Here is a 55,782-nt window from a genome sequence, read left to right as displayed (position 1 = left end):
TACTACCTACAATGAAATATGATAATCTTTGGCCTAATCTTACTCTGATTCACAAACTGACTTCGCTATTGCATTTCTATTGTACAACTACCCTATATAACATTATCGCTACACATGTGCTATGTAAACTGCAAATCTAACAATTATTCTCATATTATAAACCCCCTCTATTTCTATCAAATATACTAATATCTTTACCAAATCTACTCCAATCCACAAATCCACTTTGCCATTGCCTTTCTACGCCAAATATACTCTATATCACATTATTGCTGCATATTTGCCACTTAAACTGCAAATCTTACTGCCCTTCCAATTTCACCCCTCACACCTACCTTACCCTTCCACTGCCTCATCCTCTCCCTCTTCTTACACCTCCTCTACCATTTACACCCTCTACCCCCTCCACCCTCTGCCCTCTGGGGGTGGCCAACGGCGGGCTTCACCTGGATGGGTTTGGGTTATGGCTTGGAATTGGCTTCTCCTTTACCCTCTTCCTTTTATCACTCTAATCTTGCTATAACTCCTTCCTTATTCTGTGACCTCTACCTGCCTCCCTATTCTTTGACCTCCACCTCCTCTAACCCCAACACCTGCTGTGGGCTCCTTTCATGGCGGCTTCGCCTTTTGGCTTGGGCACTTCTACCTTCCCTATACCCTGATCTCTATCTTGGTCCATAACCTCCACCTCCCTCCCTATTCCACCACCTCCTGCTTCTAAACTATTCTTATATCATGACACCCCCCCTATTCCATACAATATGATAATTTCTTTACCACTTTTACTCCTATCTATAAACTTACACACCATTCCATTTGTACACAAAAACTACCATAAACTCTTATCTCTACTTACTATATAAACTACAAATCTTCCAACTATTCTTATATCATGACCCCCCTATTTCATGAAATATGATAATTACTTTGCCAACTGTACTCTAATCTATACACAAACTTGCCTATTCTATTTCTACACAAAAACTACCTTATATAACATCATCGCTGTATACTTACTACATAAACTACACTATTCTTATATCATGGCGGCTTCCCCATTCAGCTTGGGCCCTCTCTACCTCCTAATTCCATCACCTCCTGCTCCTTCCTTGGCCTGTGACCTGTACCTCCCACCCTATTCCATCACCTCCCGCTTCTTACTTGGCCTGTAAACTCTACCTCCCTCCCTTGTATCAAAAATTGTAAGAGGCCATTCGATTCCTCTTGTAAATCTCGCTCAATAATAATACCATACGTGACCTTTCTCCTGTAGCTGCAAGACCTCGGCCACGTCTCATACCATGGCTTCCTGCCTAACAATTGTGGAATATCTCTCTAATTTGACATTGTATCCAAAATCCGAAGAGGCCATTTTCTTCACCTCGTAAATCAGCCCTATACACAATGTCGACCAACCCATTCCAGTCACAATTTATAATACATTAATTGAGTTTGGAATTTTTGACTTTTGACACATTTACTAGGAAGCTGGCCTCTATCGGGGCCTGTTTTGCATTTTCGACTTTTTTCCCACTTTTTTGCCGGGTAGCTCACTTGGGGTCGTGCCCCATTTTCGCTTTTTTTGGCCCTATGTACCTATGTACCCCTACCCAAACTTCAACATTGAATAACTTTTGTACCTAATGAGCTACAGACTTCATTTAATTTTTATTGAATTCGCTCGATTGAGCTCTACATTTTTCATCATATAAACTAATTGATCTAAGAAGTGGATCAGATGTTACAGTGCACCTTTGAATTTTCGACCTTTGAGACCTTTTTACTAGGTAGGTGGCCACCATCGCAGCCAGTTTTGAATTTTCGACTTTTTTTCAAGTTTTGCCGGGTAGGTCGATTATAGCGTTGGTACCTCGTGCGCTCCAGCCATGGTGCGGGCCGCATGGGGCGGTGTTGGTGTGGGTGGTGTTGGTGTGGGCGGTGTGGGCGGTGTGAGCGGTGTTGGCGGTGTCGTATTTTCGCATTTTCAGCCCTATGTACCCTTATCCTACTAAAATCCAACCTCTAGAACTTCAACATTAAATAACTTCTGTACCTGAAGAGCGATCGACTTATGAGTAATTTTATGAGTTTCGCACGCCTTAAGAGCACATATATACCCATATAACCTATTGTGTAAAGTCGATATATAGTGTGATGTAATTGATTAAAGGCATAGATAGCCCTGCTGCATGGAAATCCACGCCGCAGGGAATCACGCCGCAGGGGGAGACCCGCTTTTCGCGAAAATACAGCCAACCACAATCGCGTAAATCCACGCCGCCGCGGCGGCGTGGATTGGCATAAGTGGTAGGGTGCCTTAAGCTCTGGCTAAGCAGGAGCTTTACGTCGTTAGGCAGTAAGAGGGGTGCTTGAAATAGGGCTGTCTAGGCAAATCGATGCTTACGGAATTAAGACGGTGATTATACTGCTGTTAGAACCATTCGATACAGGCTCTCTAGGTAGGTCGAGGATACTGTCGAGAGAACCAACTTCTGAGCGCGAGACGCTGCTCAGTGGTCATTGTGTACAGCCGAATTGGAGGCATCGATTCATCCGATAAGTCTATAATTTGGTGAATGAGGTCAATATCGAGCGAATCGCGCTTTGTATAGGATTAATTCAGGCCAAAAGAAAAGCACTCGCGATAATCGACTAATCGCGAATCGACTTAGCGCGACTCGACTGTATACAGTACGTACCTCTTTGAAATACCCTGTGGGTTACACGTGATCTCATCAGTCCCTTTTGAGGACAGTTGGAGGTACCGATTTAATGCACTGAACTCGATTTGCCAGCAATCAATCACAAAAGGACAACCAGTTCTTCGACGCCGACGTTTCACGACTGTAATAATATGGACTAATCGCTCTTGTTATTGCTTGTATATTATTGCTACTATGTCCTAAGTGATCCTTAATTCTTCAAAAGGTGTTCATTCACTCCAAAACGGTGGCGCGATAGGGGCGACGAGGCTTCGAAGCATCAAAAGGAGATCAAATAGGAACGTTGCTGACCACCCCATAGCACTGCGATAGGCGCTCGATATTTGCGAAACGAACTCAACGTCGGCTTGGCCATATTGCGAAATGTCTGCGGAGCACCCGAATGCGTCGTGGCATCCCGCCTTCAGGCCGGACTCGACGGCGACCGAGTCCAGATCAGACTCGTATGGCGCCATCAACGCGGTGGCCACGGAGGAGAATCGCGAGATAGAAGACGACACACATGGAGTACCCGGACCTGCCACTCCCAATACCGCGACCCCGAGTCAGGATGAGGTTTCTCCTCCACACGAGCAGTCCGGCGGGAATGAAGAACACCTAGAATTGGGCAGCCTTCGCGAGGCCCTGACCACCTCGTTAGGAAGTCCAGGTGGCGTTGAAATGGATAATTATCCAAGCCATGCGCCAGAAACAATAAAAGAGGAGGCACAGGACCAAACGCAGATAACCCACGACAGGGCGGAAATACCATCGTCAGGACCGAGCAACGCCAACAAGCACATGAGCAACATCTCGTTTACGCGGACTGTTGTAGAGGACGTAGACTGGGGGGAGGACGATGAGGTAGACCCTGAATGGAACATTCAGAGAAAAGACGTCGATCCGTTCCAGTCGATGCCACCCACCGATCGGACGAACTCCTTCACGGCGGTGCCTCCGGCTCATGTGGCAAATGAAACGACCCCCAACGGCTATCATAGCCAAGCGGGAGATATCATGCTAGTGGGGGAGGACAATACATATAACAAGCCATCGAATGGCCAGCAGACGAAAAAATCGCACCGGGCAAAACAGAGCATTGATTGGGGAACCAGTGGAGAGTATGGTGACGACGAATTCAATCTCGGAATGGTCCAAGGCGGAGATACTAGCGAAGACATCATGGAGGCGAGCCAATACGAGGAAGGGGTCCACCTGGTTCAGAGTACACACCTCGGTCCTCCGGTTAAAGGCCACAAAAAGATGTTCAGCACCTCGAAGCTATTCGATGACATTGAGGCCGAAGATGATGGGGGGTTCTTTTCGGCCATCGGGTCCGACACAACAGAACAGCCGCCCAGGCTGGACCGAAAGTCGACGTCTGAAGTCTTGAATTCAATACCCCACGACCTTCATGCGGACACCAATGGCAACATTATTGATGATGGGCATGAAGCCAGACGCGCCAAATCGATAAGCGCGACGACTGGCGGGGGTATAGCTACCTCAAAAAGCACTTTAATATCTGATGTTCTCACCAGTATCGCTGACACGAATGAGGAGGGACTCGGGGAAGGTAATGGGGTCGAGGAGTTGAAACCGAGCGAAGAAAATCTTGCCGCCAAGTGGCAAGCAGCCCTTGACGCCGACGAGTTTCTCGAGGATGACGATGATCTCCTTCCAGATGAAGTACCAGAGCTGACGCCTGAGCTCGACCCCGAGGCCGTATTCGGTAGCGATGATGAAGGGTTCCTGGAGGACGACGAACCGGAGCTGGCCAATGGGCCCGATTCGCAAAGCCAAATGCCGTCGTTCCCAAAACCAATCACAGGTCCAAGCGGGAATGTCATTGGATTTGATCAGCTCATAGGCAGTGCGCAGACAACTGGGCAGGGCACACAGAATCGCTACCTACCGGCAGCTGCTGCACAAACGGTTCCGCAACAACCTAAAAACATGTATGCGCCTGCTGCTCCTCTTTTCACAGACCTCTCTAGCCAATTCAACCCTGCCGGCACATACGGCGCTGTCCAGGCCTCTGGTCAGGTCCCTCAGCCGGGTACGTCAGGGTTAGGAGCCCAACATCTGGCGGCGAATCGGCCAGATCTAGGCCCAAAGGCTCAAAGTTTTGCGGATAAAACAAAGGGCGGGTATTCATCACCTTATGACCTCCCTATGGACGTTACAAAGCCGAGGAAACGTGTTAGTATGCAGCAAATGAGCGCAGCTTATGGGCAAGCTTCGGTCCCTGCCCCCCCTCTGCGGAGTAACAGCATGCACATTCAAAACCAACCACAAACATCGCCCGCATTTCCGTCGCCTCCAATAGGCGGTATGGGTGCGCCAACCCCAAACGCTCCTCCCCAAGGTTTCGCACCTCCACCCAAGCAAGGCCCTCCAACCCTCAAATCAAAGGGCAGCAGCTTCTTTGAGGAACTACCGGTTGTTGCGAAGCAACGGGCACCACGTGGTCAGTCACAGCCTGCTTCTCCCTCTTTTGGTGGCCTACAGGCCCCTGGTGGCGTCTCCTCTCCACCAATATCGATGGGACCGCCACAGATACCGCCACCGAGGCAACAATACGCAGAACCGCCTACATCGGGACATGGTCTCGTTACCTCGCCGCCGGTAAACCCGTACTCGCCAATAGTAGCTCAGGAACCAAAGGCTGCCCCGGCCATCTCGCGATACTCGCCCGCCCCTGTTCAGAAGCAATCTGCTGGGTACGCTCCAGCTCCAGTGCAAACCCAATCTGCGTACTCGCCAGCTCCGGTGCAACAACCAGCTACCGGATACTCGCTAGTCCCAGCGCAACCGTCTCATGGATACTCACCAGCTCCGGTTCAACAACCAGCAACTGCATACTCACCAGTTCCAGCACAACAGCCATCTGCGGGGTACTCACCAGCTCCAGCCCAACAACAGGCCACTGGATACTCGCCAGCTCCCGTGCAACAGCAACCTGTTGCCCCCCCACAAGAAAAATATGCTGCTACGCCTCCTCTTGTACGCCACGTCATTCCTCCCTACGCTGCTATACCCCTTGCTCCAAACCCACCGTTCGCGCATCAGCCGCGAACGTCCAGCCCTCTTGCTCAGTTCGAGAGATCATCGGACCATCAAACATCTACCTCCCCACCCGCAAAATTGGGCTATGGGCGAAGTGGGAGAAGAGAAAGCTCATCATATAACGGTGCGCGTGATTCACACTTGACTTTGGCCAGAGAGGCCACTGAGCATGCTGCTATCGATCGAAGGAGAAGCCAGGACCAAGCTGGCTTCTCTCTACAGGAATCTCAAGTGCCATCTCAACTGAGACCTAGCCCTACTGCTGTCCAAAGTCCATATGAGCCGGGGTTAATATCCCCGTCAAAACGATCTCTATCACACGCTCCAGATAACCGCGAGCCACTCACCGAAGTGGAAGAACCTGCATTTGGACCTCCCAAGAGGTCACAAACCCAATCTCCCGGCTCCGCAGCAACTGGTCCGGGAAGAAGGGTCACGTCTGAAGAAATCCATCCTCGCCCATCGTCATCGTCTGTATATAGCCCTACATCTCCTCCACGGCAAACCCGAGGATATGCGCCTATGACTGCAGAAGCTGCGGCACCAACACAGAAGGTCCATGGCCGGACTGTCTCGCAGGGTTTAGATTATATTGCCCCAACCGATGGTCGTGAGCACGATCCCTTGCAACGCTGGAAGGGTGCCCCTGTCTTCGCATGGGGTTCTGGTGGCACTGTTATAACCTCCTTCCCGAAGGAAGTGCCAAGGTATGGTATGGGAAGCAACATTCCGATGATCCAACCGAGCCCAGGAGAGGTCAAAGTACGGAGTATCAAAGACATATACGCTCTCGATGAGCGTACTTCCACTTTCCCTGGCCCGCTAAAGGGGAAAGCCAAGAAGAAGGATGTCTTGACGTGGCTATCAACAGGCATTGAGTCATTGGAGCGACAAAACGACCATCTCCGGTCTTCCTCGAGCCTGTCGCACGACGATATGAGAAAAGAGGAGCGAGTCGTCCTGTGGAAGATCTTCAAGGCTTTTATCGAGCATAACGGGGTTTTGGAAGGCAATGCAGAGGTTGAGAAGGCCGTAAGGTCGATTCTTTCCCCAGAACTTGACAATGAAGGCGCAACTGATGCACCCTTTGCCATGGGAGCAGATTTGGGTGGCATACATAGATCTGCTGGCCCGGCAACTTTGGCAGACCCAGTTGACCCTGTTGCTGTGGACACTCTTAGGAAACAGCTCCTCAAGGGCGAGCGAGAGAAAGCTGTGTGGTCAGCAGTCGACAATAGGCTATGGGCTCATGCGTTGTTATTGTCGAATACAATTTCGCCAGATCTTTACAAGCGGGTTGCTCAGGAATTTGTTCAGAAAGAAGTCAAGAATATCGGAGAGAACACGGAGCCCTTGGCCGCGCTTTACGAGATATTTGCTGGTAACCACGAAGAATGTGTTGACGAGCTCGTCCCTCCTTCTGCCCGGGCTGGGTTTCAGATGGTGAGTACATCTGCCGCAACCGGCCCGTCAAAGAGCGCCGTGGAAGGCTTGAATCATTGGCGAGAAACTCTTGGCTTGATTCTAAGCAACAGGAGCGCGGATGATAGCAAAGCCATTCAATCTATTGGCAAACTTCTCGCTGGCTATGATAGATCGGAAGCTGCTCACATATGCTTCATCTTTGCCCGTTCACGTTCCGTTTTTGGGGGGATTGATGATGCACAGTCAGATATTGTCTTGGTTGGTGCCGATCATCAACGGAACCCTTACGGATTCGACAAAGATACCGAGGCCATCCTTCTGAGTGAAATCTACGAATTCGGCCAATCATTATCCAGCACATCCAGTGTTCCGATCTCGATACCGCACCTTGCAGTTTACAAGATGCAGCATGCGAAGCTTCTCACAGCCTTCGGCCAGAAGAGTAAGGCATTGGAGTATTGCGAATTCATTGTATCATCGATTACCTCCCAGACCAGGAGATCTACATATCATCATCCCCTCTTAGTGTCGGAACTTAATGACCTCAGCAAGCGCCTGAAGCAATCGCCGAAAGACGAAACATCATCATGGATAGCGAAGCCAAGCATTGATAAGGTTTCCAGCAGCGTGTGGACGAAGTTCAACAAGTTCGTTGCTGGCGATGAAAAAGACGATGTTCCAGCTGGAGGCGATGACAGCAGTGGGGATGTTGGTCCGTTTGCCCGAATCGCAGGAGGTACGCCGACAATCAGTCGCACCCCATCTGTTGCCGATATCTATTCGCAAGGCAACATCCCCAACACAACCAGCGGTGCCATACCTATTCCAATTGGGGGGAAGGCGGTCTCACGCTACGCTCCCGGAGGATCATACGGATCTAACGTAGCAATGGGCTCATCGTTCGGCTCACCTGCTGGTAGCCCATATGCCGGCTTAAACATTGGCCTGTCGATACCGGCACCTCATGGACAGCAATACCCAGTATCGGATTCTCGTATCGTATCTCCAGGGTCTTATGATTCTCGTTACGCGCCAACATCCCATCCAGAGTACGCGCTAGCTCCGCAGCTAGCCCCTACATCTCATGCAGATTACTCGCCCCAGTATGGCGCCTCTTACGCTTCTAGCCCGAACGAATATCGCGCACCTGAGTGTAGCCAATCTCAACCGCCCACGGCGAACGGCGGCCATGATGGATACCACGCGCCTGAGACATCCGGGGCCATGAATGCTTCGGGTAACTATCCTCTGGCGCCTATTACGCCTTCCTCGTTTGAGCCACCGGCATATAATCCTTACGAGGCTCAACCTTCAACATCGTTTGAGGCTCCAGCATCGGCAGGGTACTCGCCACCCGAACAGAGCGGCTATACCCCCCCATCTTATGAGCCTAATCAAATGAATGATGAGCCAAGTTCGCCTGATACCGGGTCGAAGAAGAAGAGCTTTATGGATGATGAAGACGAAACGCCTCGAAAGCCCTCGGGAGGAGCCGGCGAAATGACGAAGGCAGAAAAAGACCGCGCGGCGGATGAGGCCTTCCGGAAGGCCGCCGAAGAAGATGGTAGGTGCTTTCAACAGTTCCCCTTCAATATTCTCTGCAATTGGCTAACTAACACCAGAAAAACGGTCTTCTTTTCAGCCAGGAAAGAAGGGATGGGGCCTCACTGGCTGGTTTTTGAAGAAGGAGGCCAGTCCCGCTGAGCCCCAGCAATCCCAGACCGGCAAACCCATCAAAGCAAAACTGGGTGAGGCAAGTTCGTTCTATTACGATCCGGAACTGAAACGCTGGGTCAACAAGAAGGGTGGAAAAGATGAGCAGGCAAAGGTTGGGATCACACCGCCGCCACCGAAAGCAGGGCCTCCGAGAAGCGACTCCGGTTCTGCCCCACCCGGAATGGGGGTTACGAGTGCACCGCGTTCCGCCTCGTCTTCTAGTTACGATGGTACGCCACCGCTTCGGGATGGGTCACCAGGGTCTTTCGCGACACCAGGCACACAGAGCGAACCACCGGCGACTTCTGAAAGCCTGGAGCCGCCTGTATTGCAGAGAAACTTCAGCAATACCTCGACAAGGAGAGTTAGTGGTGGGAGCAACCCATCGAGTCGGCCAAATACCGGTATGAGCAATGCGAGCAGCATTGACGATTTGCTCGGCCCGCCCGTAGCGCGCAAGGCTGGAGATAGGGCTAAGAAGGGGAAGAAGGGCAGAGGGTATATCGATGTTATGGGAGATAAGGCTGCTGCTAGTGGATAGTAGGCAAAGATGGGAGCGGGGGAATACGGGGGTTAATATTATTAATGGCATGCATGTAATTTTTAGAAGGAGTGAGTGGGAGGCACTTCAGATGGCGTACGGATGTGCTCTTTTGGGATTCTTTGGTATATATTTCAGCGCAGGGCCGTGGGAATGCCGGAATCGTACTGTACTCGTTATCACTTTCTACATCTGACTCTCTGTGATCATAGGCCCTGAACTGCAATTCTTATGCTAACAGTGCCTAGGATTCCTATATAAAATGTTAAGAGTTATCAGTGTTCGGCGGATCGTATCCGGATCTGATCCTGAGCCCTCACGGGTAAGATCATGATCCGTCTGAGGTCTGACGGATAGATACGGGTTATATCCGGATCTTCAGGATAATGAGGCTTAAAATATAAAAATAGAATAGATAAAATAACTTATATAACTACTCCTCCCCCTCGTCATCAGCATCTTCGGCTTCACTTTCTTCAACCTCTAGTATATGACCCCAATCTCGTAAACAGAGTAAATATCGAAGCGTTTCAGGAGAGAGCCTGTTCCTTTTCTTCATAAGAATATCAGCTCCATTACTAAAGACCCGTTCTGATGGAGCTGATGTTGCAGGAATTGCCAAATGGTCTCGAGCAATTGCCTATAATTGGATATTGATATTGCTTTGCTGCCCAATATTGACGATATCTGTTGCTGGACCTGGCCGGGGCTCAACAAGCCAGCGCTTCCATTCTGGTTCTTGGTAAATACTATGAGAGAGATATAAATCGTCGTCGGAGTCAGGTTCTGTAGGTAATTGTCGTAAATCAGCCTCAGCTTCCCTTTTCTCTTCTTCAAGATAGTATTGGCAGTCTCTATATTGAATAAAGACGTCGTGGAACTGCTGCTTAACCCTATTCTGTTTGACTTCTTCAGTACTGCTTGGCCAAAGACTGTTGAATACGTTAAGATTCATACGTGGATCGCAAATTGTAGCTACCCCTGAATGACTCCATCGTTGATTCGTAGCAAGCGTATAGTACTCATTAAGCTTCTTATGAGCAGCGATACAAGCTAGGCCGATCGTTGATGATATACCAACTTCCTTCTGTAAAGCCTCAAGCTTCTTTATCATCATTAGATACTGAGGAATTGCGAAGTTGAGCATTGGATATAAGCTTGCTTGTAGCTTTTGCGACGGCTTAACAAATATAAAGAAGAAATTCTGAAGAGCGTGGAGCGTTATCCAATCCTCTGGTGTAAGAGCGATACCTCTCATACTTAGATCCATTTTCTGAGTAGCACAGATCGCTGTAATTGGCGTCTGTAGCTTAATAGCTATTGAAACCATTTCGTACGTTGAGTTCCACCGGACTGGCATATCGAGTGATAGTTGTAGCTTCTTAAGACCAGCTGCTATAGTCTGCTTTTGAAGAGCATCTTTCCATTGCCTTCGATCTCTGAATACATAGATATGTCTTCGTAGCTTACCAAGAGTATTCTTAACTTCAATATTACTATTGAAGCTTACTGGAATCCGCGCAGCTCCCTGCTCACACCGATAACTCTCAACTTGCTCAGCAGGGGCCACTTTTAAAGTCTTAAGAGCATCTTGAATATTGATAATATGGGCTATGCATCGTACATCTCCTTCCTTGACTCTAAACGTCCAGGGTTGTTATGTTGTAACTTCCTGGTCTCTGGCTATTTTCTCATATTTTGCAAGCATAACAGTATTAGCTGAGGCGTTATCCCTTGTACAGGTAAAGACAGCTCCTGTAATTGTTGAGCTAGATATTCGCCGCTATGGATAGGCTCTTGAAGATGTACAACGTCAAGTACTTTAGATTTCTGTTGCCATTTATCGTTGATCCAGTGTGCAGTAATCGCAGCATAGTCTGTATAATTCCGTGCAGACCATGCATCTGTCGTTATTGATATCCGGCCTCCTCTCTTAATATGAGAATGGAGCTCAAGTTGTAGCTGGCCTCGGTGATATGAGAACTGACGCTGTAGTTCTCGGTGTAGCATACGAGCTGTTATTGCCATAGTTGTTGGGCTTAAGAATTAAACTAATTCATGGAATGAATAGCTTTCAACAAGGCATATCAATAGATTATTCAACACAATAAACTGTAGTAATAACTCCTTATACTTTGAAGGATTACCAGGTTGCTTTAGTAGTGTTACGATATCAAGTGCGCCTTGCAGCTCGAGTGGGGGTTCAGGGGTGTGGGGAGCTTTCCGGGGTTGGAGCGAAGTTTTCAGTTGTGGAGTGAATTCTCAGAACTGGTCTCGCTAAAGAGAATTCACTCCACAATAGCTGTATATAGATCGAGCCACTGCTCGAGTGCTCCTCTTCTCTTTCCTTTCTTCTCTAGATTGAGTTTAATTCATAATACCCAACTGGCGCCCTATGCCTTGGTGAACCGTGACATAAAACTCAATCTCTCTTATACCTCTTTTCCTGCTCTTTGAGCTGAACCCTCTTCTGAAATCGAAATCGAAATCCACTCTTTGAAAACCCCAGAACCAGAAACCTTATCCTGAAGTCGATTCCAGGACGATCTCGAGGCAACCCCTCAAAGTTGGCTTTCGACAGTCAGCTCGACACACACACACCACCTTCGCAAGCCAGACCTTTTACAACGCTCCCTCGACAAGGATATAACTGTGAGGGAAGTGCGCTCCTCTCGAGTGGCTCCTACGGCCAACAACTGCACAATAGGGCCTTTGGCAATATGTGTCTGACTTGACGATATAAACTGAAATTGAAATAGCAACTCGCTATGGCTTATACAGCTGAAGAAAAAGCTGCAATGGCAGCTCGAAATGATCCAGAACAAGACCAGGAATCCCTGGCAGAAGGAGCATCAATTCCAAGCTCTGCAAACCAAACCAATGAACTTCATGATCCTAATTTCAAATCCGAAACCTTCCTGCACACTCTGGGCAAAACAGCTCAAGAGAGACATGAATCTATACTTGCAAATCGACATGAAAAGGCTGAATGGAATGTTGAAACCTTTGACGAATTCCAGAAACTATCTGTCGCCAACCAGAAAATGGCATGGACTTTGCACAAGAACATTCTTCGGGACTATTTGGCCCTAGCAGAGGACTCAAATTCGATACTGGCTGAAAAGGATGATGCCATTCTCCAGTTACAGGAACTGATCCAGAGCAACGAGCAACAAATCACAGAGCAACAAACAATTCAGAAATATCTTGAAAAGCAAACCCAACAAGCTCTGAAAAATGAACCAGGACACCACTCTCACATTCGACTGTCAGCTCGGATTCCAGACCCTCCAATCCTCACAGATGGGATAGAGCCAGCATTTGAAGACTGGGTTGTGAAAATTCGCCTCAAGCTCGAAGCCAACATTGATCATTTTCCAACACAGACTTTACAAATGAGCTACATTCAGAGTCGACTGGGAGGACTGGCAGTTCGACATGTCAATCCAAGGCTTCGACCAAACTCTACAAACAAATTGCAGACAGCAGAAGAAATTCTCGAACTTTTGGAAAAAGTCTTCAGTGATCCCGATCGAAGGCACACAGCTCAAACTGAGTATCGAAAGCTGTATCAGAGAAACAACACCTTTGCAGTGTTCTGGGCTGAGTTCCAAAGGCTCACGACAGAGCTTGATTACTCTGAAGAAACTTTGCTGGATGACTTGCGCTTCAAAGTCAACCAACAGATGCAGAAAGCCTTAGTGGCTGAAGTTGGAGCTACTACACTTCACGAGTTTGCAAAGAAATGCATGCTCATCGACCAGAACATTCAGCGGATCAAGGAACAAGAAGACAAAAGGAAGCCAAAGTTATTTTCGAACAACATGGGCCAAACTCAAAATCAGGGCCAGGCACTTCGAACTTCAATCCCTCAACCTACAATGGATTCCAACATGCAAAACAAGACGCAGAAGCTGTATCGACCACCGCATCAAGATCCAGCAAAAGAAATGCTCATGAAACTTGGGAAATGCTTCATATGCCGACAAAATGGACATTGAGCTCGAGACTGTCCCCAGAAGCTCAAAGCTCAAGTGAATGAGGTATCTAATCGTTGGTTCTCAAACCACCGCCTGGAGGCGGTTGGCGAAAGCGAACTGGGACGCAAAAGCGATTGTGGGACACTTCGGGAGCGGACTCGCGACGCGACACGACCGACCATGAACACGACTGACAACGTAACAATGCTGTAAATATATATAAGTTAACGTACATGTATAGCGAAAGCGCCAAACAAGCGAAAGCGCCAAAATTATCTACCCTCACGACAAACATTGCGATAAATCTACCACAACATTAGAAATCAATTGAAACTACTCGGAGTCCTCTTCCTCAGAGGTGTCTATTACAATCTGACACGTGCGCGCATTGTGCCCAGTCTCACCACACTTGCCACAGCGATGGGCACGGGTTTCTTCCCTTGGCTTCCAACCACGGCTTGCCCTTATTTCCTGCTCTACCTGCTGCACAACATCCCTCTCATCCTGTAGCTCTTGTGCCCCTTGTTGACTAAGTGATCCTCCTTGCTGTAGTCGTGTTTTCCTAGCTCTCCGGCGCTTGCTTAGTACTTCATTTGCCTGTCATAGGTTTTGGTTCTCTCCCTTTAGCAGTGCTAATTGATGCATTATTTGCGATGCACCCTTTGTAAACTGGTCAACAGCTGCATAGATTGAGGTTGGAGAGCTATTTTGATGGCGTGAAATCCGAGTTTTAATAAATGTAGACTGTGACATAGCTTCAATTGGGTTGTTTGGTGTCTGAGAAACCCAAGGTTGAGCAGTACCTGGGCGGGAGCTTGGAGGCGTTGGTGTCCTTAACTTAAGATCAAGTGTAGATATCACTCTCTCAGGGTCAAATGGAAGAAGCCCTGCCCCTCGGAACCCGCCTCGAATGTTACTTTCCGTCATTGTAGTGTTAAATGCAGCGTGGAAGGCAGGAAAGAAGTCATCCTTTGTAATATGAGAAATATGAGCCTGCATCATATCTTCAATTTGCCGACCATAGGCCTGCTTTAACGGGCCGAAACAGCCAACATCAAGTGGCTGGAGTAGATGAGAAGAGTGAGCAGGCATACAAAGCGTAATAATGTTGTGTTCCTTGCAGTACTCCTCAAACTCATCTGAGTGGTGGCTCTCATGACCATCAAGGACTAACAAGCGATAACCACCAACACTCCGGGCCTTTGTATGCTTCTCAAAGTGCTGAATCCAATCCATGCCTCTCTCGTTTGTAGTCCAGCCATTTTCAGTAACAGAAATCACCCAATCGCTTGAAAATCCACTATTCTCATACCAAGATGTAAGGTGGTTTTTGCCTGCAACAATGATAAATGGTGGTACTGCCCAACCTTGAGAACTAACGCCTTGGATTACTGTAACCCATTCCCGATTACCAGGCTGTACCTTCTTTGCTTTTGCCCGCCCGTCTGAGCTTGTTACAACCATAGCAGTTGAGATAACGCCCATCATAAACCCAGTCTCATCAAAGTTGTAGATATCTGCTTCATCGATACCATATTTCGCAATTGTGTTACGCACAAGCTCAAACCAGCCATTAATAACTTCTGGATCTTCGCACTTAGCCCTCTGGTAGTCGTATTTGCGCTGAAAGCGTGTCTGGAGCTCTACACGCCGCTTAACAAAGTTTGAAGCCCAACGCGACCCAACGCGTGACGCGTCGCGTGTTGCAAGTAGTCGACTTGCCATATCTTCAACAACAGACAGCCGAGGAGGAAACCCTTTGGCAGCTAGGTCGAGTATATACTGAACAAGGACGGACTCCTCTAGGTTAGTTAATTTCTGTGAGTTGGCTTGGATATCGCGTCGTGAAGGTACACCTTCTAGACGACGACCTAGCTTGCGGTGGTCCACAGAATAGATCCTAGCAGCAACTCGAAGGCGTAACTTTGGGTCGCTTTGCATAGCCTGGATAGCTAGCACTAATTGGCTTTCATCGTTTTTATGGGGCATGTTTTGTTGTTGAGGAATTTAACATTTAGTTGGGGGGTTTGGTCACCGCATCATTTTGGCGCTTTCGCTTGTTTGGCGCTTTCGCTATACATGTACGTTAGTAATAATTATTTATAAGGTAGTTTTAGCATATAACGTACATTAGGGTTAGGGTTAGTAACCCTAACCCACCCCAACCCTAACCCTAAGCTCAGCCTCTACGTGATAGATCACGAGCCTGGAGTCGTTTCCGCCAGAGTACCCACTGATTTGCTTCAGGATGCGGCCTCCACAGATATCGATCTGGAAGATCGTCACACACGGGATGAGTACGCCATCCAGAAACCTGATACGTAATACCAAAATTGAGCGAAGTGGTTGGGCGACTGCTACAGGTGTTCTGTAGGCCACCTTCCAGGCGCTAGCCGTAGCCTGCGGGTATATATAGGACGTGTGTCCGTGAGCAGATTGCGAATTCATAGACTTCCTCCAACATCGAAGTTCAAGATGACTTCTATTCATTGGGACAGCCAGCAATTTTATCGACCAATTCCTCCTGCAGCTATACCATCTCCGACATTCCGGCCACCTTTGCATCCACAAGCTGGTGCTGGTTCGATTTACTTTCAACCGTCTACAGATTTTGCCCGTTATGAAGAGGTCAAAAGGACAACTACGCATGGCGCGGCCCAGAAGTACATAACATCCGGTACGGACCAGGTAGAACTACCTTCTGATCAAGGCCAGTCATTACAGGGCATAAAAAGTATGTGTCCGTGTTTCTCCACGACGGCAACAGCTGACCAAATGCAGAAATCACGCAGGACATTTGTTACAGTCAAGATGCAGCCGACGTCAGCGATACAGAGATAGAATTTCCTTCAATTAAAAAACTGAAGTGGGGTACAAGCCAGGGTGAGTAGCCAAAACCCTCCAGTAATTGCAATCCGCGTTGCTCATATCTTTCAGATGACCCTATCCTCCTGGACGATGATGTGGGCGACAGTGGAGTGCTGGACGATGCTGAGAGGGAGATCTTAGTAGACCTCTTCGGCTCTCAAGCTGCACTAAGTGATGCGACGATCCAGACAACTACGACAAAGGTGAATGACGTGCTGTTGCTTGCCTCTCAAAACATGAGCAATCTTGAGACAGAGAGTCTATCCGGTTTGGGTAGTGTTCAAGAAACCAGCGCTACCTCTGTGACCGAAGGAATTCCAACGAACGAAGGCAAGATCGATAAATATCAGCCAAAATCAAGAAGTGATAGCAATGATTACATTTCCGCAAAGAACGACCATATGGACACGATTGAACTAAGCCCTGGGCTGAAGCGCAGCGATGATCAAGATGGAAGCACAAATGGTACTGATGGCGAAGACCACGCCAATGATAGCTCCGGCTCTGATATAGAGCACCCACACCCACAGCGTTTAAAACGGCGGAGGGCAAAGAGCACGGATAGCTCTGCACAAACAAACTTCAGCAATGTGAAAGACGTTACTCTTCCGACCGATTCCTGGGATGTCTTAAGCCAGGGAGGAACAGCGGCCTCTTTCGATTATTCTCCAAAGAGTCAATCTATTAATGGAGACCACGTCAATGATAGCGACACCGGTGGCTCTGAGATACAGGAGCGGAGACTGAAACGGCCGAGGCGGGCAAAAAGCACGGAGAGCTCTGCACACATGAGCCCCAGCAATGTGAAAGAGGCTTCTTTTGCTATGGCCAATTCCTCTGACGCCTCAACTCCAAAAACAGGAGCGACGTCGTCTGATTCCCCGCTAGAGAGTCACGAGATACCAATCCGTGGATCCCTTACACTGCAAACATTCCAGTCGGGAATAGTGTATTGCCTTAAATTTTCCCAGGAAGAGTTACCATTTCCTCTCGACATAGAGCAGGCGCAAAATGTCATCAGCAGCGCCTCTAGTGGCAATAGAGACAGGGAGCGGCCGCATTTGCGAGAACGAGTTGTGAGCAGACCTGGTAGGCATTCGACATATTCAGAAGATGACGACGAACTGTTGATACAGCTGAAAGAGAAAGACAAATTGCCATGGGACGAAATAGCAGAGTACTTCCCGGAAAGGACCAAAGCGACGTTGCAAGTGCACTACTGCACAAAGCTGAAGAACCGCTCGCAGACGTCTAAGTGCAAGAAACGCAAGATAACGAACTCAGCTAACGAAAGCGGGGGAATATGTCCATCTGGTTTTTCAATGGAGTTGCTTGATCCACAGCTTCGAGATGCTCTTCCTTTCACACCATTTGTAGCAGCAACTGCCGACTCCACTAAGGGTGCTCACGGAAGCATACTATCAACTGGGAACAAAGAGCATACAGCAGTGCAGCCGCGCTGTAGCAGCCAAGGAGTGGAAAGCGATACAGATGAGATCTGCGAGGTTGAAGCGCTGCTTGCAAAGTCGACAGTACGTAATGTGGTTTGGTACCTCGTGAAGTGGGAAGGCTTTGGTGATGATGAAAATACGTGGCAGGAACAGGACGACATCAGTTCGGATCTCGTTGACAAATTTGAGGCGAGCTATCAAGGGAACTTCGGTGTGGAACTACTCAAAAGGCGAGAACGGAGAGGGAAAATTGAATATTTTGTTAAATGGAAGGGTCGTCCAACGGGTGAGAATTCCTGGGAGAAGGAAGATACAATACACTCTGAACGAATTAAAGAGTTTGACAAGGTAATGGAGGAAATCATTGCATTGTATTTTAGGGCTAGCAAGCATTTGCATAAGAGATGAGTTCGCTTTGGCGATAGATATTAGTTTTAGTTAATGACATATATTGCACCAGGGACCTTGGAAATCCATACAAACTGTGCGACTTGGCGCGTGGGCCGACCGAAGCACGTGACCACACGCGACGTGATCCGTTACGTAATATCACATGAAGGTTCATCCGAATGAAGCAATCAACGAGGCTCAGGAAGGATTCATGAGTCGGGAAAGGTTTAAGGTTGATGATGTGCCGGATCCTTCAGAGTCAAACTAAGGATATTTGAAGCGATTCACGTCAAGACGAATCTCTAAATTCTGTCCGTTGGATCCTTTATTTATATTACATAAATTCCCTTGTGCTATGCCAAATGCTCCAGTCAGTAACTTTCCCATCGACGCTTGTAATCCCGAGCATTTTTTCGATATTTTTGAAGCTTCGCCCATTTCGCAATGACTCTGAAAACTATCGGACACAAGGAAACTGTGAATGCCTGCCTAATTCCCTAATTTCCGTATTTTATCATCAACGGAGACGGTTTCTAGCTCCGATTTACTATGGCAGAACGGAGAACGGTATAATCATGTGATCGAAACAGGTTGACAACTTAGTGTTGGCCTAAGGCAGTCGCAAAATCTCGGATCATCCTCCAGACTGTGCCTAAACTTTGCGGCAGTTTCTTTCTCGTCCACGAGGTCAAGTACTTTTATGCTCTCGAAGATAGGGGCCCGTTACCGATAAGCTTGAATATCAAATGGATATCAATAACGAGTTCACGGAATGGGCTGTCGCTCGAGGAGTGCAACTCAACGGGATTGCAACCCATAGATTTCCTGGTAGGGGACTGGGTATCATTGCGAAGCAGGAGCTTAAAGTATGTAGGACTGGGCATTATTTATATTTGATTACTTTGTACTTCTCTTTTGCTCTTTCTATACCACTGTTTCTGCGAGTGCATTCTGACGCTTAATCAGGCTGGAGACACAATACTGACTGTCCCCGTATCTGCCCTACGAACAATCCGAACCGTCCCAAAGAGCATCTCTAAACCAATCGGCATTATCACCGTTCAAGGTCTCCTGGCTGCCGAACTGACGATGGACATATCCGAGGTTCGTGCCGCATGGCGAGCAGTTCTACCAACCAAGGAGGACTTCGACGAGTCAATACCATTCATGTGGCACCCTGCGCTCCAAGCACTGCTCCCAGCCGGATCATCATCTCTCGTGGAAAATCAAAAGAAGAAAATCTCCGTCGACTGGGCCGCTGTCTCCACCGCCTTCCCCACTGTGTCCAACGCTTCATATTTATATTACTGGTTCATAGTCAGCACCCGAACATTCTATTACACCTCCCCAAAAATAAAAACACCAGTCGACCACTACGATTGCTTGGCACTCGCACCATTTGCCGATTGTTTCAACCATGCAGATGTTGCCTCCAAAGTAACGTTCTCAACCTCTGGGTACGACATCTGCACGGATCGACGAATCGAGAAGGGAGAGGAAATATACATTAGTTATGGGAATCATAGTAATGATTTCTTGCTTGCTGAATATGGATTCATTCTTGATGAAAATAAGTGGGATGAGATTTCCATCGATGAAGTTATTTTATCTCTGTTTACTGAAGAGCTGAAACAGCAGCTGAAGGAGGCAGGCTTTTTAGGTAACTTCGTATTGGATAGAGAGAAGGTTTGTTATCGCACACAGGTTACGCTGAGATTACTCTTCATGCCGCCGAATAGATGGCAGTGTATGCTGGCTGATGGATTAGAAGATGAAGACGAACATCAACTGGCCGTCAATAAGATTTTGGTGAAAGGTCTGAAGGCCTATTTGGATATTGCTTATGAAAGGCTTAAACAAGTAGAGTTGCTTGATTGTGGGCTACCCAGCCAAAGACACACGCTGAACAGACGCTGGGAACAAATATGCCTTCTTCTAACCACTGCTATAACTAGGATAGAAAATTGAAAGTTCCACCACCCATGCCAAAGAGAGAAAAACTCTAAGAAATTTGTCAGGAATTCCGGACCAGAATACAGTCCCCCATGGCCCCACCCCCTCAAAAAGAGGCTCCCACTCAGATTCACACAAGCGAAGCGGCATGGCAAAGCACTTCGTACTTTCGTTCTTGACATAGATATCGAAATTCTGCACCCACATCGACTATCTTATGATATCTTCATGACGACCATTGGCGCAAGCCATCATTATGATTGAGTGCAGTCAACCTAACAATTCCTGTACCTCAGGGTGTCCGGCACTAACCGCAAGCTGTCGCGCCGTCAATCCATATCGAGGTTCCATCCCAACACCAGTGGCGATTCCTTCCTCAAGTAACCACTGGCGTAATAAATCAATCAATCGTTTCTCAGCCATATGTACGTCTGTCACGCCGTAGTCATATTCCTCTTCTTCTTCGACTCCACACCACCGCGCTTCTGCCTCGACGTCAGCTCCTTTTTCCAGCAGCTGTTGCACAACCGACTCCCACCCCATAAAAGCTGCTATGTGCAGTGCGGTGAGATTGTCTTGAGTTTTTGCTTCAACGCTAGCGCCTCCTTCTAGCAGATAGTGTACGGCTGACTCAAACCCTATGAAAGCCGCAATGTGTAGTGCAGTTAAATCATGTCGAAATTTCGCTTCAGTGGCTGCCCCGGTTTCCAGTAGCATTTTCACTACCTCTCGTTGCATGTTCTCGACTGCGTATATCAACGCCGTCCTCCCCCAACGGTCTTCCGCGTTGACGTCGATCCCCTTCCCTACCAGCAGCTGCACGATTAGCCTGTCGCCGTGCTTAGCAGCCCAGTGCAGCGCTGTTCGTCCATGGTAATCCTCCGCGTTTACGTCAGCCTCATTTTCAATTAAGAAGCGCCCAATCGCCATGTACTCATCCCTGACCGCAAGAAGCATCGCTGTCCACCCATACGCACTTGCATTAACATTGGCTCCGTTCTTGACCAAAAGCTGCACAACCGTCTCCTGCCCCCATTCGGACGCCCAATGCAAAGCCGTCCGTTTATCGTATCCACTTATGTTGGCATCAGCTCCATTCTCCAGCAGCAGTTGCACGATTTCCTCATATCCGAAATTGGCAGCTATGGTTAGAGCTGACCATCCTCCAACATCCTTCGCATTCACATCGGCTCCCTTCTCTAAGAGCAATTGCGACCGGCCGAATTGCCTTTTCTGGGCGGCTTCGCGCAGGCCCGTAAGTACAGTGCTTGCTTCCGCCTTACCTTCTGCAGCCTCCTCCAATAACGCCTGCCTTTTCTTGTCCTGAAGTTGCAAATCTACCCAGCCCAGTATCATCCTTCCATCATCAACTCGATCCAATAGCACTTGCACTAGGCCCTCGTACTGTTTCAGGGCTGCCAGGTGCAGAGGCGTCCATTCATCCTTATCCTTTATGTTGGGATCAGCCCCATTCTCGAGTAGTAATCGTACCGTCGATTCACGCCCTCTTAAGGTTGCTCGATGCAGTGCAGTAAATCCAAAATTGTCCTGTGCATTGACGTCGGCGTTGTTTTCGAGGAGCAGTTCCGTAACTGCCAGTGGCCAATCTTGAGCAGCCCAACAAAGTGCACTCTGTCCACTGTCGTTCTTCGCATCGAGGTCGACCGCGTACTCCAATAACAGCCGTATTAATGTTTTATGCGGAACCGCCCAATGCAGGACAGTATTTCCGAAATTATCTCTCGAATTAACATCAGCTCCGTTCTGTAGAAGCACCTGCAGCGTCTTTTCATGCCCTGGCGCTGCTGCAAAATCCAGTGCCGTGCTGCCCAAATAATCTTGTGCATTGACATTAGCTCCACTGCCTAATAGCATTTGCACAGTTAGCTCATGCCCTTCCTCAGCCGCCAGATAAAGTGCCTTATGTCTTCCATCATATTCGGCAGTGATTATGTTAGCGCCATACTCTAGCAGCATTTTCACCACGTCATTGTTTCCTCCTACGACAGCCCAGTACAGTGCAGTCCATCCTTCGTTATCCTTCGTCAGGACATCGGCTCTGTTTATAAGGAGCATGTCTACTGTCGTCTTGTGCCCACTTCTGGCTGCCCAGTATAGAGCCGTCTCACCATTTACATTGCTAATGTTAATGCTGGCCCCTTTGTTGAGCAGGAGCTGCGTCACTGAGTTGTGACCACGCTTAGCAGCTATCTGTAATGCTGTTGCTTCATAGCTATCTCGACTGTCGACGTCTATGTCAGTTTCGAAAAGAACATTAAGAATCTTGTCTAAACCCCAATACGCTACAACATGTAGAGGCCCAAATTGTTTAGGGTAACGGTCATGCCAGTCATTCGTTCGACGTGCAGCAATGTGCAATATCTGAACGGAAGAAGCCAGCTTTTGCTTACTCTTCAGGAATGTTAAAAGCAAGCCCACCACCCTTTCATGAAGCTGATTCTCCATGATATGATAACCCCAATGATGAGAAGCGTAATCAAGGAATTTATACTCTTGTAATCGATGGTGAAGTTCCTCTCCACTATTGCAAGAACCTCCCTGGAAGACGTCAAATGACAAGTATGTGAGGCATGCCATTCCCATTTCAACTTCGGGGTCTGGCAGAAGTTTCTCCCGGTTCTTTTCTAGATACTCCTGCAAGGTGTAGTGTACTAGCCCTGCGGCGCCACTCTGCTCATCAATCTTGATCAGGCCAGCGGATATGTTGAGCAGAATCTCAGTCTCCGGAAAAGCCGTTTCGTCTAATTCAATATCTTCGGCTTCCATAGACAAGATATGGCGTAGCTCTTCCACACTCAGTGGTCTCTTAGCACAAAATATGTAGGAAAGAGCTCTCCTCGCTAGTTCGCTATCCCCCTCTTGCTGGTCCTCGATCCTCTTCATGGCCTCCCCATAACTTGCAAAAACTTCTGTTGGCAACGCGTTCATAGTGTTTCGAACCTTCTTGAGACTCGCTTGTTTGGAAAGGTGGTATATCTGGAGATAGGGAAGCAGGAACCTGAATAACTTCATTAATCTCAACAGGCAGAATATCTGAAGGTGGATACCTTCGTATTGATAGACTTACATGCCAGCAGCCTTTTCACTCACACTTTTGACTATATCCTCCTTCAACTTGACGTCCTTAGCAGCGAACAAAGATAATCTGTTGTTTGTACTGATTTCTGACATCAAGTAAGTCTTGATATCAGAGTCGCTGGCCGAAATGTCGACTCGAGATATTTTCAGGAATTTCGCTTCAATGCCCACATGCGGGCGAGAAGTGATGAACAACCAGACGAAAGGTTCTATTTTCGAAATCAAACTGAGAAAGTTTTCCCTGTTGGTTTCAGGGCATTCATCCTTCACAGAATAACTAATTAGTGACTCTGGAACTTGTTAGACCGGTCGGGTAAAGCAATCTTACCAGGGCATCGACAAAGAGGTAGGTTCTCTGAAAGACATGACTAATGGACTTAATGAGTGCGATCCACTCATCACCTGTCGGATTTCTTCTCTTTTCGGCATTCTTGTCACAAAATTCATTCACTGCTGAAGGCATGGAGCTTGTTTGCTCGGCTAATTGTCGGGCTACACTAGACAAAAGTTCGAGTTCAGATTGTGTCTTGGGATTCTTGTAGTCGCAATATAAGTATGCAGTCGCTGCTTTCGTCCCTTGAATAGCTTCCTGGATATGGTCTACAACAAAGGATCTAGTGGATGTAAGCCTACAGATTACCGAATGAATTGTAGTGGGCATGCGTACGTCATGACAGTCTTTCCAGCACCCGCTTATTTATAAGTCAGCAAGTTGATGCAGAGGTCATTTCAGCGAAAGAAAGGCGTACGAATTCCTGGACACCAAAGCATTGATGGCTTTTTTGCTGTGGACCATCGCTGAAATTCATCCGTTTTCAGCAGCCACTGACCAGTGCCCTGATGATGTTTTGCGAATATGTCTCTGTGCTTTTCATGGAAGTCAAGCGTCGATAGCCTTGCCAGGAGATTGTCGCGTTCAAGAGCAGCTTCTCGACCTATAAATCGTCTTTAATACCAAAAAGTCGATGGAACGGAGAACAAACATACTCTCTATGCGAGCCATGAGGATCTTGGTATTCAGGTCTGTGCGTCCCGTTACAGCTTGAATTTGCCCCACTGTTGACAAAGTTGCATTCCTGACTGCGCCTTGTTCTTGTTCGACCATTTTATGGAAGTGCGCATAGGCGGTGGAGAGTTCGTCGTCTTCACCAGAGACGAGATTTCGAAAAGCCTTAACTGAGGGCACGTTTATATCAGTTGCTGAAGAAGGCTCTTGGCATCTAAATGATGCTTTTTGAAACAGGTACGGAAAAAAATTTCAGGTATATGGATATGGACGGCACCTTTCCTTGGAAGGGTCCACCACATACGTGACATTGAGTTCATGAAGCTGCTTAGCACAACTGCGTAAGAAAGCTCGGGGGAAGCGACATGGCAAAAACATCCTACCAATTCGCTTCATCTTGATGAACTTTGCACAAATACCACAGATAACTAAAACGGATGTGAGCACCTCTGTTAAAGCTACTTCCAGCTCTGGCACATGCGGAACATCTTTCTCCAAGATCTTGAGCCGATTGAGATACAAATCCAAATCCTCGAAGAGCCCGGCAATCTTGTCGTAATCGGCTGACACGGTGTTCGCAGACTGAGATTTGTTAAGTACCATACTGTCCAAGAATAGAAGCATCATACTTGTATAAGATAACTGACTGCTGAGAAAATAGCAGTGCTGGGAGGGAAAGACTGTCGTGATATGACATAAGTCAATACCAACTAAGAAGCTGGCAGAAGTGTGGTCTTACAGTCGAAGCTGCCGACGCAACTATATTACTCAACTTCTCGACGGGCCCCAGACTCTTGCTCACGAGCGATCTGAACTTGTCCAATTTGGAGCCGTCGTGGCGATAGCCTTTGAATATTGTCTCTCTCCCATGTATCTCGTCCAAAATCTCCTCCACATTGTTGGCTCTGTTGATAGAGTCGATCTTTACTAGAGTGATTTCCTCATAACGATCTATTGCCCGTTTCCACATCAGGCCAACATCGGTGGTGACGGCGGGTTTAGATCTGATGGACAGGTCAACAGTCGCCATCTTCGTTGAAGAGCAAAGCTCAACAGATTATTAGGCAATGATCAAAGATCGGGTGGTGGCTACCCTCTTTCAGAGCTATCGCGGTCATATACTCGAAAACATGAGTTGACACGTATGCATCGCCCATTACGTTTGTGTCCACGCCTCCAGTCGAGAATAGTCTCGACTGGAGGCGTACGCCGGCGCTAAAGTGGTTACGCTGCAACGAAGGTCGAGGATGCCATATTAAAACGGCCGTGAAGCTGTCGTCATGACAAGCGCTTCAGGGCACGATTCTGTCACATTCACTCTAGATACTAGAGCGGCGTTTTTACAACATCTAATTGAGAATCCGAACAACCGCCGTGTATCTCCAAGCGCCAAAGAGGACCTGATCGAATGGTTGACGAACCCTCATAAACGACCGTCATCACAGGAGGACTTCAGCCGACGTAACTATGTCCGAAAGACCTTTGCTTGGGACGAGGAAAGTCGATCTCTGCTAGCAATTGCGAAAAAGGAGGAAGGGAAGGTTCGAACGGTGATTACTACGGACATGATTGTGGACGTAGTGGAAATGGTTCATAAAGTCAGCGGAGACAGCGGTCATGGCGGGTGGGATGCGACGTGGAAGAATGTCAGCACTTCATATTACGGCATTCTGCGATCGGACGTTATCTTTTTACTCAAGCAGTGCCAGCTCTGCACACAAAACCCTTCCAAACGTCCCAAGGGCACCGCAGCCACAATGCTACACTTCCAGCCGACCGGCCATGAACTCGGTGACAACCTGAACACTGGCGACATGCAGCATCATAACTCTACATTGGATGTACCAGAAAATAACGAGCACCGGGGTGAATAGTGTTCGGGAGACTCAGCAAGGACTCATTGATCTGAGAGCGGATGCTGCATCTGGAATTTGGGGACTTGTAGCGTATGTCGGCGGGAGATAACAAGGAGCTTAGATTTCGTGGATTTTCAGACGGCGTGTGCTGCATGTAGCGTGCCTACTATATAAAACCAACTCGGACGGAAACGAATTCAACGCTGTTAGCGTCTCCGTACCAGTCGCTCAAGTTCGCCATAGTGGAGCAATGCTGCTGGTAGTATCAAGGCCCCCCAGTTCCAATCTTGCTTTCTTGATATTTCCTCTTTGGTTCTTCGATTATCCTCGCACGCCGTTGCGAACCTAATGGGCTTTGTTGGTTTATCCAATGTTATACTTATTATCATGATATTACAGTGTACAAATACAGGAAATTATGCTCCATGATAGATATCCCATAAATGAGATTGCCCAAAACATTTTTTAAGTGCATACATATGCCGTGTGACCAAAGTCTTGACAGTTATAGCATTGTGTTGGGTCGAGCCGAAGTTAGATATGCTGACTTCCCTTCGAAATCGACGTATTGCTTCTTTAGTAGCCGTACAGGGTCGCTGTTATTGGCGGCGTATCTCATCATCGTTGCATAAAACTACGCCGCGTCCTGTTGACAGGCCACGCCATGTTGTAGCTGGGCAGAATCTGGCCCACGGCTGTTCGATTGGTATTGTTTATCTTCTCCAGGTAGAGTTGGTTACGCCGTACTCGGACGCAGTGGCGGCGGTTTCCTGTGTTGCTTCCTTGGCCCATTTAATGTCAGCTTGTTCTCTTCGTGATACACTGACGTGTTTCGACGTTTTCGGTCGGGCTTTGTTCCTATCTGCCTCTCCAGCTCTGCTAGAGGGTTCATCTTGGTCGACAGGTCGGTGGAGTAGAGGGGACATACACATACGTGGTTGAAACTTGGATGTTGGATAGCTAAATCCAAATACTTTCCATCATCTTCTGATTGCTGCCTTAAGTTCCTCTGTTCTGTAGTAAAGCTCTTCGTGAGGATATTGATCTGGTTTGTTTGTCCTCGTCTGTGCTCGTCACTTCTCCGCCAATTAACTTTTGTTTGTGCAGAACGTTCACCGCCTTTGCAGAGTGTGCGTGAGGTCCGAGGGCGCCAAAGCTAATCAGCTGACTCAAACGCTACCCCAACTGTTACTTCTTACGTTGATAGCAAACTCATCTACGAAAGACAAACTATCATCGCCACCTATTACCATCATCCGAGAAAGATTTATTGATCCAGTCATTCCACATGGCTAAACGCAAGCCCACACTTACGCTTGTGGAGATGGAAAGGAAGCTAGGATACAGAATCGATTCCTCAAACTATCCTGAGGAGAGTGTGAAACGCTTCTACTCTGATCTCCGACCGGTTCCTAGTAGTGTCTACGAGAGGACCAAAGCAGAATTCGAGGAGCATGAAAAGCAGAGGTCTGCCAAAGCAGATGACATCATTTTGGAGGAAATGCTTCCGGATTTTGACGTACCCAAAAGTAGCCAGCCTCTATCCAAGCTCTTCAAGCTAACATAGTCATAGATAATTGACCATGGTCTGGAAAGCGTGATATTCACACGTAGGAGTCACGTCGGCTTTTACACTTTTGCTGTAGATATTCACTATGGTTTCGGATTCGACTTACCTCTGCTACTTACTAAGAACGAAGCATTCAGGGCCATGACCGTTCCAAAGGTAGACATCACAGGAGTCTTATTAGAAATGAACTGAATCGGTATCTAGTTGCAAGTTGATAGAATCCACGGTCTAGAATCGATGTTCTTTAAGCTCCCGAAAGAACTCCGTGACAAGATCTATGCTTTCGCACTCCCAGCCGGGAAATGGCAAATAGAAGATGTTGACAATTTTAATGAGCTCATCTTCGCTAAAGGTATAGGCGATCCTAGTGGTTTCTACTTTTCACTAAGTAGCCACACCATGCTCAGAGTCAACAGACAGATGCGTCAGGAGGCACTGTGCCTTGCGTATCGCCAGATGGTGTTTCACTTGGATGACATGGACGACCTCATAAAGCTTCTGATTGCAATTGGCGATATTGGTCGTGACAACATTGAATCACTGGAACTTGCCTGGCATAGCGGAACAGATCTTCAGTGTCAATGGGCTGAAGCTCCGGGGCCTAACGGGCATTCGCTGACTTTGCCAACCCTTCATGTCGCAAAGTGTGTCCAGCTGCTCAAGCATTGCAAGAGGCTGAGATACTTGCGTCTTTATTTCGATAGCGACCTCATACTGGGCATGTCTCCGGGCGCTTATAAAGCTGATCCTGGTATTTGTGAGCTTAGTTCCATTCGAGGAATTAGGAGAGTAGATATCTGTGATTCGAATAATACGCCTTTAGAGCATTCTGACTTTGTCGAGTGGCTAAAGGAAGAGATGGAGTCTTCCAACGAGGCCAAAAAAGATAAGATAGGGGTTGGCAAGCAGTAATATAATGAATAAGACACGGTCCTGTTAACTCACTTATAGTTCAGTAGTATCAAGAACGTCATGGATGTGGTATGAAGCTACCAAGGTTTGTTTAAAAGTGTGTCCTCTATTATTCCGTGTGTTTGCTCTCAAACGATCAGTGTAAAACACGAATGAGCGCGACCGTATTAGAAACTATCTGGGGAATCTATTTGTAATGTACTGGAAGAGGCAATGAGGAAACACTATGTTTCCCAAATTGAAAATAACTGCGGTATTGCAGGCCGATATTATCAGTGCTCGCTTCGAGTTGCCCCAGGTGCTGCAGTTATCAAATCGTCCTGGGTAATTGCAAGGATTTGGAATGTATTGATCTACATTCATTTATTGTGACTTGGTGGCTGGGAACATAATCAATATGCATGCGCCTGGCGATCTCATGGAGGGCATATGTAGCCAATAACTATCGCACGACGCGTGCCCGGGCATATGTGCGGTGGACCACTACGTCGAATGTTTGTCCTATTTATGCTATTCTGGGAATCCATTCGGCTTCGGTCATGATTGGCACTACACAGGTGGCGGAGAAACCAAGGTTGGCGGGCTGTCGTGCAGCGGGCCGCCAACAAGGTGTGGGTTGGGTGAGCCATTGTTTGGCATGGCGCCAATATCCAGTAATTGTGGATCAGGTAAAGTATCAAAGAGCCGTTGAGGCACCGAACTGCTCGGAACGTATCTGGGCGACTGTTTTCTTCTGGGAGCCGCAATAGCCGTATGTTCAATGATGTGAGGCCAAATCACTACGTTTAGGACTGCAAACTGCAAATCGTTTCCAGTACGATATAAGGTGCTACTGTTACGGGAGTTTGTGTATTATGTACTAGGTATGTTAACTATGGAAACAACTTGGTTGGCGCTCTGATAGTGCAACCTCATGCCGTGCCCCGTAAGCTATTCTACGTACGAACTGTCCCTGACAACATCAGTTTGAAGATGTCGTGGCCTAGATCTTCAGGCAAAAATTACAGTCCAACTCAAATAATATCATGTGATTAAAATAGTGGATGGAGAATGAGTTTAACCCAAGGCATTTGCTTCTGATTCGCACATTGGGTGCATCAGGTGATCCTTAGACTTGCTCACGTCAGCAACCAGCTACTACCGAAAACAACCCCGACGCACCGACTTCGGAAGGTTCCATAAAACACGCTCTCCAACGAACTCCAAGTAACCTCTATTTTTGAGTAACTTGTGATGATTCCGTGTCTTCTTCTTAGCTACCACACCTTCTTTACTTTAAGCCGGCTTGGCTGTATATGTCACAAATAAGCGGATTATGGACTTTGGATTTTTGAAATACCTCAGTAGTAATTATTAGCGGGATGTTTCCTGAACCTCTCGGATTCCACTCCAACCTCCACTTCCTATCTCTCTCTTCCGTCACCACTCTACAGCATTTATTGTATAGAGTTATCCTCAAGACGGGTGCAATCCTATGCTAAAATCAGGCACCAAATCCACCTCACCTTTCCCATCAACGCCTAACGCATGCCTCGCTTCCGCCTACGCATTATAAATTCTGTCAAAGCGAAGCACTATACTCGACATGCCCGAAGCACAACAAGTCTCTCAAGCATTCCCCCTCGAGGGTTGGTCGCTGGAGTCTATTTCAAGAGAAGATATCATCCGAGCCTTGGACGATGCGCCAAAAATCTATAGTAAAGCCTATACTCAAATCGCTCGCATTTCCAGCTCCGTCGTGGTAAAGTATGGCTCTGAGGTTCATCTTTGGGAGGCGAGGACGATGACATATGTTGCGAAAATGCCACGTGTGCGATTGCCAAAGGTCTTTGATGCTTGGGAAACGAAAGCAGCCCCGTTACAGGAAGAGTCAACCACGACTTATATTGTGATGGAGTATGTCCAGGGTGATCTGGTCTCGGACGTGTGGCCCGGGCTCAGTTCAGAGCGCCGCCTCAGCATACATCAGCAGGTCTACGAGATGATTCGAGAACTTCAGCGCACAAGATTGGCCATGCCCGGCCCTATTGGCGGTGGAGTCTCAAACGGCACGTACTTCACCGATTATGGCGCCGGCCCGTTTCTCTCGCGGGAAGAATTGGAAGAGTGGTTCAATGAGCGCCTTCTCGTCTGTCAGGAATTCGGACTTGTAAAAGCTACCCAGCCCTCTTTTACCGGTCAATTCCAAGAGCTTGTTATATGCCACTTCGATCTGCATGCCCAGAACATGATTCTCGACGGTCAGGGGAATGTTTGGCTCATAGATTGGGCATACTCAGGTGCATACCCGTCATATTTCGAGAAAGCAGCTTTGTCGAGGAATGTGGATCCTGCCTTTGCCCAAGGGTTGTTGAGGTTGATGGATGATGGCCAATTCAAAGAGGAGATCCAGCAACTTGAGGATATTGGATTTGCGCTGAGTACAGGAGCATTTTGTAAACCTTCTGGAAAATTGGTAAGGTCATGTCTCGTGTTGCCCAGTGAAATACTGATTTCTTCTAGCGTTCATAGATCAAGCCGGCTCCTGGACTTATGGAGATGTATATTAGAAGCAAGGTTTATATATCTCATGGAAAGGGAACTATGATTACGAGCAGAGCCAGTTCTGATACAGCACATTGTTTATTCTCCATCCCTTTTTTCTCTCACTATACAACAGAGCCGACCTTGGACAATGGCAATGTTAACTTGCAGATGGCAGTTAAAGAGTAGATACTGTAGTTAGTTTGAGTGAAGAATTTAACAGGATAATCGTGACCATTCAACTGATAGCAAGGCAACGTAACTGAACAGATAGACATACTAAACCTTCCAAGAAATCCAACTTGGCTTCGTTAGCACTTGGAGTGTAATTGTTATGGCAAATCACATAGTAGCGTACATCCGAAAGGATTGGTTCCTTTGCCGCGTGGCACCAACGTTGCTAGCCCTAATAGGGCGATATTAGATGCTTTTCGTTCGATGCGGACAATCCATCCCAATGCCAAGCTAACTGAACGCTACTGAGTCATCGATCGAGAGCAAATAGTTAACCGCCAATTGATTGCTCTGTCCTTTAAGATTGGAAAGAGCTCCTTCCATTGGCTTATATAACCAAAGTTTCTCGTACCAAACTCCAGGATTATCTGCTCCATACAATAAATGTATCACTTGTCGCGAGGATTATTTTTGTGACCGAGTACCTTTGTTTACCGTCGTGAATGTGGAAGCCCGCCAAGTTGCCCAAGTTGAAGGAGTTTCAAGTCGAGACATGGGGAATCATCGATACTGAATTGGTAGGTCTACGACGCACATAAGCCTTGATATGGCAGTGAAAAGCCAAGGAAAGTTACCGCGTGATTTGAGCGCCTAAGCTGTAGAGCCTTCACCTCAAATGAAGTGGATTATACCAACGTGATGTTTAGGCGCTCAAATCTTCTGCGGCAAGTTTCCTTGAATTTTCTACGTCTCTATCACCTTATGCCCTCTATATTATTATATAAAGCCCTCTATCTCTTCAGTACTCTCCAACAAGCTCATCTCTACTCTCATCGAAGCAATTCCGCTTCCAGTCGAACACTTTATAAAGATATCTAATCAACACGCCCCACCACAATGTCAACCATCCGATACATTCCCTCTTCCCTCGCTAGCCAGGTCGCCAGCTCCAAAATCCTCTGCATCTATATCTCTGCACACCCTGCCACTGGAGTGTAACACTGACTTCTAAATGATAGAAGACACAGAGGTTCTCTTGCGTAAAGGTTTACTTATCAGAGGAGGCAGGGGATCAGACACAAAGGCTTCAAGTAACACGTTACTAGTATATAACAAATACTGTATTGAGTTGAGCACGAAGCTCCTATCTAAGGAAATACTATCTACTTATATAGTGGCGTCGTGCCTAGTGGACTCTTGGGAACTCACTCGAGTCCTCGGAGTCCTGGACTCTTAGGACTCTTCTCATCATCCTGCGAGTCCATCACGTGCCTAGTGGACTCCTGGGAACTCACTCGAGTCCTCAGAGTCCTGGACTCTTAGGACTCTTCTCATCATCCTGCGAGTCCGTCACGTGATACTTTCGGAACTACTATTCCCCGCTGCCCCTCCAGGTACCAGGGCCGGTCTCATGCGACCTCCCTCCTTCCTGTCCTGTAGTTGGCCAGCCTTCTTGTTCCGTCGTAACACTCGCTCCCTTCCCCTGGGCATTCGTCTCGAATCCTATAAGTACGTCCATGCCCCCAGGACTCTGCTGCTCCTCAGCGAGTCCTTCAACATGCAACATGCCTACTGACACTGCCCGCAAACTCCAGGAACGCAACGATCTTGTCCGTCGAATAAAGAACCACGGATACGAACTACCCGAAATGGATTCTTGCTCGAACTGCGTGAGGGGAAACGTTACTTGCGTGTCGTCTCCAAATGATTCACGGCGGTGCGCCGAGTGCGTTCGTCGCAACTTAAAAGAAAAATGTGACTGTATGGGTCCTGAGCATCCCGACTGGGTGAAGCTCGAACGGGAGGAGGATCGCCTGGATCGCGAAGAGGAAGAAACCCTTTCAAAGTTACTTCGTCTGCGGAAGCAGAAACGCCTCATCCGAACCCGTGGTAAAGATATGCTCCGGCGAGGTTTGAAAACCCTCGACGAGCTTGATGCGGCAGAGGAGGCCGAACGTGTGGCTGCTGAGAAGCGTGACGCTGTTGAGGTCGAGGAACAGGCAGTTAGCGCTGCCTCCTCGTCTGTGACCGGGACCCCCGCTTCCTCCGATCCACTGGCCTACTCCCCTGCATCTTGGGATCAATGGCTGGCGGATGGCGGCGTCAATATTCCTCCAGCAGTTCTTTGCTGATGTTCCTTGTTGGTTCCCACGAATTATCCGTAGGTTCGTAATTTTCCCATTTTATCAAAAACTCTTCTCGACGTCCTACTAACCTTCTGTCTAGGATCGCTTCGACCTCATATTCGATTATCTCATTCTCGGGTTGGAGTTCGGTGTCGGTCGCAATTGGGGTATTTCCTCTTGCTGGTTCCAGTAGTGAGACATGAAATACCGGGTGTAGTCTAGACTTCCTGGGTAGCTGCAGTCTGTAATTAACTGAGCTGACTTTGTTCAATATTTTGAATGGTCCCAATTTCTTGAAGTCCAACTTTGTGCTTGGTCGTTTCGTTTTGATATGTTTCCGGAGTAGGTATACTTTATCCCCCTCCTTGAAGGCAGGTTCCATACTGCGCTTCTTGTTTGCGTATGCGGCGGATCGTTCATTTAAGAATTGGATGTCCGTCGCAAGTTGTTCGTGGAATGATTTCAGTTGTTCCACCACGATCAGGGCTTGTTCAGCTCGTGATTCATCCGGTCTTGGTTGCCTATATGCTTCTGGCTGGTAGCCATAATTGGCAAAGAACGGTGAGACTTTCGTTGCTTCTGTCATCGCGCTGTTATATGATGTGCGATGGGTAAGATCTGAACCCAGTTATCCTGTTGATGATTGACATAGCTTCGCAGGTACTGTTCAAGGGTCTGGTTTAATCTTTCTGTTTGGCCGTCTGTCTGGGGATGAAAAGCTGTTGATAGCTTATGATTTGTTCCCAGTAGCGCCATCAATGATTTCCAGAATTTCGAAGTAAAGAGCTTGTCTCTATCTGAGATGATTTCTTCTGGCATCCCATGATCGGCTAATATGACTCGAATGAAGGTATATGCGAGCGCCTCGGCGTCGCTAGCTTCTAGATATGGTATAAACTTCCCATATTTCGTGAGTCTTTCCGTGATGATGAGGATAGAGTCATATTCTATTCCTGTTAACGGGTCCTTGGAGGGTGGAAGCTTGACGATGAAGTCCAAAGCTATTGATTTCCACGCTCCTCTTGGTACTGGTGTCGACTTGAGTTGTCCGTATGGCAGATGCCTATTGGATTTTGACTTGCTGCAAATGTCGCACTCTCTTACCACTGTCTCTACCTGCTTCCTCATACCTGGGAAGTAGTACCTACCTAGACGATGTCCTGGTGTATTCAGCAACCAAGGAGGAGCATGTCAAGCATGTCAAACTCGTCCTGAAGAAACTAAAGGAGTACAGCTTACTCCTCAAACCAGAGAAGTGCGAGTTCCATAAAAACCAAGTCGAATTCTTGGGTTACATTATTGGAACGCACGGCATCAAGATGGACCAAGCAAAAGTAACGGCAGTGTTGGAATGGCCAACACCGACCACGGTCAAGGAAGTGCAAGCCTTCCTAGGCTTCGCCAACTTCTACCGAAGATTCATCTCGGGATATTCCAAGGTAGCTCAACCACTCACGGAGCTTACCAGAAAGGATCTCGAATTCAAATGGACGGACAAGGCAGAGGCTGCTTTCCAGGAACTTAAGACGAAGTTCACGGAAGCACCTATCCTTGCTACATTTGACCCTGCAAAGAAGATCATCCTCGAAACGGACTCTTCTGACTTCGCAATTGGAGCATGTCTGAATCAACCAGACGAGAACGGTAAGTTCAAACCAATCGCGTACTACTCTAGGAAACTGTCACCCGCGGAACTCAATTACGACATCCACGACAAGGAGCTACTGGCTATTGTCGTTGCCTTTGAGCAGTGGCGAGTATATCTTGAGGGATCCACCTACCCTGTGCAGGTATGGACGGATCACAAGAACCTCATATACTTCACCACGACCAAGGTTTTAAACCGCAGACAAGTCCGCTGGGCAGAAACCCTCGCAGCCTACAACTTCACGATAACCTATCGCAAGGGCTCCGAGAATGCAAGAGCAGACGCTCTCAGCAGACGGACCGACTACGCCGGCCCAAAGGAAGAAAGACCTAGAGCAATTCTGAAGAAAACAGATGCAGGAATACAGTACAACGAGTTACTAGCGACGATCTCAGTCATCGAAGATACAGAACTCGAGGAAAGACTCAAGAAAGCTTACGCAACAGACGAATGCGCCAAGCGAGTCTTGTCCAAAGTCGAAGGCGACTTCACCATCGACGAACAAGGATTGATTCGATACAAAGGGTTAGTGTATGTCCCAAGTCAAATGAGACGCCCGCTGGTGCAAGAACAACACTCGTTACCAGCACACGGTCATCAGGGAGTAACACAATGGTAAAGATGTCTAAGTATTCGTGCAAAGCATCATTCATCAGTCGTTGCATAGATGCGGGTGCGTTTGTTAGCCCAAAGGGCATGACTTGATACTCGAATAGGCCATAGCGGGTGCGGAATGCTGTTTTCCACTCTTCCCCAGCCTTGATTCGGATCAGGTTGTATGCTCCTCGCAGATCTAGCTTACTGAAGATCTTTGCTCCTTGAAATCTATTGTGTAGTTCGTTGATTAACGGCAGGGCATACCTGTCCTTGATTGTGATGTTGTTCAACGCTCGATAGTCCACACATAACCGTAGGGAGCCGTCTGTAACGCTGACTTCTAAACGATAGAAGACACAGAGGTTCTCTTGCGTAAAGGTTTACTTATCAGAGGAGGCAGGGGATCAGACACAAAGGCTTCAAGTAACACGTTACTAGTATATAACAAATACTGTATTGAGTTGAGCACGAAGCTCCTATCTAAGGAAATACTATCTACTTATATAGTGGCGTCGTGCCTAGTGGACTCTTGGGAACTCACTCGAGTCCTCGGAGTCCTGGACTCTTAGGACTCTTCTCATCATCCTGCGAGTCCGTCACGTGATACTTTCGGAACTACTATTCCCCGCTGCCCCTCCAGGTACCAGGGCCGGTCTCATGCGACCTCCTCCTTCCTGTCCTGTAGTTGGCCAGCCTTCTTGTTCCGTCGTAACACTCGCTCCCTTCCCCTGGGCATTCGTCTCGAATCCTATAAGTACGTCCATGTCCCCGGGACTCTGCTGCTCCTCAGCGAGTCCTTCAATATGCAACATGCCTACTGACACTGCCCGCAAACTCCAGGAACGCAACGATCTTGTCCGTCGAATAAAGAACCACGGATACGAACTACCCGAAATGGATTCTTGCTCGAACTGCGTGAGGCGAAACATTACTTGCGTGTCGTCTCCAAATGATTCACGGCGGTGCGCCGAGTGCGTTCGTCGCAACTTGAAAGAAAAGTGTGACTGTATGGGTCCTGAGCATCCCGACTGGGTGAAGCTCGAACGGGAGGAGGATCGCCTGGATCGCGAAGAGGAAGAAACCCTTTCAAAGTTACTTCGTCTGCGGAAGCAGAAACGCCTCATCCGAACCCGTGGTAAAGATATGCTCCGGCGAGGTTTGAAAACCCTCGACGAGCTTGATGCGGCAGAGGAGGCCGAACGTGTGGCTGCTGAGAAGCGTGACGCTGTTGAGGCTGAGGAACAGGCAGTTAGCGCTGCCTCCTCGTCTGTGACCGGGACCCTCGCTTCCTCCGATCCACTGGCCTACTCCCCTGCATCTTGGGATCAATGGCTGGCGGACGGCGGCGTCGATATTCCTCCAGCAGTTCTTTGCTGATGTTCCTTGTTGGTTCCCACGAATTATCCGTAGGTTCGTAATTTTCCCATTTTATCAAAAACTCTTCTCGACGTCCTACTAACCTTCTGTCTAGGATCGCTTCAACCTCATATTCGATTATCTCATTCTCGGGTTGGAGTTCGGTGTCGGTCGCAATTGGGGTATTTCCTCTTGCTGGTTCCAGTAGTGAGACATGAAATACCGGGTGTAGTCTAGACTTCTTGGGTAGCTGCAGTCTGTAATTAACTGAGCTGACTTTGTTCAATATTTTGAATGGTCCCAATTTCTTGAAGTCCAACTTTGTGCTTGGTCGTTTCGTTTTGATATGTTTCCGGAGTAGGTATACTTTATCCCCCTCCTTGAAGGCAGGTTCCATACTGCGCTTCTTGTTTGCGTATGCGGCGGATCGTTCATTTAAGAATTGGATGTCCGTCGCAAGTTGTTCGTGGAATGATTTCAGTTGTTCCACCACGATCAGGGCTTGTTCAGCTCGTGATTCATCCGGTCTTGGTTGCCTATATGCTTCTGGCTGGTAGCCATAATTGGCAAAGAACGGTGAGACTTTCGTTGCTTTCTGTCATCGCGCTGTTATATGCAAAACTGTGCGATGGGTAAGATCTGAACCCAGTTATCCTGTTGATGATTGACATAGCTTCGCAGGTACTGTTCAAGGGTCTGGTTTAATCTTTCTGTTTGGCCGTCTGTCTGGGGATGAAAAGCTGTTGACAGCTTATGATTTGTTCCCAGTAGCGCCATCAATGATTTCCAGAATTTCGAAGTAAAGAGCTTGTCTCTATCTGAGATGATTTCTTCTGGCATCCCATGATCGGCTAATATGACTCGAATGAAGGTATATGCGAGCGCCTCGGCGTCGCTAGCTTCTAGATATGGTATAAACTTCCCATATTTCGTGAGTCTTTCCGTGATGACGAGGATAGAGTCATATTCTATTCCTGTTAACGGGTCCTTGGAGGGTGGAAGCTTGACGATGAAGTCCAAAGCTATTGATTTCCACGCTCCTTTTGGTACTGGTGTCGACTTGAGTTGTCCGTATGGCAGGTGCCTATTGGATTTTGACTTGCTGCAAATGTCGCACTCTCTTACCACTGTCTCTACCTGCTTCCTCATACCTGGGAAGTAGTAGTGTCGAGTGATTCGTTCGAAGGTTCGCGTTACTCCCTGATGACCGTGTGCTGGTAACGAGTGTTGTTCTTGCACCAGCGGGCGTCTCATTTGACTTGGGACATACACTAACCCTTTGTATCGAATCAATCCTTGTTCGTCGATGGTGAAGTCGCCTTCGACTTTGGACAAGACTCGCTTGGCGCATTCGTCTGTTGCGTAAGCTTTCTTGAGTCTTTCCTCGAGTTCTGTATCTTCGATGACTGAGATCGTCGCTAGTAACTCGTTGTACTGTATTCCTGCATCTGTTTTCTTCAGAATTGCTCTAGGTCTTTCTTCCTTTGGGCCGGCGTAGTCGGTCCGTCTGCTGAGAGCGTCTGCTCTTGCATTCTCGGAGCCCTTGCGATAGGTTATCGTGAAGTTGTAGGCTGCGAGGGTTTCTGCCCAGCGGACTTGTCTGCGGTTTAAAACCTTGGTCGTGGTGAAGTATATGAGGTTCTTGTGATCCGTCCATACCTGCACAGGGTAGGTGGATCCCTCAAGATATACTCGCCACTGCTCAAAGGCAATGACAATAGCCAGTAGCTCCTTGTCGTGGATGTCGTAATTGAGTTCCGCGGGTGACAGTTTCCTAGAGTAGTACGCGATTGGTTTGAACTTACCGTTCTCGTCTGGTTGATTCAGACATGCTCCAATTGCGAAGTCAGAAGAGTCCGTTTCGAGGATGATCTTCTTTGCAGGGTCAAATGTAGCAAGGATAGGTGCTTCCGTGAACTTCGTCTTAAGTTCCTGGAAAGCAGCCTCTGCCTTGTCCGTCCATTTGAATTCGAGATCCTTTCTGGTAAGCTCCGTGAGTGGTTGAGCTACCTTGGAATATCCCGAGATGAATCTTCGGTAGAAGTTGGCGAAGCCTAGGAAGGCTTGCACTTCCTTGACCGTGGTCGGTGTTGGCCATTCCAACACTGCCGTTACTTTTGCTTGGTCCATCTTGATGCCGTGCGTTCCAATAATGTAACCCAAGAATTCGACTTGGTTTTTATGGAACTCGCACTTCTCTGGTTTGAGGAGTAAGCTGTACTCCTTTAGTTTCTTCAGGACGAGTTTGACATGCTTGACATGCTCCTCCTTGGTTGCTGAATACACCAGGACGTCGTCTAGGTAGACGATGGTAAAGATGTCTAAGTATTCATGCAAAGCATCATTCATCAGTCGTTGCATGGATGCAGGTGCATTTGTTAGCCCAAAGGGCATGACTTGATACTCGAATAGGCCATAGCGGGTGCGGAATGCTGTTTTCCACTCTTCCCCAGCCTTGATTCGGATCAGGTTGTATGCTCCTCGCAGATCTAGCTTACTGAAGATCTTTGCTCCTTGAAATCTATCGTGTAGTTCGTTGATTAACGGCAGGGCATACCTGTCCTTGATTGTGATGTTGTTCAACGCTCGATAGTCCACACATAACCGTAGGGAGCCGTCTTTCTTTGGTACGAAAAGCACCGGACTTCCTGCGGGTGATGTGGATGGTTTGATGAATCCTTTTGCTAGGTTATCATCAATGTACTCCTTAAGTACCTTCAGCTCCTTTTCCGATAGCTGATATATTGGTCCGAACGGTGGACTCTTGTCTTTCTCCAAAGGTATCTCGTGATCCCATGGTTGGTGCTTAGGAAGCGCCTCGTTCTTAGGGCCTTCCTGGAATAATCGCTCGTATTCCTTGTACTCCACCGGTATACTCGTCGGTGAGGATGCCTGGGCTAGGTCATCGAGCTCGGAGGTTGCACATAACTCCTTCCGGCCCTGGGAGGGTTTCTCCCGTTGTCGCGTGTCCGTCCGTTGTTCACACGCGCACTGGCTCATCACAACTTTCTCGTTCCACCAGTCAATCTGGGGGTTGTGTTTCTTGAGCCATGGCACACCAAGGATGCACGCATGGTTGTCCATGTGCACGATGTCAAACTGAATCGTTTCCTTGTGCCCGTGTAGCATGACCATTTCCAATGGGACCGTTTCGTGGGTCACCATTCCTTCATTAGTCGAGATGGGCTCTCCATCTACGACCATTAACGGGTATGGTTCGGTTTTCAATTGCGTCTTGAAACCTTGCGTGTCTGCTACTTTCTTTGTCATAAAGTTGCCCGTCGCTCCTGAGTCAATCATTGCTCGGAGGTGTCGCTGTTGTATCTTAGCGACCACATATAGTTGCATGCTGCCCGTCGTGGCGCATAGCTGGTCTGTACTAGGCCTCTTCGTGTCGCTCGCCGGTGGCCTACCGTCGAGGACTCCTAGTTTTTTGACTCGTCCGAGGAAGGATAGTATTCATCCGTTTCCAATGGTGGTCCTTGGGGAGATCGTTTCCCTCGCTCTTCTGCTTCGTCTAGCAGATGTGGGTATTTCTTGTATACCTGTTCGCTTTTGATAGGCAAGTCCCCTTCAGACTGGCTTCGCCTGAGGGCCTGAACTTGCTCTGCGTCTCTGAAGTGTATCCTGGGCGAGGATCGGGGAAACAACTGATTCTGGTGTTTCTTTTTCCAGTGGAGCTTGCAATCATCTTCGCTGCAATACTCCCAGTAGACATACGCGTGCCAGGGATGATCAGTCTCTGTTGCGTCTGTCATTGATAGTTCCCGCTGTCCTCTCACCCATGCACTATCTTCCCTCGGAGGCGTGGAGAACGTGTCTAGTTGCTCCATGGCTCTCCTTTCGATGCGTGGAGTGGGTCTCGCATTTTCCCGTCGGAGCATATCTCTGGCTTTCTCGTCGTACTTCTTCAGGGCTCTCCTGCGGTCCTGGTAGTAAATTTCGACGCTTTTCATATACTTCAGTTTAGCCATATGCTCGACATCCTTCTCCAGTTCTTCCGCTTCTTGGGCTTCCAACTTAGCTACGTCTTGGGACGTGCCAAGCAGCCTGCGGGTATTCGTTAGTTGGTCGTAGTATCTCCAGAGGTCATCCTTGCAGTCGTCCACCTTGCATTTTAACGGAAGTTCCTGTAACAGGTTCCCGTAGAGGTCTTTAAGCATGGGGATTTTCCTCTGGCCATTGGGCTTGTCTCGTTCGGCCCTAATCTTCGCGTGGGCGTGTTTTGCCATGCGTCTTACTACGTTCTTGCACCGTGGACTCATTGGTTCCGTAGGTGCGAGTTCATCGAAGGTCTCCTGTTCCGAGACGGTGAACGATTCCGCCTCCGACCCTTCATCTGAGCTCTCGTCTTCTGGGGTGCTTTCGCCGTTTATTCCCCAGTCCTGTTTGCTCACAAACGTTGCGTTCAACTGTCCTGTCCAGGTGGCATTGAGTTGTTTGCCGACTTTGCGTCCGCCGTTCCCTTTCTTTGGCTGTCTGCAGTCTCGGGCCATGTGGCCTGGCTTGTCGCAGTTAAAACAGAGTCGTTCCTTGAATTGTCTGTCTTTCTTAGGGTCACGGGGTCGTCCAGGTTTGAACGTGGCATCGAGTTCCATTGGGTCCGACCAACGGTTGTCTCGCGGGTGTTGATCCCGTCGTCTGCCCTCGTTTCCCCGGTAGGGGTAACTTTTCTTGGGCTTGTCATAGGTCCGACGTTCCTTCTGGAATTCGTATAGTCGATTGTCGATTCGGACCGTATGTTCGATTAGCGCTACCATGTCCGTTGGTTGTTGTTCCAAACGGGCAAGTTCCATACGTATATGGCTCTTCAGCCCACGTCGGTAGTGGCTGATGAGTGCGCTGGCGTCCCATCCTGTCTGATTGCCGTATCTCTGGAATTCTGTGGAGTATGTGAGGGCGCTGCCAGTCTGCTTAAGTGCAAACAGATGGTCTTCTGCGGTCTTAATCTCATCGATGTCTCCGAACATGCATCGGATTTCCTTACAGAATCCATTCCAGCTGCCAAACATAGTCTGCATAGTTGTCATGCTTCCATTGGTACTTTCATATTTGAAATAGTCCTTGAGGAATGGTTCGATCCATCGCAGGGCTTCCCCCCTAAGGTAGGACGCAGTCCACAGGGCATAGCTCTCCTGGGTGGGAAACTTCTCGTCATTGAAGTGCTGGTACAGTTCGACCTGTAGCAAAAACACCTCAAGTTCCTTTCGGTTGCCGGAGTAAGTGTCGGGCAACTTGACGCGTAGAGTTTCCTTGAGTTCGTTGACGGTGGGTGCATCGGGCATCTCCTCATTCTCAGGCTTAGACCTCTGAGATGAAGTTGGCGTGGTGGGGTTTTTCCCCTTCGAACTGACGACAGACATGTTGCTTTGTGTGTAAGCCGGTACCTCGTAGAAGTGGTGCTCAAAGTGTAACGCTGACTTCTAAACGATAGAAGACACAGAGGTTCTCTTGCGTAAAGGTTTACTTATCAGAGGAGGCAGGGGATCAGACACAAAGGCTTCAAGTAACACGTTACTAGTATATAACAAATACTGTATTGAGTTGAGCACGAAGCTCCTATCTAAGGAAATACTATCTACTTATATAGTGGCGTCGTGCCTAGTGGACTCTTGGGAACTCACTCGAGTCCTTGGAGTCCTGGACTCTTAGGACTCTTCTCATCATCCTGCGAGTCCATCACGTGCCTAGTGGACTCCTGGGAACTCACTCGAGTCCTCGGAGTCCTGGACTCTTAGGACTCTTCTCATCATCCTGCGAGTCCGTCACGTGATACTTTCGGAACTACTATTCCCTGCTGCCCCTCCAGGTACCAGGGCCGGTCTCATGCGACCTCCCTCCTTCCTGTCCTGTAGTTGGCCAGCCTTCTTGTTCCGTCGTAACAGTTACTTGGAAAGCCTTTGTGTTTAATCCCTGCATTCTCTGTCAAGTCAACCTTACGCAAGAAACCTCTGTGTCTTCTATCATTTAGAAGTCAGTGTTACACTATCGGTCATGTTCCTAGGCCTCTAGTTGGTAGAGATATGTCATGTGGTAGTATTATGTAATGGTGGGTGCACCAGATATGAGAATCTAGCCACCCAAGGAAGGGATGAATTTACTAAGACAACACACTGTCTTAGGAAACAGAGCCAAAGGGTTGTAGCTTAGACTATTCCACAACGCAGCAATCAGGTGTATGATGTGGTGAAGTGGTTTAGACAAGTTGCAACAAATGTTGAGTCTGAGAACTCAGGGGTAAGTCAGAGGTTAGCACCTCACTGACTTTTCAAAAACAGAGAATAACAAGATCAATGCTTGGAAGCTTGGAAAAGACGTAGAAGTATGTGCTAGTCGATTTACTGTATTGCCTGCTTGCCCTTTCTTAAGGAAAGGGCAATCCTATTTATGCCAAAGGAGTGTAGTTCTCTCATTTTCCATGACTTTCCATGACTAACCAGGCTTGGTAAATGTATTAGAAATCAAGTGCGACCCACAACTAGCTTGCTAATCATGTAGTGAACGTAAGAGAATCCCATAGAACCATCTCTTGGGTTCCTAGCCTATAGGAAGTGAAAAGGAGGTCCAAGGTCAGAGTACCTATAGACAAATTATGTCATAACTTAACCAATCTTGTGGGTAACTAAGGAGCGATGACGTGTAATGAATCATAGAGGGTTGTAGAAGCTTCTAGAGCTATTGTTCATGTTCCTAGGCCTCTAGTTGGTAGAGATATGCCATGTGGTAGTATTGGCCCACCCCCTTAAGGAGGAGATTTTCTTAATAACTTGTTTAATGAGTGTCCAAATGATATGCCATGATGTATGTAGCATAAACAGATGTAGTAGAAGAGTTTGCAGCAATCGTTGAGTAGTATTGCTTCTGTTGTTGGTGTGATAAGCCAAGATATGTATGGTGACTTGTAGGTTTGAGGAGGAGATTTCCAAGTTTGCTCTTGAGTTTGATAGCAAACTGAGTGCAACGAATGTCAGTATGACATATTAGCCCAGTAACTAAGGAGTGATGATGTGTAATGAATCATAGAGGGTTGTAGAGATATGCTATGTGGTTAATGAATCATAGAGGGTTGTAGCAATCGTTGAGTAGTATTGCTCTTGTTGTTGGTGTGATAAGCCAAAATATGTATAGTGACTTGTAGGTTTGAGGAGGAGATTTCTAAGTTTTCTCTTGAGTTTGATAGCAAACTCAGTGCAACGAATGTCAGTATGACATCCAGTAATTAGCTTAAGTTGATAATTGGGAAAAGGGACTTAATATAGTGTGTATCGTGATTTGTATGACGAATGGAAGGATCTGAAGAAAGTTATCAAGTTATCAAGTTATCTAGAAAATTGACTAATCATGTATCGACTTAATAAGATAATACTGTACGCAATAAGCTGTGTGTTCTAATGATCTACATATACTACACATACGTAGTGCGCGATTCAATACTCTGATCTTAGGTTGTTGAACCACTTAAACTTCCTCTTCCACTTCAATTACAGCCTGGTTTTGACCTTCCTAAACCTCTGTAGCTGTTGAAGCTCCTCCCCTACCTATGTATGACGTTCTCTTTTGCCTTTTCCTCTTGACTCTTTCATTTGCTGCCTGTAAACTTGTAATCTCAGCTGTAAGAATCGTGGCTGAATGCATAGCCATTTAACAGCCCTTAATTAGCTGCTTGACTGCTTGAACAGTTGGGACTAGGAGGACTTTGTGTACAGTAGCAAATTAGGCTTTAAACCACTGTACTATGCAACTGCAATTCAGCTGTATTATGTGGTGTTTTAGGAACCTAAGGGCTAGGAGCCTAAGTAGATAGAGAAGGAGATAGCATCTGTAAATTCACGTCTAGCCGTGAGAGGACTTGATCTGGGTCAAAAGGGATTAGCCTAGTAGCTTTAAATCCGCTTAGGATAGTAGCTAGACTAAATGAGGTTGTACAGGCTTGCTAATATAGGACTATAAAGTCGTCCTTGTCAATGTGATTAATCCCTACTTGCATACTAGCCTCGACAGCCTTTCTATATGATCATTTTAGAACTAAAAAACAGCTATTCACCATTATTACTTTTACTTCTACCGCTGTACTGAGATAATCCACTTAATTCAACATTTTATATTCTTAACAAAGGCTCCGCTCAAATCTCCAATCCGTCTATCCTACCTCGTTATCTAAATTCTCGATTTTCATTATGAAATTCCAAAAACTCACAGCACTTGTCGGGCTCTTGCTGCCCCTTACTGCTCTGGCCGCTCCAACAATTGAAGATGTTACTGCCCTCGCAGATGTCGTTGACGCCCGATCAGAGGCCCAGGACAACTCTCCTGAAGCACTAGGTTTGGAGGCGTGCAAAGTACCACTTGCATTATCATCAATTCCGATTCCAAACGGGTGAACTGTCGCAAGGGACCAGGCTTCAGCTACCCTGATACTGGCGAGAGTGTATATATTGAAGTGGGAAATGCTTACCCCTTTGGCTGCTACAAGACGGGCGACTGCTATCAGGGCAATTGGTAAGTGGCTCTTTCTCACTGCCTCACAATGAGGTGCGTGGTTGAACTGGATAAACTGACGCCGAATAGCACCTGGCAGAAGCTGGCTACCATTAACTGCTACGTTAATGGGTATTATACTGACCCTCGGTGTACTGCGGGTACGTATTGGTTTTTGTCAGACATTATGGAAGATATCAAAGCTAACTTGTGGCTGTAGCTGCTCTTGGAAAGTGCTAGAGGGTTATCATCTATCTATCTAATGAGGGTTGCGTGGTAGGGAGGCGGGAGGCGCCGTTGGTGAGGTTTGTGTTGTGCACTTGTGAAAACCATAATCTGCAGCACCTTTGCATATAGCTGCTATCAAGGCATTTTAGAAGGGGAAAATAAAAACGCCTAAATGAGCGCCGACCGATTTGTTGTTGAGTTGTTCAAAATGGCTGTGCTGAGCCACCATTGGTTGTATGTTGTATATTGTACGTGCATAGCCTTGCAGCTAGCAGCCATCACAGCCATCACAGCCATCTCCCCCCATCATCGTGTTTTCGTAGTCTGTTATATGAAGTCAGTTATCTTTATCGAAGATTATTCATGAGTGCGTTGAGCAGTGAAGACATCTGTACTTGATATGGCTGCTGCACTTGGCCTCGTAGGCGGCGACTTCACCGCGGCCGTTGACCTCGTCACAACGGTAGTTAATGCGCTCCGTGAAAACAGGGAGGCAAGTGAAGAATATTTCGAGCTTCTGCGCCAGCTCTATTCTCTCCGGATAGCTCTACTACGAGTTAAAGCGCTCCACACTGGCGATTCGCAGCACAGAGAGTTGGTTGGCCTCCGACAAGCGGCCGCTCAGTGGAATATATGCTTGAGTACAGGCGGCGACTAGATATAACCCAACGGCAGCAACAACAAAATACAGACGTCACGTATGCACAAACACTTCCCACAGGCTCAACACACACCCCATCACAACCGACACACCCAGACGACTATCAACAGTATCATCGTTTGTATCATGCTAAACTGCAGATTAAAAAAACCCACCACATGCCCCGACAAATCCACCAGCGCCCACCCCATCACCACTCAATAATCCACAATCTTAACCGCCTCCTGCACATTCTCCGGCAAATCCTCCAACCTCACCAGCCCCAACGCCACACAATCCCCCCAGAAGAACATCGCCCGATCCTGCGCATACGCCACGTAATCAAACTCATCATCCTCCTTATCCTCGCCCTCCACATTCCCCCCTTTCCCCCCCTCCACCTCCTCACCCGCACCATCCTCCAAATCCAACTTCTCCATCTCCCCCACCTCACCCGCGGGCGCACCAGCACTCGCCGTCCGACACGCAGCATCATACTCCTCCAGCTCCGGGATATTCGCCTGCACAATCCCCCACGCAACCCACTGCGCTGAATTCGCGACTCTCCACCACCTTGCCTCAACCATCAGCTCATCCACCCTGCGTTCCACATCCGCAATCCTCCTATGCTCCTCCTCCGCATACCCAACCGGCGCCTGCTCCCCCACCGGCGACCCTCTTGAATCCAGCATAAACGCTGAAATCCCCGCGTTTCCCGGCCCAGGGCTAGGCACCACCTTGGGTGTCGCGGAGGCGGATGCAAAGCCCGAGAATTGCGGGCGGTGGTTGAGATAGGCGCGGATGAAGCGGCGTTGCTCGGCGGGGGTGGGGAAGGATTTGGTGTTGCAGAGGTAGGGGGTAAAGGGTTCGTGGTAGTTGTAGCACCATTCTGTGAAGTGGTTTGCGAATTCGAGACCGGGGGTGTTGCCGGAGGCGTATTCGAAGTCGATGACGACGAGTTGTTTGTGGGTGTTTGCGGGGAGGAGGAGGGGGGATTCGGTGGTGGGGAGGAGGCGGAGGATGTTGCCGTATTGGGTCTGTGGGGGGTTAGGTTTCGATTCGACAGGAGAGTGGATGGTAAGAGGGTAGAAGGAGACGATGGTATAAAGAGAGAAATGATGAAAAGAGAGGATAAACATGAAAAACTCACATCATTATGCGCAAACACCAACTTCTCCCTCAACCCCGCCACCCCCCCATACTTCTCATTCAACCACCCCCTATACCTCTCCACCATCCCCCTAAACACCGACCACTCCACCCCACACACCAACCCCCTCTCCCTCCACGCCGGCACCTTCTTCCCGCCATCCCCCGTCTCGGGATACGTATCCAGGAAACTAATCACACGCTCGCACCTCTCAACCCACTTATCCCAATTCCTCCACACAAACGGCCCTTCATCCCTCTCCGTCTCCAGGAGCTCAATCCCATCATGCAATTCCCGCATGCGCTTAGCGATCTGCTTCGACGTCTCCGGATCGCGGAGGTCCCTGGGCGTGAGAGTGGTGGATATGAAGTACTCCTCGAACCTCCCATTCCTAAACGTCCCCAGCAATCTCGGGCCGATCTTCTTGCGCGCGAGTCGGCTCAAGATGCCGAGCTCCGCGTCGCGGTCGATAAGATGCTCGACTTGTGGGCCGTAGATTCGGAGGAGGAGTTTGGAGGGGCGGGCTTTCGATTTACTGGTCGGGTCCGAGGGGAGGGCGGGGGGGAGACGACGTAGACTGCGTTTGTGAGGGCGCCGCTTAGGCGCTCGACCTCGAGGTCTGCGCCGCTGTCAAGGGGGACGCGACGCCATCCCTTAAGACGGAGTGTGTGTGCCAGTCTCAGGATCTCCGATTTGAAAGTAACCCACACCTGTGCCTCTTTGTCTGCGCGGCGGCCGGAGGTGGTGGGTGTTGTGGTGCCGGAGGCGTAGCTGAGGGTCTTGGAGTTATCGAGGACGACGTCGCAGCTGGGGACTATGACGTCTCCATCGAAGTACTCCGTGTCCGAGGAAGCATTGACGGAGTAGCGGCGCGACGTGTACTTGCGCGACGAGTAGGAGGGTCGGCGCGGGCGGATGACAGGGCTCTCTGGGTTGGGGCGGTATGTGGATTTCACTTTACTGTCTTCGAGGATCGATTGCAAGTCTTCGAGGGAGATGGTGCTCAGGCACGAGTCCTGTGATTCTCTGCGGGCGGTGGTAGGGCTGTTATTCTCGTTCCCCCCCTCGCCACGCGGGTGTGCCTTATGCTTCCTCGCCTTCCTCGCGGCCGTCTTAGCCTTCTGGACATGCAACCACTCCGAGACCTGGCTGAGGAGCTTATCATGCTGATGATGGCGTTGATGTCTCTGAATATACGGCCCATTCCCCGACGAGCTCTCCCCGGACTGACTCATAGCCAGCCTCGGGATGTCCTCTTGGCTCGCCTGGCTGACGAGGGAGTTCTTGGAGGAGTTGCTGAAGGAGGAGGGCGTGGGGCGACCGGTGAGTCGCTTGCCGACGCCTGCGGTGAATTGTTTTATGGGTGGTGTGTCGAGGGGTTGCATTGGTGGGGAGAGCTTGGGCTCTTCAATGGATACGACTGTGTGCACCAATTCGAATTAGTATACATAAGACAACAAAAGAAGGATAGATAAATAGATAGCTGCCCTTGCATGCAAACACACACCCCACAGCCGTGTCTCGTGCCCGATTGCCCGATCTCGCTCACGCCCCCTTGCATTTGCATGGGGAAAACTAGATATGTGCGGATTTTTTGGGGGATGGGGGGTGACATACCCTTCGTAGGCCCGCTCTTGGGGCTTGCCCCGCCATCGTCGCCTCGGATGGCCATGATCATGGCGGGCCGCAGCGGCCTCTGACCTCCTCCACCTCCGTGGCTGTTGCTGGTGGTGGTGCTGCCATCACCGCCGGGTTTTCGGTCTGGGTCTTGTGGCGGCGCCGCATTCCTGTCTGTCATCTCCTACACCGCCCCGGTTGGAGGAGAATGAAATGGGGCTATATGGAAACAGTAGTCCCGTTTTCGGAATTTGTGTCTTGCTTCTTTCCTTGAGGCGTGTTGAATATATATATATATATATATATCTATATTTGGAGTTTGTATGGATCGAAAGAAAGATAGTAGGCAATTGAAGCAACTATGCTCAGAAGTTGTAGGGGTACCAAGCATACGCAATGACTGGCACTTTTAAAAACTTGGGGATTGGGACCGAGCACACACCACAGGATCACCCCACCAACAAAAAAGCACCAGCCAACCAGGACAGCGGCGGTACATTCCGCCCTGGGAGTGGGAGGGTTGTTTCTTATGAGGATTATCATACCATGTAAGTGTGCATACTAACATATTAATAGGCTTCAATAATAAGAGGTCTGTACTACAGTTTTGGTTACACATGAGAGAGATGAGGTCACACATCTGGTAAGAGTATTATAATCTCTCTAAACACTGCTGCTGCTAAACCACATATTCGTGTAACCAAAAAACTAAAGTACACATACAATAAAGGGGTATCCATTTATTCCCATACCAGCCGTTCATTGTTTCCTTGCTTCTTCCTACCCCGAATCATATTCCTGCATGTACTTTTTTGCTTTTGATCTATCAACCGAACAAAGGTACGGTACCCCACAACATGCAAAAGGTCAGACAAAGGCAACGAAGCCCCATGCTCACTCATCAAGGACTCATAGGCTTCGCCCATTCCACAACCTCAAGCGCACACATGACCAACATGAGCGTCGAAGGCAAAATCCTGTATACTAGTTAGTTCGACATCTACACAAGGAGAGAGACGGGGATCACATACCAAATAACATAGCTCTGAAACAAAATCTTGCTCATAACCGCCTCATAAACCCCATTAATCTGGCAAATCTGCGCCAACTGCAGCGCGCTCGGCGCGCCCGTAAGCAAGAAGCAGACAATAATAAAGATCGGATCATCCACAATGCTAATCGGCAGATACTTGGCCATCATCGCCAAGAACGGCGCCATGATCAAGGTCGGGAGGAGCATGCGGCTGATCAGCGAAGCAACCAAGAGCTTCGTCCCAATCTGGTTCTCCTCGCTGTCCGCCTCCAGTGCGGTCTGCGGGAGGGTGTTGCGGGCGAGGTTGGCGCCGAGGACGACGAGGATGAGGGGGACGGCAACGCCGCCGGACTGCGTGATGGCGCGGGTGACGGAGTTGGCGACGAAGGAGCCTTCTTGGAAAAAGAGGCGCTGGAGGGAGGGGATGGTGGCAACGATGCCGGCGAGGAGCATGGCCCAGAGAGGGGGGTTCATGAATTCCCATAGGCCGTTGCCGAAGCGCGCGGCGCCTCTGTAGAACTTGGCGAGAACCCTCTGCACGGGGAAGGGGAGGGTGTTGAATATACTCCTGATGACGGCGTTGATCTTTGATGAGACGAAGTTTGCGGCGCGTTTCGATTGGAGTTCGGCGATCTTGACCCATCCTCGGATGCCATCGGGGATGTGCTGCTCTCTGATCTGTTGTGGTCTGATGGTTGGGAAAGAAGTGAGGCTGTTGCTTAGATGTTCAGCGTGTAGAATACTGTCTACCTCTGGTGCCGTCGGGGTAGAGTTTAAGCGCTTCCTCCCATCATCATCATACTCGTCATCGGGCAGCACATAATGCGTGTTGGTGACAGGCGTTATACCGCCCGATTCGAACAATGTCGACGAGTGGCTCTGGCTCCCATCATCATCTCTGTATCTCCCCTCCTCCACAGCCGCCGCATCTTCAATCTCCAGCCGATCCGGTGGGGCCAACAGAACATGGTATCCCCAACTCCATCGCACCAGCTGTCCGAGTTGCTGGAAGATGAGCAAGTAAAGAATGCCGCGCGCCGAGACCTCGTCGTCATTGTCCCCCGGTATCCTGTCCCAGTGTAGCCCATTCAAGGTCTGTGACAGAGAGATAACGAGGGATATCGGCAGGGAGTTTGAGTTCCCAAAAACTCCCATTGCCGTGACGAAATTCGCAGGACGCTTGACTAATCCGAAGGCTTTGGACACGCCAATGGAGACCAGGTATGATACGAGAGTTTGTAGGGCAAAGATCACTGGGATCACAGCGAGGTCGGCAAGAGTGTCGGCCGTCAGCTGAGAGGCAAGTTTCGTGAAGACTGCAGATTTCGTCAGTAATGGATACAGAAAGCGTCGTCGAATCGGGTTGGCAACTCACTCAGACAAGGCGTGAACAGCATAACATTCAAGTGAGCCACAAACTTTTGCTGCTCCGCACTAAACATGCCCTGTCTCGCGATGATATACCCCGGCACGCTGACGCAGACGACCTCCATGACGGCCTCGAACACGAGGAGTATGAGGCGTCCGAGATCCGGATGCGCCTCATGGCTCATCACGACGGGCTGCTGGAAACCATCGAAAGGGCGGGCCGTGAAGGACCTGCTGACGATGGAGGCGACGCCATTACTGCCATTTGCGAGTCTGAATGACGTGGGTGTGGTGAAGAAGGCCATTAAGGGTCGCCGGCCAGAGCGATTCGGGAAATTGTGAGCTTTCAGTATGGTATTATAGTTGGAGAGGGCGTGCTCGTTGTGCTCGTTGTGCTCGTTGTGCTCGTTGTGATCGTTGTGATCGTTGTGCTCGTTGCGATAAGGATGGTTTTGTCGTTCTTAGGTTTTGGTGGTGCGGGCGGGTAGACTAGGTAGGATGGTGAGAGGATTTGTGAATGTGTTGTTGGGTTGGGCGACGCACCTCAGCTCGCCATGCGGGGCGAGGGTTGTGTGAGGTTTTAGCTGGTGTCGCACGGCGCACGACGTAAGTTACAGTGACGCGGTCTAGGAGGCGTCGGCTGCGGGTCTGCCACCCGCCTGGCTGGTCTCTTGTGGTGCCAAGGTATTTTGAGGCACCGCCCTGATGCGACGATTCGATATGAGAGGTTATCTCCAAATGTGTGTGTTCCCTTTCTGCTTTCTGCTTTCTCCTTTCTTTTTTCTCCTTTCTCCTTTCAACTTCTGCATCAGCGTAGCCAGTAAGTCCTGTGCATCGTTGAGCTACAACACACCAAGCTCATCTTCCTCGGCGGGTATACTGTGCAACTTCCGTACTGGAACTCGGTACTGAAACTTCCGTACTAGAACTTCCATACTAGAACTTCCATACTAGAACTTCCGTACTATGTACTGTAAGATTACGTGTGCTACACCATTAGTGTAGGATCCCAGTACTATAACTAACTTATCATATGTCTACTCTGTTCTGCTATAATACTCTATATGCACTCTAAGGCTGACTTCATACATGATCTACTCATACATACATTCTCCACACATTAAAACCGCCGAAGCTTCTGAATCTGAATCGTAGCGATCCGCGCAGTTTCAAAATGAGCAGAAGCGATGTGCGCGGTTTCGCGACGTGCGTCCGTTCACCGCTACTCCTCAACAAAACACCGAATCAACACTACGGATGAGCCTCAAACGGCGTGCTCGGAACCTACCACCTAAGGGTGGTAGGAATAAGGTGCTCTCTACTGCACAGTCAGAAGCCCTTAAGAAATGGATCCTTAAGCAGTATTACCTAGGGCTTGGAGCTACTAGAAGTATGATATTTTCTGCAGTCTGCCAGCTCCGGAGCCTACATCTGCAGCCTCCGCCATCAGAGAGCTAGCTTACTAAATATATTAAGAATGAGCTTTAAGAATTCCACTTTATCACTACAAAGCCTATTGCACTACAGCGTACGAAAGCTTAAGATAAGTCTACTATTATACGGTGGTTTCGAGAGTACCATGAGTTTATACTAGAGCGTGGTATAAAGCCAGAGTCAATTTGGAATATGGATGAAACAGGCTTTAGGATTGGAATTCCAGGAGGTGAGAAGGTTATGATACCACGAATAGCAAAGGAGCTCTATACGCCTAGACCCTGAAAATCGTACGTCTATTCTGTAGTAGGAAAATCATACCACCTATACTTGTCATTCCGGGCAAAATACATATGGATTCTTGGCACCATATGAACCTCAAAGGCACGGAGCTAGTACTACACTCAGACTCTGGATTTTCAAATAGCCAGCTTGCTCTTCAGTGGCTAGAGCATTTTGCAAAGCATACAGCTTCGGAGGATACGAAGGTTCTACTACTCGACTCTCATGTGAGCTATACAAGCCATGACTTCGTCATTGGAGCAGAAGAACATAACATCATTATATCCACCTTTCCCTCACATCTCACACACGTTTTACAGCCATTAGACGTGGGAGTGTTCCAGCCTTATAAGCACTAGCATAGAGTAGCTGTGCTCGTAGCTATACGAGACATGGACATTACCTACGACCTACAATCCTTCATGAGAGATCTCACCCAAATCCGGAAGCAGACTTTTAAGGAGTCTACAATAGTCTCAGCTTTCCGGAAAGCTGGAGTCTAGCCAATAAGCTGTAATACAGCTATTATGAAGCTATGCACCTACTCATAGCCTACGCCTATGCCTACTACGCCTACCCTACTAATACGGGTTTCTACACCTAAACCCTCTACTTTTCGGGCTGTAGAAGAGGGGCAATAGTACTAGAAACACCAGGTTCCGGGGGGCTTTAGTAGCCCCTCAAAAGAGAGCTACTGCAATTGGCTTACCGGAACCGAAGAGGTTGTAGTAGGCGGCCAGCTCCAAGAACACGACCTACGGGCTATTTGGCGCCAGGTTGAGGAGTCGAAGAAGCGGGCAAGCCGAAGCCGGGCCCAGCTTCAGTTCTGAGGTGAGCTCCAAGCTGCTCACGCTCACGAGCTTCGGGCCTAGAAAGCCGAGCTTCAAGCCTAGAAGCTTGCAGCCAAAGAAGCCCGGGTAGCCCGCTAGGCTAGAAACGAGGCTAATAACCAGCTCAAAAGAGCTGAGGTTGAGGCCCGGAGGGCAGAGCGCCTCCGGAAAAAGAGGGTAAAAGCTCTTCTTCGAGCTGGCAACCCAATTCCTCTAGAGGATCGGGACCCAATTCGGGACCTAGAAGCTGCTGAGAGTGGGTGCGGGAGCGAGAGCGGGAGTGAGCGTGGGCGTGGGCGTGAGTGTGGGAGTGAGCGTGGGAGTGATGAAGTGATAATTTCTTACAATGATTGATTCATGTACCTTTATATACAAATTACTATGTAGTGGTACCTATAGCCTACATATTGCGAAACCGCACATCGCTTCCGCTCATTTTGAAACCGCCCGGATCGCTTCTGAGCGAAGCGAAAATTTGGTCATGACGATTACCCCGCCGCGACACCCTCAAACCCTCAACTCAGGAATCACGACAGGATCTGGCTGTGTCCTCTTCTCCGGTACGTCGCAGTTTTCGCAGAAAAAATATGAAGTGCATGTAACTAATGCAGCTATCCCTTTCACAGACTGATTTCTCCCTCCAACGCGCGCCATCAGACGATTCCTCGTGTCGACGCTCACCACCCATGAGGACGGTATAACCGCCTAAACACAGCATGGCTCCTCCCACCGACCCGTCCGCACCGGCAGACACCTCTGGCGCCTCGCCCTTGCCCGCCGACTCCTCGAATCCCGTCTCCGCGGCCCCAATCAGCGAGAGACTGTCCTCTGTGCGCTCTATTTCCGATCCTCCGCGCCATCAATCGACTATGTCGTCCTCGTCAAACCTAATCGGCGTGTTGAACAATGCCAGGAGACCTGCGGTGCGCTCGTCGATACCGGCGAGCTCGGTGGCTTCGGGGGCGGCTTGCCGCAGGATATGCAGGCGAAGATGAGGGCTTTCCATTTGTCGCGCCAGGGTACGCCGCCTGGTGGACGACCGTCGGCTTCACCGGCCGACGAGAATGGCGGTAACATGGCAGGAGGTCTGCGGTTACCAATGGGTAATAGGCCACAACTACCGCAGGGGCTTGTCTCGGCGCCTGCTGTTCCACGACAGGGCGGCAAACCGTCGCTGAGCGAGCGCAGAAACATGCCGAAGTTAGGTGGATTACCAGGAAGTCCTGCGGCTCCCGCAGCGAGCCCTTCTTTGAGCCTGAACGGCAGCGCAAACCCGGCGGCGAATAACACTGATAGGGGGTCGATGTTCAACAAGTTCTCCAACTATGTGGATACGGAGAAGGGAACGCTTCGCTTTGCGGGGAAGGCTGTTATCCATGGTCAGGGCATTGATTTCTCGAGCGGTAATAATTTCAGTATATCCCTGGATGAGGTAGATACGCTCGAGGAGCTGGGAAAGGGCAACTACGGCACAGTCTACAAGGTGCGCCACGCGCGGCCACGGCAGCAAAGGCTTGGACTGGGTCTTCAGGTTCGCTCCTTGGCACCCAATGCCTCGATAGGGGACAATGGCGATTCCAGCGACACGCCTCTGGCCAAGAATTCCACGGGTGTCATCATGGCAATGAAAGAAATCCGTCTCGAGCTCGACGAAGCCAAATTCGCCGCCATCATCATGGAACTCGACATCCTCCACCGCTGCGTCTCTCCCTACATCATCGATTTCTACGGCGCCTTCTTCCAAGAGGGCGCGGTGTACA

At 48.7% G+C, this 55,782-nt stretch overlaps 13 protein-coding genes across 13 annotated transcripts; 9 read left to right on the top strand and 4 right to left on the bottom strand.

The window, feature by feature from the left end:
- Positions 1 to 2,704: 2,704 nt before the first annotated feature.
- SEC16 (vesicle coat component) lies at positions 2,705 to 9,885 on the top strand. The gene is made up of 3 exons (XM_024471314.1): positions 2,705 to 2,928; positions 3,025 to 8,760; positions 8,819 to 9,885. The coding sequence occupies exons 2-3, from the start codon at positions 3,087 to 3,089 to the stop codon at positions 9,451 to 9,453; spliced, it is 6,309 nt and encodes a 2,102-aa protein (XP_024321084.1). The 5' UTR covers positions 2,705 to 2,928; positions 3,025 to 3,086; the 3' UTR covers positions 9,454 to 9,885.
- A 5,779-nt stretch (positions 9,886 to 15,664) lies between these two features.
- On the top strand, positions 15,665 to 18,214 carry VC83_09666 (uncharacterized protein). The gene is made up of 3 exons (XM_024473079.1): positions 15,665 to 16,167; positions 16,215 to 16,316; positions 16,371 to 18,214. The coding sequence occupies exons 1-3, from the start codon at positions 15,909 to 15,911 to the stop codon at positions 18,158 to 18,160; spliced, it is 2,151 nt and encodes a 716-aa protein (XP_024328847.1). The 5' UTR covers positions 15,665 to 15,908; the 3' UTR covers positions 18,161 to 18,214.
- Positions 18,215 to 18,776: 562 nt separating this feature from the next.
- VC83_07746 (uncharacterized protein) lies at positions 18,777 to 25,334 on the bottom strand. Its single transcript, XM_024471312.1, has 6 exons — positions 24,182 to 25,334; positions 23,944 to 24,129; positions 23,862 to 23,886; positions 23,523 to 23,808; positions 23,184 to 23,458; positions 18,777 to 23,114 (listed from the first exon to the last, which is right to left on the bottom strand). The coding sequence occupies exons 1-6, from the start codon at positions 24,297 to 24,299 to the stop codon at positions 20,366 to 20,368; spliced, it is 3,639 nt and encodes a 1,212-aa protein (XP_024321090.1). The 5' UTR covers positions 24,300 to 25,334; the 3' UTR covers positions 18,777 to 20,365.
- VC83_07747 (uncharacterized protein) lies at positions 18,889 to 20,110 on the top strand (the record flags this gene model as incomplete). Its single annotated transcript, XM_024471313.1, has 2 exons — positions 18,889 to 19,008; positions 19,109 to 20,110. The coding sequence occupies 2 exons, from the start codon at positions 18,889 to 18,891 to the stop codon at positions 20,108 to 20,110; spliced, it is 1,122 nt and encodes a 373-aa protein (XP_024321089.1).
- A 146-nt stretch (positions 25,335 to 25,480) lies between the features above and the next one.
- On the top strand, positions 25,481 to 26,074 carry VC83_07745 (uncharacterized protein; the record flags this gene model as incomplete). Its single annotated transcript, XM_024471311.1, has 1 exon — positions 25,481 to 26,074. The coding sequence occupies one exon, from the start codon at positions 25,481 to 25,483 to the stop codon at positions 26,072 to 26,074; it is 594 nt and encodes a 197-aa protein (XP_024321091.1).
- A 1,126-nt stretch (positions 26,075 to 27,200) lies between these two features.
- Positions 27,201 to 28,748, top strand: VC83_07744 (uncharacterized protein). The gene is made up of 3 exons (XM_024471310.1): positions 27,201 to 27,575; positions 27,630 to 27,782; positions 27,831 to 28,748. Exons 1-3 carry the CDS (start codon positions 27,345 to 27,347, stop codon positions 28,536 to 28,538), a joined length of 1,092 nt encoding a protein of 363 aa, XP_024321092.1. The 5' UTR covers positions 27,201 to 27,344; the 3' UTR covers positions 28,539 to 28,748.
- A 982-nt stretch (positions 28,749 to 29,730) lies between these two features.
- Positions 29,731 to 31,400, top strand: VC83_07743 (uncharacterized protein). The gene is made up of 2 exons (XM_024471309.1): positions 29,731 to 30,993; positions 31,041 to 31,400. Exons 1-2 carry the CDS (start codon positions 30,124 to 30,126, stop codon positions 31,047 to 31,049), a joined length of 879 nt encoding a protein of 292 aa, XP_024321085.1. The 5' UTR covers positions 29,731 to 30,123; the 3' UTR covers positions 31,050 to 31,400.
- A 13,739-nt stretch (positions 31,401 to 45,139) lies between these two features.
- On the top strand, positions 45,140 to 46,326 carry VC83_07742 (uncharacterized protein; the record flags this gene model as incomplete). The annotated part of the gene is made up of 2 exons (XM_024471308.1): positions 45,140 to 45,301; positions 46,054 to 46,326. The coding sequence occupies 2 exons, from the start codon at positions 45,140 to 45,142 to the stop codon at positions 46,324 to 46,326; spliced, it is 435 nt and encodes a 144-aa protein (XP_024321086.1).
- Positions 46,327 to 46,526: 200 nt separating this feature from the next.
- On the bottom strand, positions 46,527 to 47,758 carry VC83_07741 (uncharacterized protein; the record flags this gene model as incomplete). Its single annotated transcript, XM_024471307.1, has 2 exons — positions 46,527 to 47,345; positions 47,459 to 47,758. 2 exons carry the CDS (start codon positions 47,756 to 47,758, stop codon positions 46,527 to 46,529), a joined length of 1,119 nt encoding a protein of 372 aa, XP_024321087.1.
- A 140-nt stretch (positions 47,759 to 47,898) lies between these two features.
- VC83_07740 (uncharacterized protein) lies at positions 47,899 to 49,476 on the bottom strand (the record flags this gene model as incomplete). Its single annotated transcript, XM_024471306.1, has 2 exons — positions 49,076 to 49,476; positions 47,899 to 48,878 (listed from the first exon to the last, which is right to left on the bottom strand). The coding sequence occupies exons 1-2, from the start codon at positions 49,254 to 49,256 to the stop codon at positions 47,899 to 47,901; spliced, it is 1,161 nt and encodes a 386-aa protein (XP_024321088.1). The 5' UTR covers positions 49,257 to 49,476.
- VC83_07739 (uncharacterized protein) lies at positions 49,472 to 49,661 on the top strand (the record flags this gene model as incomplete). Its single annotated transcript, XM_024471305.1, has 2 exons — positions 49,472 to 49,623; positions 49,652 to 49,661. The coding sequence occupies 2 exons, from the start codon at positions 49,472 to 49,474 to the stop codon at positions 49,659 to 49,661; spliced, it is 162 nt and encodes a 53-aa protein (XP_024321004.1).
- Positions 49,662 to 49,976: 315 nt separating this feature from the next.
- Positions 49,977 to 51,874, bottom strand: VC83_07738 (uncharacterized protein; the record flags this gene model as incomplete). Its single annotated transcript, XM_024471304.1, has 3 exons — positions 51,484 to 51,874; positions 50,107 to 51,424; positions 49,977 to 50,052 (listed from the first exon to the last, which is right to left on the bottom strand). Exons 1-3 carry the CDS (start codon positions 51,779 to 51,781, stop codon positions 49,977 to 49,979), a joined length of 1,692 nt encoding a protein of 563 aa, XP_024321003.1. The 5' UTR covers positions 51,782 to 51,874.
- A 1,407-nt stretch (positions 51,875 to 53,281) lies between these two features.
- Positions 53,282 to 55,724, top strand: VC83_07737 (uncharacterized protein; the record flags this gene model as incomplete). The annotated part of the gene is made up of 3 exons (XM_024471303.1): positions 53,282 to 53,419; positions 54,146 to 54,352; positions 54,738 to 55,724. Coding segments are annotated over 3 exons (1,332 nt in total), but the record flags the coding sequence as incomplete, so codon positions are not given.
- Between the last annotated feature and the right edge of the window lie 58 nt (positions 55,725 to 55,782).

Source organism: Pseudogymnoascus destructans, assembly GCF_001641265.1.
Source record: "Pseudogymnoascus destructans isolate 20631-21 unplaced genomic scaffold scaffold_22, whole genome shotgun sequence".
Taxonomy (NCBI): Eukaryota; Fungi; Ascomycota; class Leotiomycetes; order Thelebolales; family Thelebolaceae; genus Pseudogymnoascus; species Pseudogymnoascus destructans.
This window is presented reverse-complemented; position numbering and strand designations above follow the sequence as displayed.

Excerpts from the sequence above, each read along its gene's own strand:
- VC83_07743 (XM_024471309.1), top strand. The coding sequence starts at position 30,124 with ATGCCCGAAGCACAACAAGTCTCTCAAGCATTCCCCCTCGAGGGTTGG.
- VC83_07746 (XM_024471312.1), bottom strand. The coding sequence starts at position 24,299 with ATGGTCGAACAAGAACAAGGCGCAGTCAGGAATGCAACTTTGTCAACA. Across the intron at positions 24,130-24,181 it reads CCTCATGGCTCGCATAGAGA|GTCGAGAAGCTGCTCTTGAA; the intron begins GTATGTTTGTTC and ends GACGATTTATAG. Across the intron at positions 23,459-23,522 it reads ACCTCTTTGTCGATGCCCTG|GATGAATGCCCTGAAACCAA; the intron begins GTAAGATTGCTT and ends TATTCTGTGAAG.
- VC83_09666 (XM_024473079.1), top strand. The coding sequence starts at position 15,909 with ATGACTTCTATTCATTGGGACAGCCAGCAATTTTATCGACCAATTCCT. Across the intron at positions 16,168-16,214 it reads GTCATTACAGGGCATAAAAA|AAATCACGCAGGACATTTGT; the intron begins GTATGTGTCCGT and ends GACCAAATGCAG. Across the intron at positions 16,317-16,370 it reads GAAGTGGGGTACAAGCCAGG|ATGACCCTATCCTCCTGGAC; the intron begins GTGAGTAGCCAA and ends CATATCTTTCAG.
- VC83_07744 (XM_024471310.1), top strand. The coding sequence starts at position 27,345 with ATGGCTAAACGCAAGCCCACACTTACGCTTGTGGAGATGGAAAGGAAG. Across the intron at positions 27,576-27,629 it reads AAATGCTTCCGGATTTTGAC|ATAATTGACCATGGTCTGGA; the intron begins GTACCCAAAAGT and ends ACATAGTCATAG. Across the intron at positions 27,783-27,830 it reads GGGCCATGACCGTTCCAAAG|TTGCAAGTTGATAGAATCCA; the intron begins GTAGACATCACA and ends ATCGGTATCTAG.
- SEC16 (XM_024471314.1), top strand. The coding sequence starts at position 3,087 with ATGTCTGCGGAGCACCCGAATGCGTCGTGGCATCCCGCCTTCAGGCCG. Across the intron at positions 8,761-8,818 it reads GAAGGCCGCCGAAGAAGATG|AAAAACGGTCTTCTTTTCAG; the intron begins GTAGGTGCTTTC and ends AACTAACACCAG.